We start from the raw sequence: 66,558 nt of genomic DNA on the forward strand, positions 1-66,558 counted from the left end.
CATTAAAAAAAGCCAAAACAGAGCTTGTTAAGGACCAAATTAAGCCTCCAGGCCTTGTTTTAATTTGTCTCATTTTACCACTTAACCATTACAAAGCAAGGTTGATGATCAATCAGGACATTTCACACTGCACTTCTTTGACTCCGCGTGTACTCTCAGACAGCCATAAACAGATGTGTCTGCAGTCTGGTCACAGAAGAGGGGCAACTGAAAGAGAAAGAGGTTGATAAATGACAGATTTATGGAGGCTCCGGTCATAAAACTGACATGACATTGTGAGTGATGCCTACTAGCACATGCAACATAGGACATGCACAAATATGCATACACACACCAGTTATTAGATACATGTGTTAAATTATATATGTTTGTAGTTAACTATATGTTATTGTTTTTATACGTACATAGAGATGAAGACTCTGAGCTCTTCGGTAATCTGTCTGTGTTTTTACTCAGAGAACAGGAGGACCTATTGATGATCTGTCCACAACACAGACTTCTGATTTACACACACACACACACACACACACACACACACACAGAAACACACACATTCAGTGTGACAGTAAGAGGAGAAGGAGACATCAAGGAGAAAGAGCGAGACAGTGGTTAGATGAGAAAGCAGAGTTCTGCTCTTGACTTGCAGGGAACAAAATCTATCCCACAATTCACCACTGAGGGTCACTCAGTCCTGGTGTTGTCATGGTAATGAGACTTTAACAGCCCAGGCTTTCTAATGTCAATTTCAATGTGTGTTTCAGTGCATGTGTGTGTTCTTGTACACAAGTGTGTGTTAGATGAGTCGTCTGTTGGGTCGATGGCTTTTTAGTAATTATGGACAGCAGCAACCCCCTATGTCTTTCCACTCTAGGGATTTTTCCTTGCAAATTTGTGTCTGTTGTATTTTGTATATTGACTTCTTTGCAGATCAAAAATATGTTCAGAACATTTGTTTCATACATCCCGAAGGTACCAGCCAGCCGGGAGGGGTTAAGTGCAGAAAATATGAAATGTAATAGAAAGTTTAGTCAGCATAATTTTTTGTAAAATCAATAAAGTGTGCATTTACAGCATTACTTCACACTAAGGCTACAACTAATTATTATTTCCATTTTTGATTTCATTGATAAGGATGACTTCTGATGAATGCTATTTTCTGATGACGTCAGAAAATAGTTAAAATGTCCATCACAAGTTCCTAGACTTCTAGGAAACCTCTTCATATGTCTTGATTTGTTCAAATAACAGTAAAAACAAACAAAAGATATTCACTTTACTAGGAAATAAAACTGGGGAAAGCAGCAAATCCTCATGCTACATTTGAGAAGCCTTTCACCTTTACTTGACACTACCTGGAACTCTGGATTATGGGAACATAGCAACTATCATGAATGGTATATACAGTAAATGCACTGTCTATTCAAAATGTTTCAGTGCAGGCAGAATATGAATCTCCACTTTTCTCACAAAGTGGCAAATGATGTCAGTGTCTTTCAGAGCGAGGCTTCATTAAATTTTAAAAGAAACACTGCTGAAAAAACAATAGAGATAATTTGAGAGTCCACTGTGATTTGTTAGCATTGCTGCAGGCACCTAATCAGTCTGACAATGCTGTAACCTCTCTTAGTCTCTATGTCAACAAACAGCTTCTGGTAACTGAATGCATCATTAAAATAACATATGCAATTGTTTTTAGTGTAGGTAACTGACTTGGATCATTGTTGAAGTGGTGATGCTTTCAAGTTTTCACCCTCTGCCAATAAAACACTAATCTTATGAGGATTGGTCTTTATATATTTTAATAAAATAGTTTCATGCCATTTCTAATGTGTATGTTAAGTGCTGTATGACCCTAAATTAGTTTGTTGATTGTGTCACTGACAATGTTGACTTCATTATTTGGAGATCTTGTGGTGGGTTTGGAGATGATGGATAGTATTAATCCGCCCCTTATATAAGCAATAATAACAAAAATGATCACAAAATCCCCACCAAATCATCATCATGACCATCACCATTATTGTTATTCATAATTATTATCATACAGTAATCAGCACCAGTCACCAAATGAAATATATGCTATTTTGGAGCATTGGCTACTATTTATACACCTCTTATACAAGTCAAGATAATATTCCTCACTGCAAGCGCAAGTGATGAAATAAAGTGGTCTGAGCTGCTGAAGTCTCAGGTTCACCATGCAAGATGTCTCTCAAGGCCAATCCATACTCAAGATTATAAAGATCAGGTCTCATTTCCAGAGTGTTTGTGCATTTGTGTCTGTACCCCTACAGACACACACACACACACACACACACACACACACACACACACACACACACACACACTTCTAACATAAAGGACGGCGCCGGTTTTGGGGCTAGCTTTTGATCTGTCTTCCTGATGAAGATGGAGGGCACAGCTAAATAATACTTCCACACATGCATACAGGAGGCCCCCTCTATACCTCCAGGGCTCCAGAGGGAACAGAGCTTGACAATACTTTACCCCAGAGAGGCCTCAGCCTGCTGGGCTTGATAGCTGCACCTGGCCTCCGCAGCTTGGTCTTCTGAGGAGGAGAATAAAAATACACACGGTCAACATCGCATAAACCATCTGTCTATCCATTTCCACCTCATTCATACAAACTGGTGTCTTTGGGTACGTTATGTGTTATTCTGCTTGATTTTGGGGTCCCCCCCACTTGCCTGTTCTGGTCCTGTATGCATATATGTTTTGTGAGATATAATTTTTCACCCTACAGGGGCTCTGACTAACCCTGTAACCAAGCCTTCTCCACCTCAACAATGGGTAGCATTTCTAGGAAAGATCATACAGAAATATTAACTCTCCCCCCCTCACTCTCTCTGTCTTTGAGTGAGTTTTGATACACGTTAGATTGAACACTGCTGACAGCTCTTGCCTCTTGGCTAGACATCCTTTCATTCAGATAGGGGGATTTCTTTCTGTGTTGACATATTCATATCCAGTCGGCAGTGATAACTGTAAGTCATTAACAGGGTTCTTACAGTAATGCAAGTCTGCAGTTGTTACAGTTTTTTTCAATTGCTAACCTGCATTGGTCAAAACTGAAGTCACATTGTCAAAACTCTTCACACACAGAAGTGTATATGGACCAAACTGTGAATCATTTTTCATTGCTTTCACACAAAATGCATTCAATGACCCCTTTCTCCAAAATTCATGAACTCTTTTCTCATTACTACTTTACCACCTGCAAAACACTGTATATCTGCAGCACATTTTTCAAATGCTAACACATTCAAAACAGATTGATGGTAAATGTACTGCATTTCTGCAGTGACCAGATTGAAATAAGTGGAAAATCTTAGAACACAATACAAACACAGCTGATAACAATTTCAGTTGAAAGCCTACCCAGGTGTCCTGTGTTTAGTCTTGTTACCACAGACAAAACGGGACAGCTTCAGTTGGCAGTAGGGGAAGGATTCGAGGAAAACCAAAGACAAAGGAGAGGAAAACCAAGAGCGGTGGTCTCTGATGAGATAAGGGCCACAATTATTGACCATGTTGTAAAACATGGTCTCTCTTTGAAAGAGGCTGGTTTAAGGGTGCAACCAAATCTGCAGCGTTCAAAAGTTGCATCAATAGTACGGATTTTCCGGCAACACAACAGGATGTGCATCTTTCCATGAAAACTGAACTACATATTACGGTACAAATCAGTATGTTTACATTTTTACATGTACATTTTACAGTAAAATGTATTGATTTTTTTTTTGTCTTTTACTGTTGGATACAAAGGTTGCCTCCCACAGGAGGGATGGTTTGCTGTTACACAAACCACTCATTGTCCCCTACAATACAGAGAGGCTCATGTCTTTCCTGGATGACCTGCATAATCGCCTTGCGCCAGCGGAGGAGAGAGGAGCAAGAAACTCCCCTATCTTTGTTGTTGTGTGGGATAATGTGGCATTTCACGACTCTGCTGCAGTTACAGACTGGTTCGCTGCACATTCCAGGATGTCAGTACTGTTCCTGCCTCCATACTCCCCCTTCCTAAACCCCATAGAGGAGTTTTTCTCTACATGGAGGTGGAAGGTGTATGACCACCATCCACATGACCAGATGACCTTACTGGATGCCATGAATGCGGGACGTGGAGACACTTCTCCTGAAGACTGCCAGAGTTGGATTAGACATTCCAGAAGATACTTTCCAAGATGCATCGCCAGGACATAAGATGTGATGTTTATGAGACTAGCACCCTCAGGTACTGTACATTATGAGTTTTTGAGGTGTTTCTTATTTGTATTACTGTTTGCAGCCCTGGAATTCCAGAAATTTGTGGGGGGGGGGGTTGTTTGAACTTACAGTAAATTTTTTCAGTTTACAATACTATCTACAGATATAGAACAAATAAAGGATATTGAAGCAAATTGCTGCATTTCTGATGCATTCTTGTTACATATACTTTAGTACCGTCAATTCACTCATGCTTCAATGATAAAAGTTCTTTTATGTAATGCTCCCTGTTTTTAGTGTTTTGCAGGCCAGTGTGTTGAGTGAGACTGAATGCTTTCTAAATGAGAATTGTTGCCAGTGTTTTGGTTGAACGAGTCTATTTTGAGACTTTTGAGAGTTTTGAAAAAGTGGCTTCAGATGTGACCATTGCATCTTTTTGCAGACGATCAGGTCAAACAATCCTTTAGAGGAGTCTGCCTGATGAATTAAAGAGCTAAAATGACACTTCATGCACCAATAAATGGCACAAAAGGCAATAGCAAATTATTATTAATCCATTAGTAACAACTTTTAAGAAGACAGCATATGACACAGAGGACTGGCTGAAGAGCCCTTGAGCAAGGCATTGAAGCCCTCCTGGCAAAAGCAGCTCTGTTTTTCTGGAATTTGTCAAGTGGAGAGAGATCTTGCTTTCCTTATCATTCTTTTACATGAATCATCCTTCCCTCCTTTTTGTCTGGGACCACTGCTGTGTGAAATCCAACATGCTGCATGGTGCTGCTGTAACACCTGCAATTGGGTGAAGTGGGATAGAGGCTCACTGTTCTAGTAGCTAGTTGCCAACCAAAGCAACTTCTTTCCCCTCCCACTGTTGGTCTAGACAACACTAAACCGGGTCCTTTTTCTGATGGAGTAGAGAAAATCCAGATGTTGGCCCAGTGTTGACCACAGCAACAAAACTGCAAACCTATAACACCTTGTGTGTGTGTGTGTGTGTGCGCGCGCGAGGGAGAGGGCGCGCGCGAGAGAGAAATGTGTGTTTTGTATTGGAGCAGGCCGTGTCTGCACCGCCCCGTCGGTGTGTGCAGTGGGCAGCGTCAAGCTCATTCTGCCCCCGGACTGGTCCTCTCCCTGAACCCCATTCATAGCCTCATACACATATAGCCTTCACGCACACATCCACACACACACACGTATGCCTACATGTAGGCTACACACGGGAACGAGGCAACCGGGGCACTTAAATTAGCGCTACTCCGACGGATCCCTGGCGTGGACATTTTTAATATTTCATCACAACCTCCTTGGATTTTTCTCCATGTGCCTTTTTGCGCATAGAGCGCGGACGCTGCTGAGGTGTGTTTGAGCATTTGAGCCATTTTGGAGATGAATATAAACGCTCCGTGAATGGGAAACACCGACACACGGGCAACGCTACCTTTCCCCGAACCTGACATACACCGTCGCCCTTCCATTGGAAAGATTTGCGCACCCGAGACCGAAGCCGGTGTCTGCGCTCTGCGGGGCCGGGCGCGCGTCGTCTGGGAGGAGTAGGGACGATGGAGGCGTTTTTCACAGAGGTAAGCTATGGAGAATATGTGTCAATATTGCCGAGCTAAACAATAATGACATATTAAGCATTCAAGGTATGACAGAGCCTACATTTGCACCGTTGCATGACCAATAGTGCAAGATGCTTTTACGGTTTTTGTTTTTTTTATTCACATCGGGCTTGGTTGCGGCAGGTGTTGCTTTGCTTTCGTCGACAGTAAACGTTCCTCACCGTTCCCTACAAAACCCACAAGCAATAGGCCTGTACCTTTAACTGCATGTCTAGGCTATATCGATTCAACATAATCTAAACACTCCGTTTATTTTTTTTTATCCCTGCAGAACATCAGGGCCAGGATGCCGGCTTGGTGAATTAATTCAGAGCAGAGCCGCAGACAAATTGGCCAAACGAGAGCTGACACGGGCTTTTGCATCCATAAGGCTGGCTCTCGGATTAAAGCCAATCTGTTAACGGAGGGTAGACCGTGTTGGACTATAGCAACAGCCCTCCCACACCATGCTGCTGTTAAGAGATCCTTTCTGTGCTTTTTAGTGCGCTGTGAATGGGATTGAACAGGGACCCATGGGTGGGTATGGGTCGGTACGCGGCTGCAGGAATTGAGGAGGGGTTGGTAGAGGAGGAGGGGTGGCTATCTGGAAAGTGGAAGAGAGGTGGAGAATGATGAGGGATATTTGTGTGTGTGTGTGTGTGTGGAATATAGCTGAAACAGGAGGAAGACAAATTAGGTGAATCTGTGGTTATTAATTCTGCCTAATGCTCATTCCGCCACTGCCTGCTGGGTAAAATCTCATCTTTCACCTCCAGCATCCTGGGATTTATTTGACAATCCATTCTAATGCTCCTGAAACCAAGCCTGATGGTTAGCTCATTTAGATAGGCCTACGCATTGATGTCAGAGCTTTACCATTAATTGACCACTCTTATTTCCATTCCTTATTCCCTCCAATTAGGGTTTTCATTGTGGACTTTCACCCCCCACAACCTCTTCTTCCTCCCTACATTTCATTTGTGTTTTGGTCTACCTGCTCCATTCACCGGCATGCACACACACCCTCATGAAACATGGTCTTGTCCGCTGACTTTGATGCCAATATCCGTCCTCTCCAAGCTACTTATCCTCCCCCCTCTTAAGTTAATCTGATATGGGTTTAAATGCCTCTCACATTGGCAGTGATGTCATGCCATTTATTAGTGTGTGAGTGGTTGTGTGGGTATATGTGTGGGTACCAGGGCCATGGTGAGCACTGGTGTCCAACAGAATACAGAGGTGTGATCCATCGGATGCTAATAATAATAATAATAATAATGTATCAAAGTAACAATAAATGACTGCATGACATGATCATGACAACTGTTCCGATGATCATACAGCAACCATCTCCTCTGCTCCATTTCCCATCAGTCTGTTGGTAATATATTGATCATAGCATCGATTAACAGACCACCACATCACCAACCCTGCAGCCTCACACAGCACATACTCTAAAAAGCCTACATGAACCCTGAAAATAGAGTGACTTATTGAGTTATGATTTTCTGGCCTGCAGTTCTGCACAAGCTTCATATCTGATACCCAGAAACATGACTTCATGGAGGTAGGGCGCTGAGTAATCAATCCTCTCAGGAGGTGTCTGCCCAAGATCAAATTAGTTTCATTCCTTTATCTTCATTGCTCCATCCCACAGTGTTCTGCATTCTTCCTCTTTCTATCCTCTCTATCCCTTAAACCAGAAATAGTGAACAGCTGACCTCTCCCTCTGTCAACCCAGGCAGAAAACATTCTGGCTGGCTGACCAGCCAAGAATGAAATGTCAGGTGGCAGTAGACTACAGTGTAATCCCCTCATATTTCAAACTACACTGGTTAGTAATGGTAGTTGTAGTGACATTATGTGCCCTAAATAAAAGAAAAATCAATACTTTTTTCTGGTTGGGGCAGCTAAAAAACAACATGCATGTAGTAGTGATAACAAGAAACCTTAAGGGACATTAAACTATTGCAAAGAAATTGTGATTAAATGTGATTCTGGCATAAATTTTGATTATGCTAATCTAGCTGATGTTATTGCTCATATATATCAAAACATAATACTTAGCACAAACGTGTTTTTAATTTGAAGTATGTTGTACTATTTTTGTAAAATGTTATTTAAAATCTCTCACCATATTAACAAGATAACATTAGCTTTGTCAGTTGGTCCAGTTAGCTACTTAGCAGTCACACCTGGCAGTTACTGGGTTTCAATATTTAGTAACAGCTAATATCTATAAAAACCTGTTTGTGTGACATGTTTTAATTTAGAAATTCATAAATCTCCACTCAAACATTTACGTTGCAACTAAGCTAACTTTGAATTTACGAACAGCTAGTGTCTTGATGCCAAAACATCAGCTCTTTTGATTTAGAATCAAATAGGGCATTACTCAAACTCAGTATTGCATTGTAATGACTTAAAGTAGGCTACTTTAGAATAGAATAGACAATAGAGCAAGTGTGAAGTCCTTAAAGTGCTCAGAGAAAGTATACATTTATTTCCACTTCCTTTTCTTTTGTCCTCATACCATAAGGTGGACCTCTTTTGAATCTGGAGTGCATTTATCACACGAGAAGCTACTTTTATACTGCAAATCTCTGTCCTCCCAGCAGTACAATGTAATGTATGTCTCATTAATGAGTACCTTGTCCTCTTGACACCTACATGTCTGTATGCGTCTGAGCAAGCTGGATTACATTTGATCTCAGGGGTGACATTTTGTGTGTATGTGATAGGTCTGGACTGGATTACAGGTGCAAAGGCACGATAACCAGGAGACAGACAGGTGTGAATGGGGGGAAAAACATCTCTGACACATTATCTCAAGCTGGCTGTACTTGTTGTTGCTGTATCATATCTGTCTGTTTATAGACTCACTTTCTGACCTGTCTTTGTCCAGTCAACAGTTCTCTCCTCTTGTTCTGTCTTTCTCTTCTTAGTCATTTTTTCCTCAGTGTGTATAACTGAACAGTCTATAAATAATCATTTATTCTGAAATTTGTTGAGTGGCCACTACATACCTTACTGAGAAGAGTTACAATGAATACTTTCTCTTACTGAGGATGATTGATCATGCAAAAGTCTTTCTCTACAGTAAATTTGAATCACCTGGATGCATACAGCATGGCTGTTTGTACATGCGCTGTGAAACGTTCAAGGAAACCAACTAAGCTTCCAATTTTTGAACTTGAACTTTGGAAAGTGTCTTCTAATTACACCAAAAAATCAGTCTTTTGTGCAATGCATTTTGACATAAAAAGCTTAGGCGTAATTTTAGCTGAGCCTGTGTCCATAGATTGCGGTCTAATTATGCAGGTTTTTGTATAAAGTGCATGCTGCAGGAAGTTGGCTCAGTGGAGGGAAGGGAACAGTCACTGGAGATGTGTGACCTATATTCAGCAGCTCCAAACACATTTGTTCTGCTCAGGAGCTGCATCAGCTTTGCTTCTCTCTCCCTCTCTCTCCTCTCTTCCCTTCCCTCTGATGCTATCTCTCCCCCTGCGGCCACTCGCTTGGTGCTTCTCCATCTCAGTCAACCAACCACTTTTGGTGCTCCTCTGCCAGTCTCCCTCCTCCTCCTGGCACTTTTCCAGCTCTGTCTGTTCTCTCCTCCCCCCTCCTCTTTTTTTCCCCCTGTCTCATTCTCCTGCTTGTTCTGCATGTGTAGGTGTAAGACTTCAGCTTCAGTCAAACTGCATTAAAGCTATTTTACAGTGTGCAAATAAAACGAAAACTCCCAGAATTCTACTCTTCTGTTAAAAGTGCTGTGATGGAACTGGGCAATATGACTGAAAATTCATATAATGATAAATTGTAACAATTACTTTGATAACAATAAATGTGAGAATAACTGTTTTTTAAGTACATTGTACGGTATTTAATTTATTGTATTTGGTCTTAGTTGCAGCAATATATATTGCTGCAACTAAGAGTTCTTTTCATTATCTGTTAATCTGTTGATTATGTTCTTGATTTGACATTTTGTCTGTAAAATGTTAGAAAACAAAAAAAACATGCCATTGATTGAGTATTACAATAGTTGCCAATTATCATTTTTTGATTAATAGATTGATTGTTCAACTCTATTATTATTGATATTGTCAGATTAATTATATGTGATTCAGTTATTTATTGAAAATTTATTGCAATATGAGTAAACTTAGATTAAGAGATTCAAAACATTATAAATGTTTCACCATTCTGAAAAAAAAAAGTTTTTGTGATAAGGTACAATATATCATATCCCACAATCGTCTCCACCTGAACACCATCTCCCAGCATCCACCAGTGCCTGGAGGCAAGAGGCTGTTTCCATGGTTCCGTTTCCACACTGTTGCGGTGGAGTCTTGTTGCCAGGGTGTTGGTGGGGGTGTGTGACTGTAGTTTAATCCAAGATAAGAGAGAATGTGATAATTAGCAGACTGCTCAAAACAGGCCTCTCAAAGAGGATTTGCACTGTGCAAACACACACACACACACACACACACACACACACACACACACACACACACACACACACACACACACACACACACACACACACACCGGCTGCCGTTATCCCTGTTAGTAGTTTAGCAGTGTACTCTGATCTGGTTTACTTTGGATAAATCATTCGTGTGTTTGTTTTGGAATTCAGGACGGGTTAAAAGGTTATCTGTCTATAGCTTCAGTTATTCCATAAAAACATTAAGTAAAACAGCCAAACAGGGAACATGAAGCGCTTATGAACTTAAAACTCGTGGCACTTCTGGATCTACAGTAACTCTGTGTGAAAGAGCTTTGACATGATGCCTGATTCTCTGTGTGTTTGCCTCACAAGAATAGGAAGAAGAGAACATTGCAATGAAAGGCTTTGCAACTGAGCCATTTTAGTGTGAGTGGGAATCATACAGGTTAAAATAAACACATTTAATTCTGTTGAAATATGGCACGTACACAGCTAGGGCTGCAACTAATGCTACAATTACTTTCATTAACGATGTTTTAAAGACTAATTATGAGAGAACAAGTTTAAATAAAATATGTCTTGTCCGAAACCCCAAAATATTGAGCTATTACAGTAGGTGTATATATTTACCTTGTATCTCTCAGTGTCTGTTTCCAAAAAGATTTTGATCATCTCATGACAAGCTTTGGTTTCATTCCAACAAAAATTCAAACAAGACTACAATGATGTTAACTCCGTTTGCGACCTCAGCGCAAACCTTAGCCAGCACCTGGTTGTATTTTGTAGAAATGTTGGATTTAAACATTGCTTCCACTGCAGGCAAACATTTCATCAATCAGGCAAAAAGTAGACAGATCCATCACGTGCTCACTTTGTCAAATACTGCCACTTTGTCAGCGCCCCCCGATTCAAAATATCATGCTGTAGGTACCCTTTTCGCATCATTTCTGAATGGTAGAGTCAAGTTTGCAACAATAAATATTTTAATATCTATCTAAGTTGAGGCACTCATTTCTTGGTGGATTGTTAAGACTTTAAGGCAATGATGCCACAAGACACACTTTGAATGATGGTGCGTCGTGTGTTTTTTGGAAAAGCTTGCTATCACAATTTCTGTTGCCATTATTATCTTCACCTATATGTGCACCCACAGCTGAAGACTACAATTCAGGGAAAATCCCTGAATTGGTTTTTAAAAGGCAGCGTTGAACATCAGACGTAATCTCTTTCACTGCCAGATGTGACTCATACAGGACAGGTGACACCCTCCCACACGCACCCACACACACAGCCACCCGCACACATAAACACATGTTGTTGTCCTTCCAGCCACCATAATCTGCTGAAAGCCTCGCTGTTCTGATTGTATTATCACCTTTAATGGAATATTACTGACACAGTTTAGGACCCTGACACCGGCTGGGCTCCACTAGAGGAGAAGGATCAGAGAGCTTTATCGCAGTAATGTTAAAATAAATGACAAAAGCAACGAGTCCCTTTAATAAACACAAATTCACCTATGTACTTCACTTTGCCTCCATGGCAGCCAATGCTTGTAGCATGGCTTTTACACCAAAAGTTCAAGTTTGAGATTAGGGACAGAAAGGCCATTTTATCTGATATAAGGATGGGCTACACTCTCCTGTGGGATTCTGCCTTTGAAGGGAGGTGGAAGTTGTGACGACCAAAATATTACTGTAGTGAAGAATGATGAATTCCTGGAGTTATGCAATTACTCTCCAGTCCTACTTGCACTTGAGGAAAAACTTTAAAGCATGGCAGAAAATAGGGATGCTATAGAATATTACGATGTTGTGATAATTTACATTTCGATATAGACAATCTTAGTGCTAGCTGCTTTGTATGTGCTCCTCTTTACTTTACATATTATCTTGCACAAACAGTTCGCTCTTTGGTCTAAAACCACCATAATGCTACATTTAAAGAGGTCATATTATATACCTTTTTTGTGCATGTAATACGTTTGCAAAGTGAAAAAGCCCAAAGTCCACCCCAAAGGGAGTTCCCATCTCCCACAGAAAACTCTGCTCTGAACTGCCTGAAAACAGCTCGTTTGTAGTCCAGCCTTTTCCCTTTGATCCCTGTAACGACACATCAAAATACACTTCATAATGCTCGCCGAGCGGCTAGTCTGACGCTCCCTCAAAAACACCGGTGGAAAAACACACTGAGCTGCAGGAGACATAAAGTTGTTACCATGATGTAGAGACAGAGCTCAGTTAAAACTTTATGGATGAAAGATACATTTGTGACAAATTAATAACTCACCACTCTGAACCTCTTGCTCCAGCCCATGTTGCTAAGCTGGTAAGGGGAACACATACAGCTGAACCGAAGCCGTGTTTACCGGCTTCTCACTGACCTGCCTACTCTGCTTCAAATTGGCTAGTAGTCCTTAACTAGGAACTGCACATGTGCAACTCCCAACAAAGATCTTGTAGAGGTGAGATCAATCCATAGCTAAAACGAAGCGTTCAACACACAGGATGAAAAGAGGAGCTGCAGCAATGTGCAGTAATATGGTATTTTTTGAAGATGTAACTTGAGAGGTTGTATATTGATCATGAGATATACAATCAGACCTGGAATTCAACTGGTTTATGTTCTGAAACCATAAACCAGCTGTGTTTTGCCATGTTTATCAGAAGAAGAAGACTTAACAGCATTAAACTGATTGACTGATGAACGTCAGTAAACGTTACAGTATAACTCACTTTAAGCTACCACATCGGCTCCATTTGAAGGCACAATATAACATAAATTGCAGAAACTAGCACTCCATCCAGGATTGATAAGAACCACAATGGCCAGAGGAACACTTCCTCCTTGCCCGATTAACTCATATAAGCACTTATAACCACACACCCATCCATTCTCCTAAGACATCCATCATTGTAGAGACTACAGAGTCTGTGCAGGTAGAGAACTGAAGTTGTGACAAACAAACTTGGTGGAGCGTGATGCTTGATTAAAATGTTAAAACAACAAGTGATTGTTTGCCAGATTTGTGTCCCGGACCTGAGACGTCAAGAAGTGCCAAAACACAATGAAAAGAGAGAATCAGTGTGAGACACAGCTGGACTGAGCTGAAGTAAATCATGTTTAATAACTGATGGCTGGTTGTGTTTAGTGAGTCTTGGATGTGTACTGGGTGCTTCGACATTGTGGTAGAAGTAACTGTAATTAATGAGTTTGCTAAAGCAGCTAGACAGAGACAGACAGACAGACACATTCATCTCAAAATGCACCCCTGACCTTTAGTCTCCAGAGATCCTACTGCGTCCTCCCACCTCATTATACTGTTCTTCCATTAGCCGCTGACTGGTCAGCTGTTCTGTCATTATTTATTCATCTGTGCCTCACATCTGTCATTTCTTGTCTCCCTCAGCCTCTTCTACTTTTAAACTTTGGTCCCATTTTCTAGAATTTGTGTTGTCATTCCCCTTGTTTCTCTGTTGTCTGTCTCCTCTCCTCTGTCCTCCTGTCAGTCGATGACAGGCAGGTTGTCAAATATGCTTCTACTCTTGTGAGTTACTTCTTGTCTCTTTTTCTGCCTCCTTTTATATTTAATTATTTTCTTTTTTTGTTCTTCTTTTCTCCAATCAGCTAGCTATGTAGCTCTAGGAATGGCAATGTCGACCACCTTGGTCCAGACAGAAATATCTCAACAAACTATAGTTGGATTGACATGAAATTTTCTGCAGACATTCAAAGTCCCCAGAGAATGTATCCAACTCACTCTGACAATGCCCTAAGGTTCAAATTTGTGGTTTTGAAAAACATGTCTCGGCAGTTATTGAAGACAGATATTTGGTACAGACATTCATGTTCCCCCACCAGGGGGTTAAAATTTTTATTTGTCCAACACCTGCAAAACTAATAACATTCCCTTAAGCAAATTACCAAATCTTAACATGGCCACACACTAAGTTAAAATGGGGAACATAGTAAACATTATACCTGCTTATCAACAGAAGGTTAGCAATGTCATTTGAGCATTTTATCATAAAGGACAGCCTCACAGAGCCGCTGGCGTGTCTGTAGACTCTTAATGTGCCTTACGATGCAAAGATCGTGTCATTTTATTGCATGTTAGACTGTACAAGATATGTCGGATAAAATTTTGGTCATAATCTATGTGAGACTGTATAATATTAAAATGACATAGATTGTGGTGAATTGTAATTGCTGGTTTTCTATAGAAGTATACAAGAGCAGAGACACTTTTTGTGTGTGTGTGTGTGTGTGTTTCCCCCCTAAACTTTATACCAAAATGGCAAAATGTCACACCAACCAGTGTATTCTGTGTGATTTAATGTTGTATTGTGATTGGTTGGTCACATTGTGACAACACTACTGTCTCTGGTCACCAAAGCTCCAAATCAGCCATCGGTGGATGTGTCTCAACATTGCTTAAGACCACTCTTTTGGACTGATGACCAAAGATTTTAACCCCCCCCCCCCCCCATCGTATTTATGTATGTTTTTATGTAACAAGGTGTATTGCAGCTCAGTTGAGTGTCATTGGTGAATTGAAAAAATGTGTGGATGCCTGCACACATTAACAATATGTTTGGGTCGGTGGCTGGTGTTTGTCGGGGCGTAAGCAAAGAGGGGTCCTTCATCAGAGACTGTCTCCAAGGCGATGCCTCAGTCAAATGGCAAGCCTGTCGGTGTGATCGCTGGAGCAGAAGCAAGCCCTTTATCAGACACAGACACACGCATACACAAAAAGATATTCAGGAGTCTGGGCCAAATGCTCTGGGGATGCACTCTTTTGTATGTTAAGTAATTAAAAGTAATGAGAAATTATAGTCAGATTTTCTTAATAGTTCTCGAATTTGTCTTCTTAAAATCAACCTTGCCAACCTTTCTCGGCATAGAGGCCATGATACATAGAGGAAATAGAAATATAGTACTGAACCACATGATTTGATCTTATGGATAATTAAGCCATCAATTACAAATCCTATATTCTTTACATGACTTTTTACTATAATGATAGATTTCCTACCTTCCTGGAAGTTCTCTTAGTGCTTTTACAGCATAAAAATTCATTAAAAAGTCTTTGAGTAGACACTGAATATGCCCTTGCCCTTATTGCTTTGCTAAAGGTCCTGCTTTGGTTGGGTGGTTATGCTGCTTCAAGCAGGGTCTGTCTTTGACTATCAAGGATGTTCTACCAACCAAGATTCGAGAGCCAACAGGCATTGCATTCAGAATCTATGGTGTCAGAAAATCAAACAAAGTAAACAAACAATAGGCAAACACAATGTGAATTTGGTTATTTATTCCATTTAAAATATTGCTTTCAGGCAATCCAATCTCAGCTGTCAGCATGAGATCTTACTTTGAAAATCATCCATTAAGAATCCGTGGATTCTTTCTTTTTTTAGGTTCTATTATTTCAAATATAGGTTAGGGCTATATCAGGCATGTTTCTGGCCTAATTCTTGCCTCAAATAGATCTAGAAATTAATGCATTTAATGTTTTCAGAATCACTGCCACGTTGCACAAGTGGTGTGTTCATCCAATCAGGTACACAACAGAATCACATCTTAGTGAAGATAAAACAATAATCTTCTCATGAATAATTTACTAGCTTATTTGAAATGGCATACTGTTACAGAAGCACCACTAATTTTTCTTAACTTGCACAATGAAATGAATCAAACAGCATTTCTTTGGCAGGGTGTTTGGTACTCTTTCAACTCCTGTTGGTTAGAGAGCATGGTGTGAGATATGAGGTCAGGGGTCATGTTTGAGTCTAAAGTAACAATTGAAGTTGGCTGAGGTTTAATGGAGCTTGACGAAAAGGTGATGGACGATGCTTGAGGCCTGAGTATAACTGTGTTTTGGTTTGAATTTCATAGAGCAGGATAGTGTGAAACAGAGACGGAGAGATGTGTGGATGCTAGAAGCACCTTTACTGAACCATGGTTTTCACCATGTGCAGTTTTCAGCACACAGAGAGCACTGGAGTTTGTTGTCATGCATTGCCATTCCTGTCTGTCTGGGGGGAGGGGAGGAAGACACAAAGAAGGTGAGGAGGAGGAGTATGAGGGTGTTTATGGGTGTAGGTTGTAATGCTGGCAGGTCTTCTCTTTGCTGCATTTGGCTCAGGCAAAATATATCGATCTGGGACTGGAGACCAATTTATTGAAGATTAGACAGAAAGAGAGGGAGACAGAAAGCAAAAACATACATTATAATCTGTTTTTTGGAAAGCAAGGAGAGTTTATGTACCATAAGTGTGCTTCAGGACTAGTGCTAAAGGTTTAAGTGAGGTCAGAGGTCATTTTATCAATTAAAGATGAATGCAGTGAAGCACTGGTGAACTGTGAGCATAGAGCCTTAGGCTGGAGTGGTCATCAGGTCAAGTCACGGCACCACCATCATTACAATGGCTCTGTGTGCTGGAATCTGACAGCCAGACGAGCTGGAGTTAGGGATGAGACAGGCTGACTGACTGCAAGGAGAGAGAGGATCTAGAAGGGGCTATATATAGAGAGTTGCTGAGGAGAGAACAACAGAGAGAGAGAGAGCAGCTGAGGCTCTTGAATTTTTCAGTTGTCAGAGTGATTCTAGATGTGTGAAAATGAATACATTTTAGATCTTAGACTTTTATGTCCTCATTGAGGCAAGTTCAGATGAAGCTTATAATGAGATAAATCAAAATGGACTCTGTGAGGCTGTATGTTTACCATGTTCACCATATTAGTTTAGCGTGTTTGCATGACAACATTTGCTAATTAGCACTAAACACAACATACAGCTGAAGCTGATGGGAATGTCAGTAGTTTTGCAGGTATTTGGTCATATACCAAAGTACTGGACACAATTTTGATCTGATGAAGCTGCTAGAGGAAACATCAGGTGAACATTAAGCTAATCATCCTGAGGGGAGCATGCATATGTGTACTGAATTTCATGGAAATCCATCCAATAGTTGGCATTTCACTCTGATCAACAAAGTCTTTAGGGTTCATCCTCTATGAGGATATGAGGGCTGTTCACAAATTCACAGCAATCCTTGCACAATGATGTGTATTGCAAATGTTCGACTAAGAGGTTACAGGGAAACACCAGCAGTGTTAAACTCTGTATCTAAAAGCATTCAGACATTCTTCCCCCTAAGCCTTACCTTGAGCTACCAAACAGTGTGTGTATATATAGTATACTGTATGTGTGTGGGAATGATTTCTGCCTGGTTAACTAACTGGCCTAGGGCTCGCTGGTTTTCTATTGTCACACAGTGTGTATGTGCGCCAGATTGAAATAGAGTGCAAGAAAAAGACTAAAAACAGACTAAAAAAGAGCAAGAAGAAAGGAAAATCAAAGAAATAAAAGTTGGGGGTGAGGGACCATCTGTTGCTAAAACAATTCATTTCCAACCCTCCTCTGCTGCTCAGTTCATTCAGATGCACACATCTGGTGTCCCACAGAGTCTTTTCAGGGCTTTAAACACCTTCTCACCACTGCTCAAATTTTAAAAGTCAAGAAACACATGGACACACGTTATTGTGAAGCTTGTGCACACAAAATCTGAAAGGAGGTGCAACTGACTGCGCAAGACCTTACTGTAGTATAGAATATAAAATATAGAATAACATGGAGTATGACAGACAATATAAATGGTATAACGTTTTACGGCTGCAATTGTTTTCATTATCATTTAATCAATTAATGGTTTGGACTAAAATGTCAGAAAATGGTGAAAGATGCCCATCACACTTTAAAAATGTGTAGTTTTGTCAGACCAACACACCACAACCCCGAAAATATCATGATTACTACATGATGCACTGTACAAGCTGAAACCATTGGCATTTTGCTTTAATTGTTTCTACAATGATAAAATCTGCCATCCCTTCTCGCTACCAGCCATTATCTATTTTTTGTTTTGACATAAAATTTGGACTCAATAGCATCTGACATATATAGGACAATACCTGAACAAGCAGTAATAGCCTTAACAGTTAGTCTATCCAAGATTACTGTTTATCTCTGATTTGAAAAATTACACCTCTGAATTATTGGTTGATTTTGTTCATCGTGATGTAATTACATTGTCACATCTTTGAGAGCTTACGCTTTTGTACATTCAAAAACGACTCAGTGTTGGTGCAATACACTAAATTGTACAAGTTTAGGGGAGGGCACGTGGCCCATTTCCTGTCTTTACAGTACTTCAGTAGCACTGTTGACGGCGTCCTATTCTTCTTCTTCCTCTCTTGTCTCCTTTTCTGTCCATTCCTCTCTCCCTCATCTGTGATGCTGTGCCCCCTTTTAAGGGCTTAAGATCAGAGGTCAGCGACTTTGTGAAAGAGGGCTTTGTCTGTGTGGAAAGGTCCAGCAAGGGCACACTTCCTCTGACCCTGAGTCAACCACACACACACACACCACACACGCATTGTTGCTTCACCTTGGTAGAAAGTCCAGATGTTACCGTCTTTGGCTCTCATTAAACACATCTGTGACATCTGTCTGTGCACCCATGCACACCCATCATACATACAAACTGTGTTGCGTGTTGTAGGTAAAAAGTCAAAGGTCAGGATTTGCTCGAACAGAACTAGTTGTGTTGTGTTTAAAGTTTCTTCCAAATGACCACACTGGAAGGCTATGAGGATAACAGTACCAACAGTACACATCTTCAGATGGTCTCTCCTGAAAGTCATTCATAGTGTTTATAGCTTTCCCACAATGGTGTGAAGTGGGTGTGAATGTTGGATTGCCGGTTTCGAAAAAAGTTATAGCAATGGTCAGACACAATCCCTCCAAATGCCATGTCAAAAAAATTGTGTGTTAACCTTGACATTGTGCTTTTCTTTGCGTTGATCTTAAGTGTTATTTCATTTTACATCAATTGGAAAAGTCATTGTGCATTGCCACTTACCAGAAGACGTATTATCATACGTAATCATTATGATATATCAGCGAGAAACTATCAGTTTAGATCTAAAAGCACAAGGAGATAATCTGTATTTTAAACTATGTTAAGATATCCTTGGCTGCTGTCCACAGAGACTGCTGTCTGTTGTATTGTACATTAGCAATTGACTGTGACACACATGTAGAGCACCACTATAAATCATCAGTCACCTGGAAAAGACAGACAAGTAGCTCTGAAGACCTCTACTCTGGTCACTAGGGGTTCATTACTTTATACGTAACCAAATCCCCCCCACATACACACACACACACACACACAACCACACACACCAATCTTACTGGTTGCACTGCTTAACCTCAGTCTTTGTGTGTGTTTATGATCCAGGGGGCCCGTGTTTGGGTCAGAGAGAAGGAGCAGCTGGTTCCCGCCACAGTCAACTCATGTGGAGATGGAACCCTTGTCGTCACAACCGACTATGGAGAGGTAAGAAATGTGCGCACACAGACACACACACACATACACACATACATACATACATACATACTCAAACTGCTCATTAGGGCTGAGTTATTAATAGTTTTCAAATAAAAATTGCGATTTGAAAGAACGCAATTAGCTAACCGCAAAGACGCTGGTTAAAATTTATTCATTCTGTTGTCATCCTTATGTGACAAACTTGCTAACCATCGGGAGTGTGCAGGGTGTTTTATTTTGAAAATCGACTGGATTCTCTATGCTGTTCTGTGTCTGACTTCCTGCCCGGTTTATCTGCTCTGTGCTGTTTGACGCGGGTTCCGTCAAAAATAGACTTGCAGTGAATATTCAACTTTAGCTAAACTTAAAAAACAAAAAAAAATCGCATCGAATTGTAATCGCAATATCTGGCAAAAAAATTGCTATTAGATTATTTCCCTAAATCGTTCAGCCCTTCTGCTCATGTTTGTCTGTTCTGGTCAAGTATTCATTTACGACAAAGTAATTCACAGCTTACACAATCTTGTGTAGGTTATTGACCCTTCGCTAAGCCATGGCCCGAATACACAGCTGGCCAATCACAGCGCAGTATAGGACTCGCTCTAACTGAGGTCCGACACTTTCATGGTCCATTGACTCTAATGCAAAAAGAGTTGTTTTCTAGCTTTTTTTGTCTGTACTTTTTTTCAAGAAATGGTCAAACGCTGTTCCTGGGGCACTTGTAATAGTTACAGCAGCTAGCTAGGCTGATAGGAGAAGTACGATTTATTCATGTTTCAAACAACATATCCAGAAAAATGTCAGCTGTGGATTTTTCATTATGTAATGTTAGTTAGCTAACGCTAGCTAACTTCCTACTGTATGTAACGTAATAAAGCCCTACTGTTCTGCTTTTTAATGATTGTAATATTGAATAGAGGCCTACCCAGCTTTACAGGAACAGTGTTGATCGTTCATATCGTTGTCTTTTGTCTCAATCGTCGGGGAATGCGGTGGTTCACTTGTACTGTGTGATTGGTAGGTTTTAGCTTCTATCTTTCATTTTTTTCACGTCCGTTTCAGTCAGTTTGACAGCCTGAACACAACCTTCAAATGTATAATGCAACGGCAAAACTGTCTGCTTCTTTCTGAGATCGGTTTTTCCAACAATTTCAACAATATTTCTCCGGGGATTGCAGTAATAGACAGCGCCGACAGTTTTTCGGACTTAGCGACAGCAACTAAGGGGGGCGGGGCTTAGCGAAGGGTCACTGTAAACCTAACTGTACAGGTAGAACTAGATTGAACTGAGACCCAAGAGACCTGGAAATATGAGATATAAGATATGATTGTTGTATGTGGACTATAATGAATATATAATTTGTAATTACTGGGTAGATAGAATAATCTATTAATAATCTAAATTATTTATTAGATAAAGACACAGGTTGATTGGTGTAGTAGCTATAGGAGGACAACACCCAGTTTTTACTTTGTTAAATAAAGACTGTTTTCTTGAAAATATGGACATTAATGTCTATGTAATATTTTTGGTGAATATTTATAATACTGCTAAAGTTTGCATGAGCATACAGGGATGATGATTTACATATTACTTTAATTACACAGTTTTTACCATTGTTATAGAGTTGACAGTAGAGAGATGCCAGCGAATGAGGGGGGAGAGAGAGAGAGAGAGAGAGAGGGGAACGACCTGCAACAAAGGTCCTAAGGCTGTAATGTACTCACCACCTATAACCGCCTTCATGTGTCACGTTTTACCTGTAAGACATTTGACACCTGTAAGGCCTTTGTTCGTCATCTGTGATGTGAAAACATCAGATTTTCACACAGTCAAAGAAATTAAAAGTGTGCTTTCTAGTCATACTTGAGGCATACAATCCTAGCGCACCATAGAGCTCCTCTGCTGCTTGGCTGCTGACAGCGCTGTCGGCTGAAGAGTCAATCACACTGAACAGTAGAGGAGGTTGTACCAGCGTCTGGTTCAAAAGTAGTTCAGCTGACTTTGCTAACATTCAACAGTGAACAGAAAGAATTTGCCCTGCCTTTCTGTTTCCTATATAGTTAGTTTTATAGTTTTAGAGAAAATATTCAGTTTGTAAAAGTTTACAGCCTGCCATGCTGGTGCTTCTGCGTTGCTCTGTGTACACACATGAAGTTAAAAAAAAGTGATCCAACTGACAAAAAGAGAGTCGGCTCAGGGCCTTCTCGACTGATTCAGATCTTCCACGTTTAGCGGGTAGCCTTCAACGTCCCCAGGAAGGATGGGTGAATTTTGTTACAATTTTAACGACACTAAAACCGATACCTGTCATTTTTGGAACAAAAAGATGATTACACATACAGGCAAATCACCTGATAAAATCTACCAATTAATAACACATTTATTACAAATACTAGTAAATAACAATAAAAGAAGAAAAGAACATTATAACACAAATATGAATAAAATATATTACAATACCAACTATATACAACTATATATACTATATGTGGCACTTTAATGCCACAAATAGCGCCTCTTGTTATATTTTTATCTACATGTCACCACACCACACGTTTCCTTTCTGCCATTCTCTCACAGGTTTTAATGCAGAAGTGTGCGACTGTGCAGGTTCTCATGTCACATAGGTTTCCACAGTCATGTGACACAGGCCAGCTAAAACATGTCAGGGCTGATCATTGACGCAAACATTACACAAAAGTAATGAAACCATTTCAAAGTGATGCAGCCACCCAGGTTTTGTATTTATATATGTATTTTATTATTTATATTTTTTTAATGGAATTGATACCAAATGAGTAGCTTGAAGCAGTATTGATCCGCCTATCCCTAGTCCCCCAGCTGATTTCGAACTGGGGACATTAGTGTCATGTCAATTACACAGGTTTTTCATTAAAACTGGATCTGGAATTTTTTTCGTTTGTACAGTATAAATAGAAGGAAACACTGTATGGACTCAAAACACATTACATTAGACAGAGGAGTAAACAGTGTCAGCATTAAAGAAATGCTGAGCGAAAGCTGCAAAAAATGCTTGTAATGTGTCAACTGGACAGTGCATTCATTTTCAGATAAAGGTTCATCCTCTCCTGTGTGAATCAATAGAAACTCCAGGTGATGTTGCTCCACTTTCCTGCCCCAGTTCTTTCCTTCCTCCTCCTCTTCTTCCTCATACATATGCAAAATTCATCTCTGACACACATTCAGCCTTCCAGAGGAGAAGTAGAATAGATAGAGAGCATTATGGGAGCACAAATGCACATGTTCGTCTCAGGATGTCAGATGTCAGTGTTGCCTGCCCCAGTCCTTTAACACCATACCCCCTGCCAAAATAATGGAATTGAATGTTTAAATCTCATTATGAGTGTGTGTGTGTGTGTGTGCATGCGTGCGTGCGTGTTCTCATCTAATCTCTATCAGAGCGAGGACATGCACACGTTGCTCTTTGGATTCCATGTTTTTTTATGGCTTGATGTGTTTGGCACACACACAAACACATCCATGCGCTCCAGTTGGCAGCGTTTAGATGGCGCTAATAATACACTTGGTTCTTTAGCCTAACTTAAAGAGCCTCCATCCACACTTTATACCCCCAAACAACAGCCACATCTACTCTCTCTTTTTTCATGTACAATGAATTCATGTTTTGTGGCCTTTAAGACATAAAATGGCCAAATGCGGCTCTAAAAGCAATGTCTTTTGATGTAGCTGTCTTGCTGCTCTTGTTCAGGGACACAGCAGGGGCAGACAGGCATTTCCCAAAATAGAGGATGGGTTATAGAAGCAGGCTTTCTCTTTGCTCTGGATTATGAATGCCCTTAACCTCCCCAACCCCCATCCAGTGCTCCCTTCCTCCCTCTGCCCTCCCTCTCTACTAGCTGTTGGTGTTTAACTGTTAGCTCTGCAGGAGGTCGTGAATATTTGATAGAGAATCAGCAGGATGGGGGACTTTACCCTGTTACAACATGATCTAACCCATGCAAACAGTCCCAGGTCTTCCCATCACTCCCTGTTGCTCTGCCCCTGGTTCTGTTGATCTTGTAAAAAAAATACATTTTTAATTGTCAGTGTCCAAAGAGCCAAGTGAATCCCAGAAACATTTTCATATTCTCTTTGCAGCTGCCATGTCACTCTTGTTCTGTAATCTACACACCCTGACCCAGCTCACTACATTACTAATTCTGGGTTACAAATGCTGTGGCTGCAAAACTACAAACCTTCAAATCAGCTCAGCTCGCAACTACCAGGGGTATATGTGCAAGCCTTTACATCATTCATTGTCGTTTTTACTCAGCTTGTGAATCTTTATGAAAGAGTCAATTTAAGCTTATGGTAGATATTTGGAGTGGTAGGCTAATGTTACTTGTTTTACGTCTTCTATTCTGTCATCTCATGTCAGTCATTTGTGACTACACGCTGACTGATCTTTTGATTTTGTTTTGTTACCACAGCAATGTTATAGAAGTAACAGTGCAAAGTGCCAATCAAAAAATAAGCTGCAAAATGTCAACCTCAGCCGTTGTCATTTCACAAAGGTTAGATGTGTGTTGCTTATTTGATGGTATAAAAAGCCTGTCAAATCTCAAGTCTCAAGTCTTTAAGGTTGAGTCCAAGTCAAGTCTCTAGTCTTTGATACTTGACTTGCAAATCAAAAGCAAGTCTCTATGTTAGTCTGCTAATTACAATAGCACAATGGCCAAATTCCCAACAATACTTGTACATGCATCAAAGCATCTCTATGTGAGTTAAATGCACAGCAGCGTGGTGATTTTCAATTTTTATTGATCTGATGTCAAGCTTTTTGCAGTCAACTTGAGTCCAAGTTGAGTCACATTTGTACAATAATCTCAAGAACCAAGCCCAAGCCACAAGTCTCCAGCTTTTGTGTAGACTTCTGTCTGTGATCCATCCATCCATTGGTTCATCCATTTTCCATAACCTGGGGTGCAGTGGCAGCAAGTAGCACAGACATCCTCATCCAGCCACATCTTCTAGCTTTTCTTTGAGTTCCTTGGTAATGTGACTAAGATATGTACTGAGCCAGACATTTTATTGTTGAAAAATATAGTTGAAAACTTGTATGTGCTTTCCACTGGACAAACTTTGCCAATATGTTGGCTGATGATTGATTTATTTGTCAGGCAACACAAGAAGGTTAAGTAATCCTTCCTCTGGGTGTGCTCTGGGGTCTCCAAAGGGGGGCCTCCAGGAGGTCTTCTCAACAGATGTCTGAACCATTTCAACTTCCTTTCAAAGTGAAGGAACTGCATTTCTACTTTTAAACTGTGCACATCATTCTGTGAGTACAGACATCCTAAAATAATGACAATACAAACTAGAGGTAGGACAGAGCTCTTACTGGCTTATAAAATGTTTTTTGCGATATTGATTGACATTGACAACTTTTCGATCGATTAACTGTTTCAGCCATTTTTAAAACAAATATGCCAAACATTCTTAGGTTCAAGCTTCTCAAATGTGAAGAATTGCTTTAACTTACCTGAATAGTTACCTGAATATCTTTTGAGTTTAGACATTTGGTCTTTATATGAAAGTTTATATTTCCAACCTCTTATTAACCCATTTATAATGAGACATGTGTAGGCAGTTCTGTGCCTGACAGAGGTCTTACTAGACTGGTTGCCATGGATACAGTCTCAGAGGTCACATCAGGCTCCTCCTTACATATGCTGTAATTGTGATGTCCCAGTGTATACCTCCATTGGATACACATATATGGCCACAGAGGAATGTATTGCACATGGGAAAATATGTATAAAAAAAGAATATAACACGCACGCACGCACGCACCTGTATCCCTAAACAGTACACACACACACAAACATGCACACACGCAGGTTACGTTAGTATTGAGTTATGGACAGTGTGTGTTATGTGACCTGGATTTCAATAGCTAGCGTGAAAGCTGCAGCGAGAGCTCACGCGAGCACAGAACATGCTGCAGGGATGCCTTACTCCTTGTGCACACACACAAATGCACACACAGAAACTACACTGTGAAATGCGCCTGATGAAAAGTGCTGGAATGACTAGTTTGGTCTGATTTGGCACAGAAACAAGCTGATGTTGCTGTGTGATCTCCTTATCCATATTCCTCTTCAGAGTTTCATATTTCTAACCCTCTGAGGAACCTGTAGTTACCCACTCGCTTAGTATCACATAATGAGATTAACTTCACTTCGTCAAACTAGTGCACCAAAACAATGATATGCAAACACGCACACACATCTCCCTATCTGTCTCTTGCTTTCTGTCTGTCTCACCTTCCCTGTCTCTCTGCAGTGTCCCTTTTCTGTGGAAAATGAAGCAGAGATCCCTTTTGGGGTGGGATGTGCGTTGCCAAATCCTAAAGGATGATGATATATGGAAGGTGTTAGACACCCCAGTGCTGAATTGGTGCTGTTGGGCAGAGAAGGAATAAACAGAGTTAAAGGTTGTTGTTAACATCCTTTTATCAATCCAATTTACCAAGATTGGTGGTAAAAGAAAGAACAATTTAAGGGGAAGGATGCTCTTGTAGAGGTTTGGAAATAATTTTACACTGCACACACGCAGCACTGAGGGAAGTGAGAGGCAACAATATTATGTTGAATGACAATTTAGCTTGATTTGAGCATTTTCTCCTTCTTATTTGAACAAATTTAATGTGAATGATTTCACGTAACTTTATGATGAGGAAATTTGCTTTGATTGAAGGCTCCAATTCAGAAATCTGTTTCAGATTTCTGAGGTTTATTTTGAAATATACATACTGATTATACATCACTTTTGCCTTTGATAATTCCCTGTATAACCCTGCACATGAGCAAATTAGTAACCTGGCTTCTGTAGCAAAAGAGCTCACTATAACACTTTGGATGAAGATAAAGTGACTTGCCCAGCACCACTGTCTGCAGCTGCTCCATTTGCCTCTTATATACTCTTCTCTGAAGGGTCAGATTACACAAAATACTTCCTCAATTTTCCCCAATCCTAATCTGACCCATGGAGGTCTGACATATCTGATCCAAGGTCAGTGAGGAGAGCTGCAGGTGCTTACAGTACAGCGTGATGCTGTATCTTGCAAAGAGATCTGCAGAATATATAGGTCACTGTGCCCATAGCGCACTCTCTCTCATCTCTCTCATCTCTCTCGCCCCCTCTCCTCACTCTGGCTGCTGCTAATATGTGAAGTCAGATGAATAGGTCTTGTCTCCCCTGGCTCTGCTCCTGAATCATGGAATCATGGAAAGTAAAGCTTTAGACATCAGAGGGCCCTTACAGGAAGACTACTCCATGCACTGTATGTCTGTGAACGTGTGTTAAAATTAGCAAAAACAGGTTAAGAATGAAGCAATTATCCTGGAAAAGAGAAGCAACAGAAAGTTATGAAAGGAAGAAGCAGAATGTGTGTCTGAGAGAGTAATTAGTGTCAACAAATCCTACCAACAAGTATTGCTAAGTATTCCTCTGTGCTCTATCGTTATTCAACACAACTAAGTCTACGGCCATGCTCTGTGAGATTATTTGGCACAGTGGTTCATAGAGCTTAATGCTAACAACAGGATACTAAGTTTCAAAGTTCACCAGAGATTCATCCTCTGGGGCCCATGAATGTCTTCCCAAAATGTCATGGCAATTCATCCAATAGTTTATTTCAGTCTGGACCAAAGTGGGAGACGGACGGACGGACATCCCAATAGACCTTCATTACCATGAAAATGGGTAAATCCGAGATATATACACCGTTGTCCTGCTGTAAATACTCGCAAGTGTATCAGATGTGTATTATTTCACAGCTGAAAATAGTCATCAACAAATGCAGAATTTACTCATGTTGTGTTTGCCTATAACAACAATGCCCAGCCGTTTTAGGAAATTACATTTAAAAAAAAGTGAAACAATATTTGCAACCAATTTTTAAAGATTTACATTTTCGGTAATGTATGGGCTTTGGGTTAAGTGCCACAGACATGGTAGCAATGTCAGAAAGTATTAAGAGACTAATGCTTTGCTGGTTTTGGTCTTTTGATGGAATTTTTTGGCAATAAGAAAAATACAGAATAACACCAGCCTTATCATTTAAGCCACTTCCTCTTCTCTACTTCATGTCCTAGTAAGAGAAGTGTAAGATTACACTGAAGTCACATCAGAGTTGGTTAACCATGTTCTACTTCTACATTACTCTTAATCTATCTCTCTCTCTCTCTGTCAGTCTACTGTATGTCACTCCCCCCACCTCACTAATTCTATGTCTTTCTTCTGTTCCTCTCTCTAATTATGAATTATTGAATATGAGGTATCCCATTTTAGACTATCTGCGTTGTCAAACTTATTGTGTGTGTATATGTGTCCTTTGTGTGTGTGTTAAAGTGCACCATGAAGCCATGCACAGAATGTGTGTTACAGTAAATCCCACCAGAGGGCCACTTCAGCTGCATTTTATTTCAGTCACTGACATACTTTCTCACTTTGTGGCATCTCAATTTTATGAATCATATGCATCTTCGTTGTCCCAAGTGGTTTTCCCTAAACACCTCTGTTTTATCTGCTGTTCAAGGCCTTTATATTTGAAAGCAGCTTTGGCATGAGAAAAAATTGTAAAACCCAGAATTTGTAGCCCAGGCACTGATGTGCTTTCCCCTCCAGAAAGACCACCTTTGGAGATAGATCTTCCTTTAATTTTTTCCACAGATTTTACATGTCAAATTCAGTTTGCCCATCATGAGGAGCACTACTCAGCCTGTAAAAACCTTTTGTTTAATGTCTTCTGTGTTTCTGTAGGGAATTTTAAAGACTGAGAAAATAACCATAGGCATGTATCATGAAGGAAAGGTCTATGGGAGATGTCAGATACAATGTTTTTCATTCAAGGCACTAAAAGTCAGAGAAACTTCGTCTGTGCTGGATTGATTTTGCGCATTCTTTTTAAAATTGGTCTCTTACAAGTCCCCCAACATTATGAAAGATCAATACTAAATCCCTTTAATCTGTGTATTAGGATACATAGTTTTGTACGTTCACATGTTTTCAAATCTGTCTTATAAAACCTTGTGCCTTTTGTACATTAAAACCATTACTGGTTGCTGTAAGTGTTCCTCTTGGCCATACTGGACATGAAGAGATCCCCTCCTGATGCGATTCTACACACATGACCAATTCAACAAGTACTTTACAATTAGAGTAATGTTAAAAGGAAGGAAATATATAAATTGATTTGTGATTTCCAACAACTGGTTATTCCCTGGCACCAAGCATCATAACAGTATTAGAAGGAAAGGAGACGAGTGGAGGTGAATTTTGAAAACTAAGACCCAGGCCTCCATTTCAGTCATCCCAGTGTCCTTCATCCCTTCAGCATGTGTCCTGATGTGGTGTGTGTGTGTGAATCCTTATCTTCTGCTCCACTATAATTTACCCTGGATTGCAAAGACATGCTTGACTTTGTGATTGAAATGGCTCTCAGCAAGCCTTCAATTACAGGCAGGGGTCCCAGATTGAGCCATTTAGGAATTAAGTGAGTCTTTGTGAGTGAGCACTCAGGGATCCATGTACATTAGATAGACAGAGGGAGAGACAGACCAGAAAGAAAACTGAACTGAAGGGACCCATCTAAGTATGGAGGTTTCAGGAATGAAGAGCAGAAGAGGAAAAATGGAGGGAGAAAGATGAGGTTGTTGGAGGTTGAAATGTAGGAAATATAGTGCGAGGCAGGCAGAAGAGAAACTGGGTAAATTAATGAAGATGTGAGGGAGGAAGAGCTTGAAAGAACAGAGAGCAAAAACAGAGGCTAATAACAGAGGGGGAAGCGATAAAAGAGAAGTGACATACAAAGGGAAAGGGAAATTAGAGAGACAGAGAAGGGATGTTAGAGGATATGTATGAAGCCATGGAGGCAGTGGGAGATTTAATAGGGTGAGAAAGTAAAGAAATAGGGATGAGAGAAAAGCCTTATCTAAAACTAATGGACTTGGATATAATTTGAAGGACTTTTCGTCTTTCTGTTCTTACAAACACAGAAATACACCCCGGTCTAGTTGTAAAACAGTCAATATGACTGTATGTGTACAGCAGTCCGAGCCATGACTAACAGGCATGTAAATACATCTCATCACTCGGACAAGCGCGTCTCTCGTGCACACCACTAAAAAGAACATAGCCATACACACAAACACACATACACAGAAGTAAAAGTTGCCGGTGACATCAACTCAACATTAAGGTTGAGGGTAGCAGGAAAGATAAATTAATTACACATGCATCATGCAACATGTATGCATTGGCTACATGGGGATAATGGAAACAAGCTGTGAGCACAACATTGACATCAACTTTAAAGCTAGTTCCAACAAAGTTTAGAGCTGAGGGGAACTAGCAAGTGATTGTTTGTTGGTATGTAACTGTTCTTGACCCATGGTTGCTTACGATGAAGACAAAGAGTCAAGTGGAAAGGGTCATACTGAAGATGGTTAGCTTTTAGCCCTGACCCTTACATCAGTTATGCTCTGTCTAATGGAGGACGAGGGATAATTGGGTCATTTCATCACAGCTAAGCGAGTGGGGAAAGGTTAGTGACTTGATTGGTTAGACCTTCATCATCAGTTACCAGCAAAGTATCAAAAGACGTCTATACTTTTACAAAACATGAGAAAGAAGACGACAAATGCATAAAACGCAGCATGTAACACACCGGCTTCTAGTTGTAGGCCATAAACAACATTTTAGTTGCAGAAACGTTGGCAAACGATGATACCGCTGTGAGTTTGTTCTTTGTTTTCCTGAATGCAACAGCTGTGTGCAGTGGAAGACAGTGTTAGTGGAGTGAAATAGATTTATTTAAGAACAAGATGTCTGAACGCCTACAGCGTGCCCCTCTGCCACTCTATACAGACTTCCAACACATCTGTTACAGCAACACACACACTCACGCACACACATACACAGGGTGGAGGCTGGCTGGGAGACTAATCTGGCATATTAACAACCTAGTATTGTAAAAGCCGTGGTTTCTATTCTTAGACAAGTTGATTTTGCTGGAGTGAATGAATGACCTTTATGCTGAAATAGAAAGACAATTATCTCCCATCCCGATGTGTGTGGACTGAATGCAAGAAAGAAAGAGAGGGATCATTGTAGCAGCATGTGTGTGCCTGACATGAATACACACCGAGCTGCTTTTACCTGTCAGGTCCTGCCACATCAGATCTGTTACTCTCTCTCTTCTTCTCTGCTTCTGTCCTTTTTCCTTTTCTTCTTCCCCTCCCACAGCCTGGGTTCCCCACCCGTCTTGTCCCATGCTCTCCAGTTTCCATGGTAATGGATGACATAAATGAGATGGGGGTCTGGCTCAGATCATATGGTTTTTCGTCATGTTGCATCACAATTAGCCTGCTGATGCTAATAATGGACCTTGCACATCTTTTTTCGTATGTGCTCTTAACAAGATACCTTTATTATCCAATAGTCATCATTACCAGCTTGACAACTGAAGGTATTATATTTACCTCAGAATGAAGAGGTTTGACTGAAAGTATTGTTTTTTCATTTGCCCTTGAGCATACACAAGGCAAATTAACACCAGCATAATACACAATACAATGCAGTCCATCTTTAGTGTAATACAAAACAGCGCATTGCTTAGTTTCCGTGTGTGTGTACTAGGAAACACCTTTTTAAAACACTAAAATTTTGGGAAATATGTTTATTTGCTTGTATGAGAACATTGATGCCACTCTCATGTCTGTACGATGAATGTAAAGCTACAGCCAGCAGGCGGATAGCTTAGCTTAGCATAAAGACTGGAAACAGCTAGCCTGGCTCTTTCCTAAGGTATGGTTATACACTATTTTGTGCAGGACTATTTCTTGGCCTAGCAACTTCAAGTGACGACAAGACTCCATTGTAACATTTAGTTTCTTGTACAGATATAATGATATAATAATAATATATAATGATCCATGCCAGCTAGGAAACAAGGAGAAACAGCTACCTTGGTTATGTCCAAAGAAAATCCACCTACGACCAACTCTAAAGCTCACTAATTAACATGGCATATCACTATGAAAAATCTCATTTAGTGACAACAAGTAGTGGTTTTATGGAGGGTTTGTTCTGGCTGATGCTAAGCTAAGCTAACTGGCTGTTAGCTGTAGCTTCATATTTAAATGGTCTGATGTGACTGATGTTATCCGTCTTCTCATCTAATTCTCTGTAAGAAAGCGAATAAACAGATTTCCCAAAACAATTGTCATCTTCCTGAACACCAAATTGTCAAATTGTTGTTTCCAAGGTTAAGGTTGAAGACAGGTTACAGTCTGAACAGATTTGTGGTTGATTTGCATTAGCGTTGTTTTAATTTGACAGAGGGATATTGCTTTGCTTTGCTATTTACAGTCAAATTATGACAAAAGTTCTGGGGTTTTCTCAAGATTATTGAAAATCATGATGGGAAATAGATGTTGCAGGCTGTGGTAATATTGGGTACGCACAAAAACAACCAAAGCACAACATTTCACTACAGTAAAACTCATGTAAAAAACGAGGGACGATAAGTGACTGTATATGTCTCATTGTCTTTCAGGTGTTGTACTTGCAGCAGGCGGAGGTCACCAGGGAGCGGGTGTATGCTATGCACCAGTCCAGCATCGATGGGGTGGAGGACATGTCAGCACTAGCTGAGCTGCATGAGGCCGCCATCATGCACAACCTGTACCAGCGCTACCAGAAGGATAACATCTATGTAAGTGCATTCAGATAGACACATGTGCCCGTGTGTTTGTAAGTATGTGTGAGAGTGCATTATGTATGTGGCCAAATGTGTGTGTACATTACGTTTATAGTTTTAATAATAATGTCTGTCAATAATAATTGCAACCAATCTAATTTCACGCTACACACATTCCAAACAACGGAGAAAAAACTGGTGGAAAATGGCCATTGTATTTTGGAGATGCATTTTGAACAGTTGAGGTCAGCACTACCCAAATACAAATACACTGTGTTTCCTATAACTACCAAGCCACCCAGTTTTGCCAGTTGAACACTTTTAATGTGAAGCAGAGGCCATAGAAAATGTTCACTTTGTATTAGAGTATCACAGTGTAAAGAAAGCAAACATTACAAAGCAAACACATAACAGTGAGGCTGTTATCAATGAGATAAAATAATAAACTGTAACGCTGTATTTCAAACATACTTTCTTGAAAGGCAACACACTAAAATGACAAAAAAAAGAGTAAAAAATACGCAGATGCATGATTCTAGTTTTGTGTACAGGCATGAATGCACAGTAAATCATTGCAGACATTGCAGTATCAGATTCAATAATTGATTCAATAATTACAAGCAAAATGAATTGTTGTATTAATTTGTTGATGTGTAACTGCATATATTGTACAGATGTGTTGAGCTAATGTCCATAAAATTACCCACCCATGACCATGACCATTGAAAAGACAATAATCTCTCAAAAATCTCTGTTTGTGGTTGTAAAATGGATATTGAGATTAATTAATTATGATAAAGGCCAAAAACTAGTACATCTTGATCACGGTTATCCATCCATCCATCCATCCATCCATCGTCAACCGCTTATCCTGCGTACAGGGTCGCGGGGATCACGGTTATGATGAGTTAAAAGTCTGAAAAACCTGACAGATTACCGGACAATGGACCAATAACAGCTTTGTCGGGTGTGACCAATCTAGATGATGAAATATTGTCCATACACGGATTTCCCTTAAGCTGATCATAAAAATTTACCCTGTGTGGGCCAGCTTTCTGTGTCACTGTATGCTCATGCATTTATGTCTGTATGTGTCCTTCAGCACAGTTTTATAGGGGTGTAGTACACAAAATGCACAGACAGGGTAATATGACACGATAGAAGGCATGCTGACGTGAGCTTTTTAGTGCAGATGAATGGAAAGCAAGGTCACAGTTTCAGCACAAACAGTTCAAAATTTAAATCTAGCCTGCTGTCAGATCCCCACCCTGCTGTGTTCCCTTATCCTCCAGTCCAGGCTGCTATAAATGTACTGTATGTGTTCCTGAGAGTTTGTTGTCTGGATATGTTTTTCAGTGCTTTTAAGTGTATGGGTGCATGTTTATTTATCTGTATATTTGAAACAGAGAGAAGTGGAAACAAATGGCAGCAAAAGATAAGTAAAGAAGCAAATAAACAAAAAGAAAAGATACCTAAGGCTAAAAAGTGATACAGAAACACAACCTGAAATGTTGCTTCTTGACTGTTTCAGACTAATATCGGCAGCATCCTGGCAGCTGTCAACCCCTACAAGCAGATCCCAGGTATGTATGACCCCGAGAGGGTGGACCTGTACTCCAAGCACCACCTAGGGGAGCTCCCTCCGCACATCTTTGCCGTGGCCAATGAGTGTTACCGCTGCATCTGGAAACGCCACGACAGTCAGTGTGTCCTCATCAGGTGAGTTTCAAACATGGAGGAGGCTATGTTAGTAATGAAATATATCGGTTTCCCTCTAAAATACACCAGCGAATAAGTAATAATTCCCAAAATGTCCTCGCTCAGGTCTTGGATGTCTCTAAATTTCTGCTTCTCTCAAAAATAGGGAGATGCAATTAACACTTATCCCAAGATTGTGCCCACAACCAACAGCCAAGGCAAATTATTATAATGTTACAGAAACCTTGTCTCCCTTACATCATGAATACAGAGCACTGCTGAATACAGAGCACTTATATTGCATGAATATATTTATATTAATAGTCCTGTTTGTACTTAGAGCCAATTATACCCAATGAAAAAGGCTAAAGGACGTAGGCTAGGGTCACCACGTTTCAGACATATTGATTTCATTGGCTGTTTGGGGAGAGAGACTGAGCAAAGATTGAGTTCAACGAGTCAATCCTAAACAATAGGTTTTGTCAGATGATTAAGGGCTAGAGGATGGAACAGAGGTTGCATCTGCCTTAGTGGTGAAAATGAATGGCATCCCTCCACCAATAAGAAAAACCCACTAGATGAAGATGGTTAACTGGCTCCTGGCCGGCTTGGCAAGCTGCCTTGATCTGGTTGTAGGATCAGGGATCTCATCGTGCATTCAATTATACTCAGGCTTTATCTCACTTGATATCCTGCTTGAGATAAATTAGGGGCTAATGCAATATCTGTGAAGCTATCAAACCCCAATATCAATGAGACATCAAGACCAGTTTGAGACATGGGAATGTCAGAGAAGGTCACAATGTATTTAATTAAATGTGTATGTATGTGTGTGTACTCCAGTGGTGAATCAGGGGCAGGGAAAACTGAGAGCACTAAACTGTTGCTTCAGTTCCTTTCGATGATGAGCCAAAATTCAGCCGGGACTCCACCATCTGAGAAAAGTACACGAGTGGAGCAGGCCATCGTACAAAGCAGGTACAAAGTAGCAAAATGAAGAAGAAACACCTTCCTGCTCCTTTACTATTTATGCCAGAGCTGTTTGGGACAAGTCCAGGTCTGGTTTGAAGATTTCAAGGACTTTCCTGAAATTAGATGCTAGGAAGGCTCAGATCTTTAAGGAAGAAGTAAGTCTAGTCATGGGTCTTCAAAGTCAAGTCCTCTGAACGCTGTCTGCAACTAACTAACCTGCTTATTATTTTCTCGATTAATGGTTTGCTCTGTGAAATAGTATTAAAAAATTTTATTTCCAAGGAGCTTGTTCTGACCATTTAACGGTAAAAACACAAAGATAGTAAGTTTATGGTAATATAAAACAGAGAAAAGCACGTTTTAGGTGCCGGTACCATCAAATGTTTGGAATTTTTGCTTGTTGTCTAATTTTTGCAGCGTTTTTGTTGAGATCATGTCCATTCATTACAGCATTGCTCTAATAATTACATATTCAAGGTGTGGACCCATGCAAGGTTTAATTTTTTTTTTTTTTTTTTATAGTTCAAGGATTTTAGCAAGACTTGAAAGATTTTGTTTTCCAAGTCAAGTCAAGCCTTAGAGAGTCATTTAAACCCATATCTCAAGCCTCAAGTCTACAGCTCTGATTACTACCAAAGTGCCAATTAGCCAGTAAGCAAGCAACCAGAGTTTGTATTGAGCACTTGTAGCTGTGTGTAACTATCTTAACATGAAGCAGGGCATTGCTGCTTCCTTTTCCACATATGTATATATATATATATATATATATATATATATATATATATATACATACACACACGGATAACTGCAGTTTTCTCTCTGTGCAGCCCGATCATGGAAGCATTTGGTAATGCTAAGACTGTTTATAACAACAACTCCAGTCGCTTTGGGAAATTCATCCAACTTCACTTCTCTGAAGTCGGCAACATCCAAGGAGGCTGCGTCATTGATTGTATCCTGTATTTATATACAAAATAAGTGTATTTATATCAAATGTACCAGAGCTTGTATGTGCTTTTATTATTGTATTATTATTGTATGTGCTTTTGCTGAATAAGAAGGTTTGCGAAAGGAGTATATTTGTGAATTACTCAGGTTTGTTTCCTTGACTCTCTACCTCTCAGATTTACTGGAAAAGGTAACCAAGTCCATGTCTGCAGCCCGATTATATCAAGCTAAAATTAATTACGACTTGCTTGTCAGTTTTACATTGTGAGTCAGAATGAAATATTAATAGTTGCTTTGCTGCATTGATTTTTGCTATAGAACCGAGTGGTACGACAAAACCCTGGAGAACGAAATTACCACATCTTCTATGCTCTACTGGCAGGAGCTAACAAGGAGCATAAAAGTGAGAAAAAAGAATATAAAGAATATTCAAATATCAATAGTGTCTTTTTAAAAAATCTTTGTTTTTTTGGTTTGATGTTACTGTTTGAAAGTATTCATAATACAGTTGCAACAGATGGGCGCAGATGGTGATACAAAAAGATCTACAGTAAATACATGTTGTGTAATTTTACTGCAGCTTTTCCAGACATACATCTACATAGTGTAAGTTCAGTAAAGTATCTTAATGTGTGCTTCTCCCAATATCATACTTACATTATACATTTCCTCTATCAGGCCTCTACTTCCTGGAGGACCCTCCTGAATCGTTCCACTACCTCAGCCAATCAGGGTGTCTGAAGGACAAGAGCCTGAATGACAAAGAACTTTTCAACAGTGTTATGGTTAGTGTGAATACATTTACTGTGTTTGTTGTGTGTGTTGCCCTATATGTCTTAACCTCTGCCTGGGAGGTTGCTTTTATCAGCAGGGTATGAACAGATTCACACAAAGCTATGAACGCAAAGGCATACTAAACTAAATTCTAATCTGAATGTGGGTGTTTTTTCAACTACAAACACAAAACTAATAGATATAAAGACCTAATTTGAACCCTTAAGGGGATATTTACAGGCTGATAAATTATTTTGATCCTGCAAATTTCATAACATAAAATATTGATTGAACTGAAGTCCCTACGTTTAATAGTTTCTGGTGAAAAAGGGGGGCTTCTTCCATTGAATCTTGAGGTTAAAATGATTTCTGCCTGCAGAGCAGCTCTAGCTCAGAGAAATGTTTGTGGAGTTGAAATTCACAACACCATTTATCAAACCTCTGGATGCACTGAGCATAGAAGCACCTCCTCTCTTGGTAGCACCTGATCTCTCTCACTGTGCTTTTATCTGCGTAGGAGGCGCTGAAAGTGTTAGAGTTCACTGAGGAGGAGATCAGAGACATGTTTAAGCTACTGTCAGGAGTCTTACAGCTGGGAAACATCGAGTTCATGACTGCAGGAGGAGCCCAGATCACCACCAAGCAAGGTCAGTTCACATGTGAGTGAGGAAAAAGTAAAACTTGGATTGATATGTTGCAGAAGTGTAGCACATCTTTGTCCATCTTTCAGTGGCCAGTAATGCCAGTGAGCTGCTGGGCCTGGATGCCTTCCAGCTGTCTGAAGTCCTGACTCAGCGCTCCATAATCCTCAGAGGAGAGGAAATATGCTCCCCACTCACTATAGAGCAGGTCGCATACACACACATTTATTTCCCCCTTCTTGATCTATCGCTGTCTCTTTCTGACACACACAATCTAACACCAACGGTCTTCTTTCTCATTGTTACAGGCCGTGGATTCCCGGGACTCTGTGGCGATGGCGTTATATTCCCAGTGTTTCTCCTGGATCATCCTGAAGATCAATCAGAAGGTCAAAGGGAAGGAAAACTTTAAATCCATCGGCATCCTTGACATCTTTGGTTTTGAAAACTTTGAGGTCAGAACTTGGAGCTGTTTTGTAGTTTAAGTACCAGCAGACCAGATGCAGATGTGACTATAAGATATGTGCCTTTGCTTGCAGGTGAATCGGTTTGAGCAGTTCAACATCAACTACGCCAACGAGAAACTTCAGGAGTACTTCAACAAGCATATCTTCTCCCTGGAGCAGCTAGAGTACAACAGGTGCACTTCCAGATCCAGTATATTTATACAAACCTGTATAAACAAAGACTTGCATATTACTAGTTATTTAGTAAGTAGTAATTTCACAAGTAGAAAATAGAGCTAAAATAGTATTTTAATGGATCAAATAAAAGCATTAAGTCCAAACAATAATGCGTATACAGTATAATACAACACCACATGAACAAAACGATTAACCTAAAAAAGGTTCTTACGTTTTTAGGCAAGTATGCAACTATTGTCTGTTCCTATAAGTTTTCAATTAAGGTCAGTTTCCTACTACAATCTCAGGGCGGTTAATACACTTGCAGAGAAAAATCATCAACATACATTATTGTATTTCCCTATGCTAATTTAATTCATTTTTACAGATTAATGTAACCATGCTCTCTTTCTAAGAGATATTCAGGTTGTGTGGTTCCAAGGATCTTTTTTTATCTTGAGTTTGTTCAGTGTGTGCAGTGATTTGAAGTTATATAAATACTGAACACCAGTTTTCCATTTATAATGGTTTGAGTATGCTCTCCACAGGGAAGGTGTCCAGTGGGATGCCATAGACTGGATGGACAATGCAGAGTGTCTTGACCTTATAGAAAAGGTAGGAGATACTAATAAACCTTATTTATACAGTGCTTTTCAAAGACCAAGTTACAAAATACTTTACATGGTTGAACCAGGATTTTGAAAAGATACATTTTGATTGATTGATTCAGCAGGGTAAACGGTGTTCAGAGAAGTAATACTGTCAGTTAGTGCAGCAAATGTTTCGAAATCTTAAAATCTTCTGAGCATCCGGCCAGGAAGTTGAATTGGTGGCTAAAAACAGTCATGTTCACTTTAACAAAACGACTTCAGCACCTGTATGAACATACTTTTCTCAATCAGAGTGAGATAAAATACTTCTCTTGTCTGTTAAGAGCTGTGTTGGATGTGTGCCTCAGACGCTCTTTGGAAACTGATCTAATAATTTTGGACTGATGTCTTAGAAAGTGGTGCTGATTTCATCAAGCTGAATCCATAACATGATGTTTTTTCCCATCTCTCTTAGAAACTGGGCTTGTTGGCATTGGTGAATGAAGAGAGTCGATTCCCCAAAGGAACAGATTTCACTCTGCTTGAGAAGTTGCACAGCAGACACTCTGTGGGTTATTTTCACACACAAACTGCATGCATTATTAAAAAATAGTGCTGTGCTGGTATTAAATGTCACATTATATTTAATCTTTTGTGCTTTTGTGTTTTCCACAGACAAACCCTTACTATGTCAAGCCCAGACTTGCTGACCATCAGTTCGGTATCAAACATTATGCTGGGGAGGTGTGTTATACATAACCGCATCACTTTATGTTAGCTCTACTGTATAAGTTAATGTGGAAAGTCTGGGAAATTTAAAATGAACCTGTCTGTCTTGGTCAGGTCCTATATGATGTTCGAGGGATCCTGGAGAAGAACAGAGACACCTTCAGAGACGACATCCTAAACATGCTCAAGGACAGCAGGCAGGACATTCAGTTACACTAAATGAAGAGCTGTTTGGATCTGTAATAAGTCCTGAGAGTGTATTAAGTTATAGGGTCAATTCAGTCATTCAACAAATAAATGCTTTGCATGCTTTGCATGTCCTTCTGTTTACCCAGTTTTTTGAGCTGGTATGAATCTTGATGCAAATTTATTCTACTTATTTTAAAGACTAATATACACTGTTTTTAGGTGAAAACCATAATCCAAAAAACTAAATATACAGAAATGTGCTTCTGACAATGTCTGATAGGCTTGGAGGACAACTGAATCGCCCCAAAACTGTAAAATCACATCTCATTAAGAAATGTCAAGTTCTCTCTTGCTAGCAATATATTGATACATTTCCTGAAAATGTCTTTATTTTTCAAGAAAAAGAAATCAGCTACAGTTTCATCGGTATTATCAGTATTTCCACTAAAATCACTTATCATGTGTGTGATACATTATATTTCTGCTGCTTTGCAGGCTGGACTTTATCTATGACTTATTTGAGAAGGTCGGCAGCAGGAACAATGAGGAGAAGATGGGAACAGCCAGACGCAAACCTACTGTGAGCTCCCAGTTCAGGGTGAGTGATGCAAGCAGTTTGACATTATTAGAGACCCAACGTAACATGCAACTCGCAACAAAGGGTTTAAACCACAGGCGGCTGAGAGAATAGTTATGGATACATTTCCGTGCTTAGTCTAAAAAAAATATAATTAAAAAGAAATTAATGACAATGTCCATCGTATTTTCCCAGAACTCACATCTTCAAATTTCCTGTTTTGTTTGACACAGTGTAAAAGATAAAGATATTCACTTTATAGTGATATAAAACAGAGAAAAGCAGCAAATCCTTACATTTTAAGAAACAAGGAATAGTAAATATTTGCAAAATAGAGTAAATGACTAATTGTTTCAACCCTATAGAGACATAAGAGCTGAGGATGAACTATTTGAAGAAACTATTTTTTCAAGGTTCTTTTGGACATGTAATGATCATTGAAGGAGTAACTATGGTCATTTTGTTCAACAGCATGCAAAAGAAAAACATTTTTTTTTCCTTTCTCTGTCTCCTCAGGACTCCCTCCATGCTCTCATGGCCACTCTGAGTGTATCCAACCCTTTCTTCATTCGCTGCATTAAACCCAACATGAAAAAGGTAAGTCTGTTTTTGTCTCACACCTCTATCGGTTCTCAAATTCACATTGATACTGTCTCAGAGCCTGAATGACAATCACCCTCATTATATATTAATGTTATATAATCTTTCTTATTTTACTTTTAGAATCCAAATGTGTTTGACCCAGAGGTCGTCCTGAACCAGCTGAGGTATTCTGGGATGTTGGAAACTGTGAAGATCCGTCGGGCTGGGTTCCCCGTCCGCAGAACTTTCAAAGATTTCTTCTCTCGGTGAGTATCTCTGTGTCTCTGAATTTTTACCCATCTCTCTCTTTTGTTGTCCCTCACACTTCTTTTCTGCCTACCAGGTATAAGATCATTCTGAAAGACAAGGTACCAGCAGCAGTAGATGATAAGAAGAGAAGCACAGACCTTCTAACCAAATATGACAAAACCAAGAAAGAGTGGCAGTTTGGCAAGACTAAGGTAAGATTTAGTAGTTTTTGCAACAACCTTTCAGACTCTAGAAAGCTATCGTGACAGATATGATGATGATATGATGATTTGAACCACCAACACTAGTAACAATGATGATAAACATTATCCGTCATTTAATATGTTTTCTATACACGACATTAGATGTCTTCAAGATAACACTCCACCTTTTGTTCTGCAGGTGTTTATGAAAGAGTCTCTGGAGCAGCGTTTAGAGAAAGACAGAGATGAAATCCGACGCCAAGCTGCCATGATAATTCGAGCCCACCTACTTACTTTCTCTGCCAAGTAAGACCCTCCTAATATGACATGACATTTTGGGCATTCATGTACAAGACTGTGCCTCTCTAATAGCTACAAAAGATACTGTGTGCTAGTCCTTCTGTTTTATGTTTTTCCATTTTTTTCTACAGGAAGCACTTCAAGCGGGTACGTGCCAGCATCGTCACCCTCCAGAAACACTTCAGAAAGCACATCCAACGCAGACGGTTCTTGAGGCAGCGCAAGGCGGCGCTGGTGCTGCAGAGACACAGGCGAGGTCAGGTTGCGCGTTCTCTAGTTCGAAAACTCAGAGAGGAGAAGAAGAAGAAGGAGGAGGAACAGAAGAAGACAGAGGAGGGAGAGAAGAAGACGGCAGGCGACGGGGAGCAGGAGGAAGTGAATGAAGGAGATGAGAAAAAAGATAAATCCTCTGAGGAAAATCCTGCTTCTTCAGTGCGTCAAGTTTAGATTTTTTCATATTCTAACCGGGGATTGTGCAGCTCATTCTCCTCCCTTTGATTTACAGAATTAAGACTGAAAATAAAATTTTTGGTTTGTTTAAATTGTTAAATATTTCCATTCCCTCCGCTCTAGGACGAGGCCCGGCAGATGGAGGAGATCCTGCAGCTGGAGCGAGAGATCGAGCGCTTGCAGAAGAAGAGAGAGGACGAGGTGTCCCAGCTGTGTGAGTCCTCCAAACAGGAGCTTCAGCTGCGCCGGGATGCTGAGCTCAAACGGATGAAGAAGGAGGCGTCGCGTAAGGCCACGGAGCTCATTGACCTCCTGAACTTTGGAGGTGTGGATCCTTCTCTGGGAGCATCCGCATCCAAACCTGCTGCAGAGGCGAAAGCTCCCAAAGCTGCAAGTGCTGCCAGAGATCCGTCCAAAGAGGAAGAGGTGGACGAGGGGTTTCACGCTGAAGAGGAGTGCATCCCTCTCCCTGACTTCCCTCCTCCTGCTGAGACAGACACTCCTTTGGATCAGGAGATATTTGCTCACCTTCCTCCTCCCCCGCCTGCTTTTGCAGAGGGGACAGTGCCTCCTGCGCCACCTCCTCCCTCTCCTCTGCCTGCAGACGGCGTGCCTGTAGCTGGAATTCCTCCCCCTCCTCCTCTCCCTCCACCTGAAGATGGCTCGGCTGCCCCTCCTCCACCACCACCACCACCGCCCCCTCCCCCAGGAGAGGGAGGCAAAGCAGAGCCGGAAAGGAAGGTGAGTATGGTGGAGAGCCTCGGCGACGGCGAGGAGCCTATCTACAGCATGCCGGCTGATACAGAGTCAGATTATGACCAGGAGGAGGAGGAAGGGTCCGTCACTGCCGGGGACGACAGCTCCGTATCAGGGAGCAACCGCGGGAGTGCCGCTGTGGCGGACGAGGAGCACCCGAGGAAGTCGACCTGCACCAACGCCAGCATCGAGTCCTACAGAGGCAGCTCTGACTCTGTGAGGACACACACTCACACGCATCCTCACACGCGTGCACGCAGATATGTATGAACAGCTGAACAGTGAAAATCTTTTGAATTTTTACTCAGTATTGTTAAAACATCTGACAATGTACTGTACTTATAACCACTGTTGTGTTCATTTGTTGTTATACAAAAACTAATTCATGTTGTTGTGTGATGTTGCAGTATGCAGACAGTGATGATGAACATGACGGCATGATGGACACTGATGAGGAAGTGACTAATGGCAGAGTAACCCTGTTTAATGGAAATGGACCACCATATTTTCACGGTTACCTCTACATGAAGGGTGGGTAAATATCCTCTGTGTTTTTAAACTTGTTTTCTGAAGATGTCTTTAACTGTCATTTTATTCTCTGCTCCTTCAGCTGGTCTGATGATCCCATGGAGGAGGCGTTGGTGTGTGCTGAAGGATGAAACCTTCATGTGGTTCCGGTCCAAACAAGAGTCTCTCAAGTCTGGCTGGCTCTACAAGAAGGGAGGAGGCCTCTCCACTCTCTCACGGAGGTTGTTGTAGTTGTTACTGAGTGTAGCCTGCATGCTACTTGAATGAAACCAAAGTAACAAGTGTTGGAAGTGCTGTCCGGAACAATTTTGATTTGAAAACCTCATAAAGTAGTTTTGTATTTGTCCATGGGTTAATAAGATCCTACAAAACTCAAAATCCTTTAAAAAGTAAAAAGTACAGGAGTTCAAAATGCACCTTCATCTAACTTAAAGCACTGCTTTTCTTCTCATCTCTTTAAAAACAGATGTTTGGCTGCTTGATGCATGGTGGCTTGCTTGTTAGAAAGACTGTCTTGCAGTTTGAAGACAGTGTGTGAATGACCATCTGTCATTGATGAATAAGCCCCTGTGTCCTGTTGAGGTGTTCATATGTATATCTAACCTGATGCTTTGAACCCTCTGCAGTGTTGGAAGACTTCAGTTTCCTACTCAAGCTGATGTCCTGAGATTTTACTTTTCAAGTCTTAGTTAATAATCTAATTTAAAGAAGTAAAAAGCTGATTGTTTAAAATATATTTAGGGTAAAAGTCTCTGAGTTACATTTCGGAAAAGAGGACATTGTTTGATGCTTGTTTTGGTTTGGTACACATTACACATTGCTCCAAATATTAACAACAACAAAAAAAGAAACAAAAAGAAAAACAAAAGACACAAGTTCAATCCAACATGGGACCTGGACATGCTGAAACAAAAAATGGTATGCATGAAATTAAAACATAACACAGAATAAAAGGTCATGTTGTATGTTATGTTATAAGCCATAGTGGTCCTGCAAGTTGTCTTTATGAATATGTGATCTCTATGAATTGACTAGATTAAAACGTAACCAGATTACTATATAATCAAAAATATTCAGAGACCTAAAGTACATTAAAAAAGCTATTGCAACATAGATTTTGTGTATAATTACTTTCACCCTTGTCTACATATATGTAGTATGTCAGAGGTATTCTTTATCAAGAAGCTAACTTTGTATTCCAGACAGAAATGTATTATTTGTAGAGTCACATAAATTTGTTTTCTTTAAATTGTTTAGAGTGCGTTGCCTTGGCCTTTATTTTCATTGTCTAATTCTACCTCAGAAACTGGAAGATGCGCTGGTTTGTGCTGAGGGACAGCAAGCTGATGTACTACGACAATGACAGTGAGGAGAAACTGAAGGGAACCATAGACATCCGAGCCGCCAAGTAAGATTTATAGGAAGTTCCAGTGTCAAATAAAACCAACCATATATCACACGTGATCCCTTATTCACTGTTCTCTGTTGTCTAGACAACAGCTGCAACATCTTTCAGACATGTACACTGTTTGTGTTGTTACAGGGAGATCGTGGATAATCATGAAAAGGAAAACGCTCTGAACATTGTAACGGATGAAAGGACCTATCAGGTGTTTGCTGAGTCACCAGAGGATGCAAGGTGTGTTGGAGACGAGTGATTTTGTAGAAAACAGCAACATGTTTCTATTTGTATCTGAGTAGATTCTAACTTCTGATTGTCTGTCTGTGCAGTGGGTGGTTTAATGTGCTCAGTAAGGTGCGTGTGTGCACTCCTGAGCAGCTGCTGGAGATGTCCCATGAACAGGCTAACCCAAAGAATGCTGTGGTCAGTCTCTCAAAACAAGATGACAACAATTTATTGTTTTAAGTTATTCCTCTGTCACACTCAATGTCATGGCTTTTATGGAAAAATGCATGATTTTAGATCACTTTGTGTTGAGTTCGATTACTTTGCAATTGCTAATGTTTTGCAATTGCTAATTAATGCACCATTAATGATATTTTAAATGGGAAAAAATTATAATAATAAAAAAATAATAATAACATTTTAAATGGTTCTCCCTTCGTCTTCCTTCTTCGTTTGTCCTTTAGGGAACTCTTGATGTGGGGCTGATTGACTCTGTTTGTGCTTCAGACAACCCTGATAGGTAAGTTGGATCAGTCATCCTGAAAGGATATCCTGATTCAATTTTCATGTCGAGGACCATTTTTGACTTTGTTCACGTTTAATACATAATTTATAGATAATAAGATTTTTTGATGTCAGTTCTTCCAAATAAAAGAGAGCTGATTTATTCAAGCATGCATGGAAAAAAGCATATCCACTGTAGTGTAGTGTTTGAGAACAAAATTAACATAAAAAAATACATTGAACAAATGACACACAACAGACCTGCTTCTGTCTCTTTGTTTTTCTTACCTGGAAAACTTGAAAACTCAATATGCCATCACTATCTATCTTATTTATACAACCCTTAAAGGTGCAGTGAGTGGTTCTTTTTGCAAAATCCAACACCATGAAAAAAATCATGATATAGACCAAACAACAGCTCCAGAAAGTAAGCTGAATGTCTGTGGGCAAGTCATTTAACGTTAGCTGTATTAGTGTTGTGTGCTTGGTCCGAGCCTCTTTGTTTGTTTACTGAGCCAGGGCTATGTACAAACACTGGGTTTATTTTCAGCGCACAGCTAGCGAACCGTGAGGAGATATTCACTGAATCTGACAAAAAGACGTACTTTGGATTAGAATCGCTTTCTCCACCTTTAAGTATCCATTTGACCTTTGCAGGCCCAACTCCTTTGTCATCATTACGGCCAACCGTGTGATCCACTGCAACAGTGACACGCCAGAGGAGATGCACCACTGGATCAGTCTGCTGCAGAAACCCAAAGGAGACGCCAGGATAGATGGGCAGGAGTTCCTTGTCAGAGGTGAGTATGAATTTTTTTTGGCAATATGTGTAAACCTTCACGTGTACTTCTCTATCGGAGGATTTCATTACTCTTTAGGAATTGTTTGAATATTATGAGACATAAAATAGGATCAGTTATTGATGTTGATAAATGTAAAGTTGGGAGCTTCAAAGAGTAGTCAGTTTACTTCTTGTATAGCCTATTTTACCATTTAAAATATCAGTGAAAAAGTGGACAAAGTGTAAAATATGTGTAATAAAATGCTTTTTAGAGAGTGATGTAATTTCCAAAACAATATATGTTCTTAAATATTTAAAATATCATGTTGTGAGAGATTTTTGGTAAATGTATCCATTTTAAATATGAAACAGGGAAATTCTTACTTATACTTTTTGAATTATTTTTCAAATCATTGAATAATTTTCCAAACCTTGTGTTACTGTAATAAAACATTACCTTCTCACTGTCTTTTCTCTCTTCCTGCCTCGTCATCTTTCAGGCTGGCTCCAAAAGGAGATGAAGACAAATGCTAAGAGCACCTCCCTGAAGCTGAAGAAGCGCTGGTTTGTTTTGACCCACAACTCCTTGGATTACTACAAGAGCTCAGAGCGAAACTCATCGAAGATGGGAACTCTGGTCCTTAACTCCCTCTGCTCCATCATTCAGCCAGATGAACGAGTGCACAGGGAGACGGGTGAGGAAAGAGGAATGAAGGGAAAAGGCAGAAAGGGCAAATTTAATTAGGGATTAGATATAGGAGGTTTGAGACTACATGTAAAGAGATGATTCTGGTTTTATATTATTTATAAAAAATATACTGGATTTCATTAAACTAAAGAAAGGAGAATGATTATATCTGTGTTATAAAACTGAAACATCCCCTTAGTGGAAATATTTTTTATTTCATTTTGGGGTAATAGATACTACAGATGTACTACAGATGTGATGACTGTAATGAATGTTTTCACAGGTTACTGGAACATCATCGTTTACGGGAGGAAGCATTCCTACCGCCTTTATACCAAGATGCTGAACGAGGCCATGAGGTGGACCGCTGCGATACAAGGGGTCATAGACAGCAAGACCCCCATAGAAACTCCAACTCTGCAGCTCATTAGAGACATCAAGGTAAAACACACAGAGATATTCCTAGTAAAATGTTAATTTTCAAATTCATAATCATAAACTCGAAATTGAATTTGATCTCTTTGTGCCCTCTCAGGAGAACAGCGTTAACCCAGACATCGTGGAACAAATGTACAGGAGGAACCCCATCCTCAGATACACTCAGCATCCTCTGCATTCCCCTCTTCTGCCGCTCCCTTATGGAGAGGTCACCAGCCGTGAGTAAAGCTTAAATTCAATGATCCACACATTAAAAACAAGTCTGAGTGTGCCCCATCACCCTTGTGGTCACTTGTGGTTCACTGCCAGGTAGTAGACAAGAGTATCCAACTTTGGAAACATGCCAACAGAGGATGACCCACACTTGATGCACACTTTTCTTAAGGTGGCTTTGAAGTAATTTTCAGAGCTAAGAATATCCCACAATTCACCACGGTCACCACAACATCAGTACGGTTGTTGGCAGTGCACCTATAGTCTGGTTTTAGGACTGACGACAATCAGCAGACGTGAAGATGTTTATGACATGTTGGATTCAGCATTATTATTATTAATCTCCAAACACACAGATGTTTTCACATAATATTAAAAATCTGTTCTTCTTAATGGGACTGATGAGAAAAATATTGCATATCTGACACTATCAAGATTAGACTAGACAGTGCAATTTCTGGAGAAATTGCGGTGTGAATGCTGGCTGTTGAAGACTTATGCTAAACTGGATTGCTAACCTTAAACTTTGTATAATTTTGAATGATTCACAGTTTTCAAAAATAAATTTCTGGGTTACAACCCCAGAATGCAAGCTCTCAAGCTGCAAGCTGTAGATGCTCCTGTCTCTTACCCCCCACCCCTCCAAAAGCCCACTGTGTTCTGATTGGCCAAGATCCTGAAGCAGGATGATTATGCTGAGACAGAGAGAGAGGTGGACTATAAGACTGTGAGACTGTGAGACGGAGTGTGAGACAGAGAGACAGGTGGACTATAAGACTGTGAGACGGACTGTGAGACAGAGAGACAGGTGCACTATAAGACTGTGAGACAGAGAGACGGGTGGACTATAAGACTGTGAGATGAACTGTGAGACAGAGACATGTGGACTAAAAGAATGTGAGACGGACTGTGAGACAGAGACAGGTGGACTATAAGACTGTGAGACTGTGAGACAGAGACATGTGGACTAAAAGAATGTGAGACGGACTGTGAGACAGAGACAGGTGGACTGTAAGACTGTGAGACTGTAAGACAGACAGTGAGACAGACACAGGTGGACTATAAGACTGTGAGACGGACTGTGAGACAGAGAGACAGATGGACTATGAGACTGTGAGACAGACTGTGAGACAGAGAGACAGGTGGACTATGAGACTGTGAGACAGACTGTGAGACAGAGAGACAGGTGGACTGTGAGACTGTGAGACAGACTGTGAGACAGAGAGACAGATGAACTATGAGACTGTGAGACAGACTGTGAGACAGAGAGACAGGTGGACTATGAGACTGTGAGACAGACTGAGACAGAGAGACAGATGGACTATGAGACTGTGAGACGGACTGTGAGACAGAGAGACAGGTGGACTATAAGACTGTGAGACGGACTGTGAGACAGAGAGACAGGTGGACTATAAGACTGTGAGACGGACTGTGAGACAGAGAGACAGGTGGACTATGAGACTGTGAGACAGACTGTGAGACAGAGAGACAGGTGGACTATAAGACTGTGAGACGGACTGTGAGACAGAGAGACAGGTGGACTATAAGACTGTGAGACGGACTGTGAGACAGAGAGACAGGTGGACTGTGAGACTGTGAGATACAGAGACCCAACTGTTCAGAAAGAAGAGAACAGTGTGTGTGTGTGTCTGTTTGTCTCTCTCTGTGTCTGTTATTAGTAGTTGTAGTAGTAATTAGTGAAGTAGTAGTGGTTGTAGTAGCAGATGCAGTTCTCTGGATGTAGTACACTTAACTTCATTCAAGAAATAGCTTAACGTCTGTCCACCAATCGGAACACAGGACCAAGTGTGTGTGTGTGTGTGTGTGTGTGTGTGTGTGTGTGTGAGAGAGAGAGAGAGAGAGATAATGTGTGTGCGTGTGTGTCTCCCTTTGATCTTTCTCTGCTTATTATCATCACCTGGGCAACCAGCTATCCTATATAGACAGATAGGAATCTCTTTCTGAGACTTTGCCTCAAACAAACCTCCCCAGAGGCTAAACTATAGGTCGTATCGACGAAATGACTAGACCGAGAGCGGCAGAAGGCATTTGTGAACAATATGATGTATTTTTTGTTTGGATAAACTTGAAAAAAGTGACCACTTTGGCGAGTTGAAAAACTGGTACCTTGGTCAAGAAAATTGAGGAGAACTTACAATGGCAGCCAATGGATGAATTTTCTGTCACTCTTGTCCTTTGGAAGGACACAGAGACAAATCTATAAGTCCGAGGGATTTAAAAAGCCCATTTGAGGAACCACAACAAAATTTACTATGTTTCTGGTGTAAAATTATGCATGAAGAGTTAAAATTGTGGTCAAGTCAGCGAGTTAAAGAGAAAATTCTAAGAAGATTTTCTGAGCCTGCTACACTGTAGTTATGATTTCACCCACTCTAATTCACACAATACACACCCGTTATAAACTCAGAAAAGAGCTCAAAAAAGCATAAAACTTTGACAGTTACCGTGAACAAACCATAAAATATATCAAAAAGCTGAATACATCATTAATATATTAACTTCTTGTGACCAATTTACAGTTAAGTCAAGTCAAGTCTGTTGCTCAAAGTATGCTGAACTGGTGAGCTTTCAAAGTGGAGCAGGTATGAGGAGGATTTCGACGTCTCTCCATTCACTTACAATGGGAGAATTTTCCTGGAAAACCTTGAATATTAAAGTATTCAAGGTATCAATGACAAAAGTAATAGCACCCCATTCCTCATTGAGCCGGACAACTTGGAGTTTGAACGGAGTTTCTACGTCAAAAGCTGTGGGACTAGTTAGCGGACAGAAAAACGTGACGGAAGAATAATAAAGGTTAGCAATAACATAGGATGCGAATGCTTGCAGCATTCACACCCAATAATATTAAATATCATATCCTTTTATCAAAGATTTCGAGAAATATATTCCATCCTTGAAAATTGTAGTATAACCTTTCAAAAAATATATAATTTTGTGCTTCTTTATGTACATGTGCTCTCAGCTCCTGCGTGTGCATTTTTTTACTTGTTCAAACAACTAATCTGAACTGGATTGTGTAATGTACTACTGTAGTATTTGTATTTGCGTGCGCGAGTGACGGGATGTCCTTATAAATCAAGTGTGTCCCAGTGAGCTTTGATAAACACACACAATACCGCAAGTGAGGGTCCTTGGACGGACCCTTTTCTTCTTCTTCCTCTTCATCATGCATGGCCGCACCTCTTCTTTTTTCTTCCCTAATGAACATTGTGTCTTTGTTCATTTTTTGCTTTGCTTTTGCTTTGTCTGTGTGCAGTACAAAGGCAGCAGGGATATGCCAGTCTGCAGGATGAGGCGGTACGAGTTTTCAACTCACTGCAGGAGATGGAGACGCTGGCAGACACGGTGCCTATCATTCAGGGCATCCTGCAGACCTGCCAGGACCTGCGCCCTCTCAGGGATGAGGTACTTTATTATTCTAGAAAAGTCTACTTTACTTTCTTCTCAAATCTTAGTGGGAAATTATTTTTATGTGTTAAAATACAGATAAAATTGAATAAAGAAATGCAGGAGTAAAGGTGACACAGTAGTAATATAAGTATTACAAGTTTTCCCGGAATGTTGTCTATCCTAGCATTGCCTATGAACTTGTGTCTTAGTGCTTTTTCTACCATAAGATATACGAACATAATGTTTCTGCAGTGGTCTGACATGTTTGTTTGCTGTTAAATGCTGATTTAAACTTTGAATTTCTCAAACCCCTCCATACTTCTGTTTTTCAGGTATATTGTCAGGTGATCAAGCAGACCAATCATGTGCCTCAACCTAACAGCCCAGCCAATCGGGCACACTGGCATCTGCTCACCTGCATGAGCTGCACCTTCCTACCCAGTCGTGCCATTCTCAGATACCTCCGCTTCCACCTCAAGAGGTGTGTGTCTGTCTGCATTATAGATTGTGCTTTTTTTGAGATATAACTCAGGGACATAAATATGTTATAAATCTGTATTGTGATCTGATTCAGGATCCGTGAGCGTTTTCCCGGCACAGATATTGAGCGTTACGCCAGTTTCATCGGGGAATCCCTTAAGAAGACCAAGACTCGTGAGTTTGTTCCCTCTCAGGAGGAGATCGCCGCCCTGCTGGTGAGACAGGAGATGAGCACCACCGTCTACTGCCACGGGGGAGGCTCCTGCAAGATCTCCATCAATTCACACACCACAGCTGGAGAGGTGCACATCAAAACGCACACACAAACATACTGATGCATCCTCCTCTCAGTCAAATATTATCCCTAATGGTTGAATTGCAGTGTGCTGTTACAAACTGGTCAGTGTTGTTATGTTGCTGCTGCAGGTTGTGGAGAAGCTGATCAGAGGTTTGGCCATGGAGGAGAGCAAGAACCTGTTTTCTCTGTTTGAACACAACGCCTTCACAGACCGAGCTTTGGAGAGCAGAGTGATTGTGGCAGACGTTCTGGCCAAGTTTGAAAGGTTCTATGAACAGTATATAAATGTTTTCTTTCTTTCTTTCTTTCTCTAATCTGTAATAATTATATCTGCACAAATTTCGATTGTTTGATGGTCTTCGGTGTCATATGGTCTGAAAACTAAAGATTCCATCTTACTAGTTTAGCTGTTAACAATATGTTGTGGTTGTTTTGAGCTGCTTTACCTATTTTTCCAGACTGGCAGGCAGCGAAGAAGAGGAGGAGGAAGGAGAATGGAAGCTCTACTTCAAACTCTACTGCTTCTTGGATGTGGAGAGCATGCCAAAAGAAGGAGTGGAGTTTGCTTTCATGTTTGAGCAGGTGAGCTTCACTGTACAGTATGAGAAGTAACTTTGTTTAGGCTTTATTTAACTCTTTAAATATTATTACAATAAACACTGCTGCATGATTGTTGTGGGACAGTTGTTCTTCTCTTGCATAAAAGTAAGTACATTGCAATTCAATTTACTTTTTTTTCGGACCAGGTGTGGTTGGTTCTATAGTCAATAAATTGGTTATTTGCACCAGGGAAACACACCAGGGAATATCATATTGCATTAATATATTATATACCATAAATAAAATGTTTACTACTTAGTAACTAGTTGAGAATATTACATAATGATTGATGTGATGCTTTATTAAGTAAAAAACTGTGATGTAATTCCATTAAACTGCTTCTTCAATTTTATTCTTCTTCTCTTTCTTTCTCTCAGGCCCATGAATCTCTTATAAGTGGTCACTTCCCTGCCTCAGAGGAGACTTTGCAGCACCTTGCCGCTTTACGTCTCCAGTATCTCCATGGTGATGGGGCAGGTCGCGCCGGGTGGAGCCTGGGAAGCGTTTATCCGATTGGTCGTCTGCGCAATCGCATCCTCCACTCCACCAAGCCCGGCGTGGGGGCGGCAGGCGGAGCTGGAGGAGCTGGAGGAGGAGGACCAGGAGATGGGAAGGGCACTGCAGGAGGTCAGGGAGTTGTTCCACCTGGGGCAGAGAAACGAAAGACCCCGAGCTTCCTGGATGGCACCCTGAGGAGAAGCTTTAAGACTGGTTCACTGAAGAAGCAGAAGGTCAGTGGCGGAAATAAGATTTTAGCCCATTTACTGCAAATCATGTGTACTTTATATTAAACCTGACCACTTTGCAACCACAAAAGGCAGATTTTTAAAAAATTTGGTAGATTTGAACAAAGATTACAAAACTAAAGCTAGTTTCATGAGTCTACTAATCTTTTTTCATGTAGTATGGAAATGAATGGGAACAAATACTGTAGTTGCTTGTAACTTTAAAAAATAGCACTATATGATTGTGTGATCTCATTACTTTAAAATACCACTTTCATTATCATTTCTATCATCACACCAATGTTTCTCTGTTGATGTCAATGTAAATATAAATTCTGACTTTGTGGAAGCTCAGGAGGCCTTAGTGAATTGGACAGTCTTGTAATCCATAATTTTACCCATGTCCACATGGAAATATTTATTCAGATTGTGTCATAGCTGTCCTGTGAAATCCAGTCCAGGAGCTGTGTTTCTCCAGCTGTAGTTTTGGAGTGTGACAAGTCTCATGTGGTGGATCTTTGCATTCCCATAAGCTCAGTCAAATCATTCTGGTTCACTAAATGACAGATGGACCTCCCAACAAACTGGATTGCTGTCTGATTGACCGATTGTTTGAGTATTGGCTTGGGTTGCAGGTGGAGGAGGAGCAGATGCTGGAGATGTGGGTGAAGGAGGAGACGTCTGCCACACGGACCAGTGTTCTGGAGAAGTGGACCCGGCTGCAGGGCATGCCTCAGCATCAGGCCATGCTTAAATATATGAGCGTTATCAAAGAGTGGCCTGGGTATGGATCTACTCTGTTTGATGTGGAGGTGAGAAGATAATAGAGGAAATGTTGGGTATCAGAGATTTGTGCAAATACCTGATGAGTAACCTCTTGTTGTCCCTGCTCTCTTCTCTTTTGTCTCTATAGTGTAAAGAGGGCGGTTTCCCTCATGATCTGTGGCTGAGTGTGAGTGCGGACAACGTGTCAGTGTATAAACGAGGTGAACCTAAACCGCTGGAGACTTTCCAGTATGAACACATCACCTTCTTTGGGGCTTCACAGCCCTGCACCTACAAGATCATCGTGGATGAGAGGGAGATGTTCTTTGAGACGCCACTGGTGAGACCTCATTATTAGAGCCCGAGCACGACCGTGCGAGGACCCTATTGAATTTGTAAAGATTATATTTTATTTTTTAGGGCCCGAGCACGACTGTGCAAGGTCCCTATTGAATTTGCTAAGATTTTTTTTTTTTTTTTTCTGCAAAGTACGCTCCATTTTGGGGACCTGAGCATACTCGAAAACTCACCAAACTTTGCACACATGTCAGAACTGGTGAAAAATTTCGTATTTTATGGGTTTCGTGCATGGGCGTGGCAAAATGACTCGCTAGCGCCACCTAGAAAATTGGAAAAAATTAGCCCCTCGTTCACGTTCAACCTACATGCACAACATTTTCTGGGGACATGTATCATATCAAGACGCACAAAAATGTCTCAAGAACCCATAACCTAAAGTCAACAGGAAGTCGGCCATTTTGAATTTTACGGCCATTTTTGGATGATTTACACACTCCGTACTTTAACAAACTCCTCCTAGGGATTTAGTCGGATCGACGTCAAATTTCTGCTGTGCCTTCTAAAGGCATTGATGATGAAAAGTTGTGCTATTTGCGAGTTTTTGTCAATGGGCGTGTCCGTGGCGTCCATGATTCGCCATGAAACAGGAAGTTGTTGTAACTTCAGTGTACATGCTCACATCTGGACCAAAGTGTACATGTAGGATGAGAGTCCCGCCCTGAACACATGTACATGCCGACATTCACCCACAGTCATAGCGCCACCTGCTGGCAACAGGAAGTGACCTTTAACGAAGCAGCCCCCGCCGCACGTTTCACCTACGTGCACGAATTTGAATTTTCTTTAATTTACCTTTTATTTCTTTTTCACTTCATTCTTTTTTTCATCCCTTTTTAGTGCTGCACTAATCCAGATCACGACTCATATATTAACCCACCACTTTTTCTCTCTCTCTTTAGGTTGGCGAGATCACCAAGATCATGAGGGCCTACATCAACATGATGGTGAAGAAACGCTGCAGCATCATGTCAGTAACCAGCGTCACCAGTTCCTGGGCCAGGTGATTCCCACCAACCAGTCAGAGCCCTCGGGTTCATACAGTGGCAACAGATGCCTCAGCCCCCCTTGCAGTGGTTGGTTGGTTGGTTTTGATGGAGGCAGTCGCACCAACCAGCTAATCCTCTAGGTTGAATCAAGGGTGTTGGATGATCATCTATGATCAAACGGGTAAAGCAAGATAGAAGTGGACACAGAAGCCAAACGCACACTCTACTGGCCTGGGTTTCACATGGGATAGGGGATAAGGGATCTATTTAGAAATGAGCATGACAAAGAAAAACAACCTGTATTTTGGGACGGTCTTTTCAAATACATAACCCCCCAGTTGTAGTCCTGCATGTAGATGTTCAAGCACACTCCAAACTTCTCTCCGTTTTTTTTTTCGGACAAAACTCAGTAATAACAAGCACAACTCTGCCGCCCAGTCCCTGCCTGTCCCAGGTGGCTCCCTTCCCTCCCCCCAGTGCACTGCCAGACAGAAGAAAGCCACACTTTCTCAGTTAACTCTCTTTCTTTCTCACTCCTCCAATTTTAGTCTCTCTCTTTCTCTTCACGTGGCCCCACTCCTGTTGCATCTTTGTTTGGTATTAAGTTGTAATGCTGAATTCTTGTTCTTGCTTGCTTTCTCTCTGTTGTTCTCTCTCTGTCGTTTATCTGTGACATCCGCTGTTCTTAGATCTGTCTGTGACTGAGAAAAAGGACTCAATGATGATTCTTCTTTAGGGCTACTAAAGGGAAAATGAGCTCCCTGCCCCCACATAGTGTTCACTTGCTCACTCATCAGTGCCACCGTGTGGCCACATGAAGAAAACACAGCTAAAGGAAAGTGGCTTTAAGTATTTCTGAACATGATCAAATAATTATTCTTGAGAAGAAAGAGTAGAGGTTTTGTTTTGGAGGCTCTCTTGTCATGTTTAGCTTGACATGGAGAGTGTGCATGGTTAACAGTCTCACTTGGCCTTTACTTGAAGAACAGTATCAACCAGAATATAAGACAAAACATTTCCCTGTCTATGTCTACATATAACACACGCTGCATATATCTACTGTATATTCGTATACATGTACACTTAAACTGAACCAACATTTATCGTTTTGTACTGTATATCAAACGTTATAAGAGTTATTGTTGAATTTGCAGTGGCCACTGCACTGTACAGTATATAGATGCTATACTAAATGCAATGTGACACCTCCAGTGTAAATTACATGCAAGTGAATGGTGTTAATAATGACCACTGTATGTCTGAATATGATGCCAATACTGTACATTATTCACTGGCTGTGCCATTAATGTGACTCACAGAGAAATAACAATTAATAGTAAAAACACAGACCATAATGAGACTGGCTGCTATGGTATGTTTTCACAGTGTTTTGATGAATTGGTCATTGTTGTTATCTGTGGGACTCACTCTGCAGCATTAATTGGAGCCATAAAATACTGTATATCCTTGTCTGCTATTCTCAGTTTTTCTTTACGAAGATCAGTGACTTGAACAATAATGCATAAGCGCTCCCCTTTGTCTGTGTTTCCAACCTGTTTATGAACGTGTGAGTTTTATTACTGATACTAATATTATTACTGTATGCCCCCTGCTATCTTAACCACACTGAAGTGCTGTGTCTGGAATGCTGTTGTGTGTGTGTGTGTGTGTGTGTGTGTGTGTGTGTGTATTTATGGTGTAATCCAAAACGTTGGAAAAGAAAAGAGAAATGAAAAAAGAGAATTGGTTTTACTGTGTGTATTTCTTGGAAATAAGACGTATTTACATGACTAACCTTTCCCAAGAATGATGTTGTGATTGTGAGTTAAGGGGAAAAGCATGGGATTTCAAGGGAGGGTTTTGGGGTAATTTATTTCGTATTGAACTGTATGTAATTGCAAGGTATGTTTGGGAGGATAATGTATTAAAAATATAATGGATTTTTTAAGGCTCAGTGTAAGAGGAGATGAGACGCTGTGAGGATGTGGGATCAGAAATGGTTTAATTGTGCACTGGGAATGCTGATTATGCTTTGTGTGCGTGTGTGTGTGTGTGTATGTTTTGAACTGAAGGGGAAGTCACTGTAATGTTAACATCACATTACTCTGTGGCACTTCAGTTAGATGGCAGCATCCCTCATGTGTAACACCTAGAGGACAAAAATGTTTCCCCACATCAAATATCCAGGGGGAACACTTAAATATGTCTAACAGCTACACACGGTCCAAATATAATTTAGTTAACTAGTTTCTGTGTCAATAATAATTTCAATATTTGCCCTGAAAACAGTTATGGTTTGCTGCTTTTCAGGACAGATATTTAAGTGAAGTTGAACTTGTTGAACTTGTAAGGTGAAATTGTCTACTGTCTATCTGGAGTGCCACGTACAGGGCCTGAAGCCAGGATATTAGAAACACTGAGGTCATAAGTCCAAATGAGTCAGTGAAAACAAACTATATAATTTGGATCTTCCTTCTGTTAAGTTATGTTGTCAAAAGATTTTATTTCCCAACATGGTCTAAATACTGTGTCAAGACCTCCCACATTACCTGGAATAAAACTTGGCTTGCAAATATTCAAATTTAAATATATATTTAGTCTAAAATTACAGGAATCAGCCTATTAAAGTATCCGTGTATATGTTTTTCCTTTACTACCATTTCGAAAGTTCCCAAATTATTAGAAAAAATACCAAGGACATGCCCTCAGTGTCTTCAATGGTAGCTGGCCTGGCTGCATACACACAGCTCACTGGGATCCTCCTGCCTATAGAGTTAAAATAAGCAGAACTCCCTCACAGGTTCCACTTTGTACTTTTGGTTATTTTAGTTTTGGCTAAAATGAGAGGCGAACCAGAGAAAGCAACCCATAAGCCATAATTAACGAGGAACCTGGAGCTGTCTGTTCTAGTTATTCTATATCTATGGTTCTGTCTGTCACTGATATTACACTGAGTTGGAAGAAGTTGCCCCATAGTTGCTGAAATGTGATTCATGTGGATACTAAACAGAACAATGAAATGAAAATCAGATTTTGACGTATCTGATCGCAAATCTGTTTCCAAGGGCAACTTCATCACAGAGGGTCCTGTTATCAGCCGCAGGCGGCCAGAGTGGGGCCCATTCTTATCTCATGTTATGCTTATTATCATCATTACATAGTAAAACATACTGTGCTTGTTTAAAAAAAAAGAGAAAGAGAGAGATATGTGTGTTGTACCTTTTTATTTGTAACTGGCTTTACAAAATTATGCTTTAATAAATTATTGGAATTATTGTCCTCAATTTTATGTTGTCTTTGTGAATTTATTTTGTCACACATTGTCTATTTTAATTACTTAAGTGCAATTTTGATGTAACCTACTCCATTCCCTATATGATAGTTATAGTCTACTTCTACTGTGCAACATTTCAGATGGCAATATAATATTGTACAGCCATAGTAGTTACTTTAGAGATTAAAGCAATAGTTTAAGATTTTCAGAAATATGCTTAGCTTATTCACTTTCTGGCAGAGAGGATTGATACCACTCTAGTATTTGTTAAATATAGTTAGCTTAGCAAATTGTTTTTACAATTTGGTTTTTGTACAGATTAAACAAACGAGATATAACGTTCTATTTAGTGACCTTTAGAGGTGCTTTAGTAGGCTAGGTGGATTTTGTCCCCTTTTGACAGAGCTAAAAACAAAATGTTTAAGAGACATATGGACACTCCAGGAAGTTACTGCACCTGGCCGAGAAATAGTCTGGCACGTAATACTTCAGCGTGTCATTTTCACACTTGTATGATTAAACAAAGATCTGGGCCTTAATTCATGAGCTTTAGAGGTGGTGGACTTGTTACCTTCGGACAGAGCCAGGCTAGCTGTTTCCATCTGTCCAGTCTTTGTGGTAAGCTAAGCTAACAGGCAGCTGGCTGTAACATGTAACTTACGGCCAGGTTTTAAAATTTTTTATTTTGAAGTAGTTTCATAACTAAATTCAAATTGGCTGAACTGAACTCCCCCCCCCAAAGAAAAATCGTCAAAAGCCATGTTGAACATGCAATCCTTGGTGCTATGTTCCTCTGGATGGTAATTCCAGGGGAGGAGGAGCAACAACAATGTTTATAATAAAACCGGGGCAAAAGAGGACAGAAAGTCAGGGTCATGTGCAAACCAAAAGATAATATTTATTACAATATTGACAAGAAGGGTGAATAAACACAAAACTACTCACTCAAAAGAAGAAAGCGACGAAGCAGGTATGGCGATAATCAACACAGGTTAAATAACTAAAGGAGCCATGTTCAACACTGGCTGAGTATACAAGTGAAGTCCTCCCACCACTAATGGGGTAACCCAGACACCTGGTTCTGGACTCACGGAACCCAGCCGTTGTTCATACCACTGGTTCAATGGTCTGTCACTGTCCGTTGGCCTGGCTGAATAGCAACGATCTGCTTACCGGATTTTGGCTCCTGGTCTGCTCAGCAGTGTGGTCTCAACAGGTAGAAGAAGAGAGTGCTGTGAAAAACCCAAGCCTTCTTAACCTCCAGGCACTGTGGTAATCAGGCTCACCTGCTGCCACTCTCTCATGCAACAGAGGCATGGGGGAAAGGCCACTACCTGAGAGAGCAGAGAGCGAGAGAGAAGGAAAACACCCCAAACCAAACATATGACCCCAGGGTCACTTGGTTTATGAGTCCTGTGCTCTACTAATTAAGCAAACCAGTGACACTGAAAAGTCCTCTGAAATGATCCTAAAGAAACGTACCTGCCGACCCCTGTTTTCAGCTATGGTTTGTTATCTCAAGATGATGAGAAAATTATTCCGTTACCACAGGAAAACAACATTCATTATCACGAGATCTCGAGAAAATGATCTCGTTATCGCGGGACAACAACAGGCGTTATATCGAGATCTCAAGATAATTATCCCGTTATCATGTGTAATGAGTAAAAAAAAAATTTGAATGGATGGCCGCTTAGGACTTAGAATGGTTTAAACTAATACCAACAGTTGTTTAGATTGAAGGCGGTTAGCCAGGAATCTATAGCTTATTTGCATTGTAGGCCTATAACATAAATTAATCACTATCATAAATTAATCAACATAATAGCTACAATGTCAAATGAGATCTATCAACAGTTTCAGAAAGCCAAAGAGAGGACGCAAGTCAAGGTGAGCTCCTGGCAATACAAGCAATCATTCAACATTTAGCCAACATTACATGTTTGGTATCAAAATTCATATGATACCTCTGGCTGAGTGAGCTCGAAACTACCTTCAAAAGACAGTAGCCTAATTTCAGAGGGTAAGCCATGTAAACCAAGAACTGAGCAGGAGAATAATTCCAGTTTTAAGATCATGGTGATCAGTGATGCACAGTCTGATGAAAATATAACATATGGTTCTATTTTTCACCTTTATATGGTTAAATTACGTTAGCAATAAGCTGCAGTAAAAAGTGTGGCTTATTTAAACAACAGGAAACTATCTCATTAAAAAGATATACATCAGTTTTCCTTGTTTTTTACGTGTCACTGTTAGACCTACTTCTGGTCGGATTTATTTTTCTTCCATTATATTTTATTTTCAAAATAACAAGTTGTTTTTCTAGGAATGATAGGCCTAAAGCAAACCTCATTTAACCGTACTAAAAGTAGACTAGTTATCACACACTTATTGTAGGCTACAGCAGGTGTGATTTTAGACGAGTTTTAGGGGTGCCTAAGTAAGTAAGTACCCCGAAATTTAATCTAAAAAATAATACAATAATTCATTATTATTTTCCGAAAATGACTTTATTTGTCCTCTGTTAGATTTTGGATAAGTTAGAGAAGGGGCAATCAATTAACCTACAGTTTCATATGGCTTTTCTTATATTAAACGGGTTTAATGTCCTTTTCAGTTTCTAATGTTTTATTATGATCCGTGACCGCACTGGCCATCCTGTCAGCTACAGTGGAACAATTTGTGTGTCTGTCAGTCTGGGCCTGGGTCTCTTCAGCAAGTGTTCCTCTTCTGCCACTACACACATACAAGCTACGCTTACACATGCGAACTGACCACCCAGTGTTGCGGTGACAATTTAGGATTTATTTACGCATTTAAAAACATTTATTGGAAGTTTTATTCTTTTTACATGTTTTACATAAATTTACAGCATTAAACTTTGAAATGTATATTGTAATAGGCTATATATTAACTTATTGGGAGAAAACTGGTAATTCTATGTAAAATCTGACGTTGAACACCCCCATATCGCCAAAATGGCAGGATTCTTGTTTCGCTGCGAAGCTTCGACTGTGAGATTGACAGTAGAATCAGGCTCTGCATCGAAGCATCGAATCTTCGACTATTTGGGGTCAGTCCTAATAACAATTAAATAATACTGATAAATTCAACTGAATCAGCAACAAAAAACTTCTTCCTTAAAAGAGAAAGCAAGCATGTAACAAGATTTAACGGAAATGCAAGAATGAACACTTAATTTAGGGAAACACTTTCAACACCCTCCCTCCTCTGAGGGAGTAAACACGAGTCTACAGCTTTCCGAGCACACAGCTCCACACTGCTGTCTGACCTTAACTGGTCCACTGACTCCATAAGTGTTATATACACTGGGAATGCTGGGGACATGTCCTCACCACATTTTGAAATGGCTGATTTTGTCCACATCACTTTTTTAAAGCATTTGTTAAAAACATCGTGAAAAACAGCTTGCACCAAGAAATGTTAACTAACAAATGAAAATGCTTTGAGAAACGTTTTTTTGCACAATAAAAAAAACTTGCAATGCAATATAGTTTTCACTCATATAAAAAAGACATTTCCACTGTAAATTGGACCAGAAAATGTCTCCAGAATGCAGGAAATTACCAGTTATATGCACAAATCTTCTGGGTGAGGACCCCTAGACCCCCCTCACATATATTTCAGCATCAAATATTGAATCTAGATAGTGCTAAAAATCTTCTTGTCTTGTTCTCATGCATTGTCATGTCTCATGACCAAAATGTATCATCACGCCCCTAATCTGAGCCCTTATGTCCCCACCACTTTTCAACACAAAGTGACACCCTTGACTGACCTGCTCGGCTCTTCACCCGCTCCGCTCTAGCAGGCCTACTTATTCTCTCCAATACCTTTTGCAAGGTATTGTATGTATGCTACATTCTCATTAGGGGCTAAGCACCCCTAAAGGTCTGATCCTAGAATCGCCCCTGGGCTACAGCATTTTGAGAAGAGGAGTGAAATGATGACATTTCAAACATGCAGACTTAAGCACATATCTTTATTGTTATTAGGCTACTTTTTTAAATGTGGTATAAACAGTTTATTACTAAAACCGTACAAATTCATGTGTAGAACCTACATGTTCGCTCAAATATTTGTGAAAAATATTTTTCTTGGCTAAAAAACAGACACAGTATGTATTGTGGTACATGACCGTCTGATTATATGTCATTGAAAGGAGCCTTTCAGTAACATTTTGAATGAAGGACTTCTGTGGTACTTTTAGCCACTTAGGCCTCAGAAAAGGATCTATTAGTCTACTTCTTGCGCCATGCCTACAAGAAAAAAAATGCACATACACGCCTTCCCCACCTTTGTCTCTGGTGCGTAATGAGCTTGCGAAAGGAATTCAGCCTTTGGTTCCTTCTCGGCAACTTCTCTGATCGAGTTTCAGCTGCGACCGGAGCAGCGTCAGTTCCCCTTTCTGCGCTCACCGGTTTCTCGAATCTAATAACAACACAATAATATCTGGAATAATCTGTGTCTAAGTGGTTGGATGATGGATTTACGGATTTTTCTCCCTGCTCTTCTACTTGTCTTCGGATTGGCGACAGTTTGGGCCCAGTCTTCCGCACCTGGCGATGGTAGGAAATGATTTAATGCGTCACTATTTCATTATTAGGTCCCAGGTTAAATGTAAAGGATACAGAATCAAAAAATGATTGAGAGACTTTTCTTCGGACCTTAATTTTCTCTATTAAGGAAAGTACTGTTTAGCTCTTCTGTATCTTACATTTACAAAGATTAATGGGAACAAATCAAGGCGTAAGCAACCAAAAACTTTTTTTGAGCTGTGTTGTTCCTGTGTCACACTTCCAGTATTTGTAGTTTCTGTTTGAAGATTATTTTCTTAAAATAATTCAGAAAATCTTTAAAAAAAAACAAGGCTACATAAAAGCAAGATAAATATTGATTGCATTGATATCGTTGTGTCTTTCAGGGTAAATAAACTAGCAGAAATAGCTACAAACAAACCAGCCACACAAGAATGAGAATGTTTATTAACACCTCAATTTTACAGACCTGTGGATACACAAGCCCCACTGTTGTCCTGTGTAGTCTGCTGATAATAACATGACTGGTCCAAAATCTGTGTGTTTACTGTGCTGTGTCTCCATGGAGAATGTCCCAGGAGGATTAGCTGTAGTTACAAAAACCACAGTGAGCACAAACCTTCAGGTCTCAATTAATCTGATTCTATGCTTTCTGCTAATCTCTGCAAGATTAGAGTCACTTACTTTCTCTTGTGAGGCAAAAAGGACATCATGTTGTCCCATATTTGTTTTGGTTAAACTTACTTTTTTGCTCCACAGTGTGTGAGACAAAGAATGGGACAAGCTGTGAAGATTGTCTGAAAAACGTGTCGGTAAGTCCTGGGACTGATTACATGGATTTACATTATGTGTGTGCTTATATGAAAAAGAAAAGCAAATGGCTCCTCCTCCACTTCCACATGTTAGACTGGTTTAGGGTGTAACTGATGTGTCTTTCATTCCTCCTCCCCTATTTTCTACTTTTTATATGTGTGTATCGTGTGTGTCCTGTGTTTCCCTTGAATACCTCTGGATTCAATATTTGCTCAAATAATAACAAGGTAATTATGTGTTTGGTTATTTTTACAGTGCTTGTGGTGTATCCAAACCAAGTCCTGTATAACATATCCAGTGAGAACCATCCTTCCACCGCATGCATTATGCCCACTGAATGATGCACGCTGGGGGCTCTGCTGGAGTAAGAGAGTGCACGTGCACACACACACACACACACAAACACACACACAGTAAACATAAGCTTGTTCAGGAGAGGTAAGCTAAATGCTTATGCCATGATAAACTGAATTACATTAAATGAAAATGGGTTTATCCAATGATACCCAGACCAAAATGACTCCACCAAAAGATAATCATTTTCAAATGACATAAAACAGAAAAGCAACAAATCACTTTTGAGAAGTTTGAGTCAATGGGTTTTGGGTGTTTTTACTTGATGAATAAATTACATGAGTCACTTTAAAAACAATACTTGCAGGTTAATCTTCTGTTGATCGACTAATAAATTAATTAACTTGTAAGTACTTCTAAGCTCTTATATACCATGGCTACAGAAAATAAATTTTTTCTGTATGTAGTTTCCTGAATTTGGTTTTACAGTTCTATTGCAGCAGCTCACTATAGCAATAGCACTTCTCCTTTGTGCTACATAACCAGTTTGCCAATAGTAAGTGGATATAGCCAAGTACAACACCTCATCCTCAATTTTCGTAAATCAGGAAAAACTTAGCATGTATTTTAGCAAACATAGTGCTTCACAATACATGTTATTTTATATTACAATTAGAACACCATGACATAAAACCATTAGATATAATAAATTTTCTGGAAAAAATATATCTTATCTAATATCTATTTAGAGATTGATAATAGATACAATAACCAGGGATGTTTTGCTTAATACATCCCCTCCGTGCTTTGCTGTAGGTTGAAACAGAAGATGGTTTATTTGCCAAGTAGGTTTTTAACATACAGTACAAGGAATTTGCCATGGTAACAACAGAAAAAAAAGTACTGCAAAAGTCGAAAAGCATAATTATACAAAATTAAATAATCCAAAATAAAAGAGATAATTGAAAGAACAAAAATATTGACCAAAGAATGTGCAAATGTTGACAGTATAAAGAATATGTGCAAACTATCCAAGATCATAAACATATTAGACTTAGCAAGCACGTCATGGTCCGACAACAGCAAAATGTTGCTTACACAATAACGGTGATATTTAAACAACAAATGAAGAAAAGGAGAACTACGGAGAGAAGTAGAACATTTTTTTTCTTTGTCTTGAAGGTCAATCATGATCAGAAATAAGAATCAGAAATACTTTATTGATCCCCGAGGGGAAATTCCTTAATGCGTGACTGTGGATTCCTGCTTAACTTTGACATTGTGCTTCTCTGTCTCGGTCTGTAGTGAACTTCCAGATATTGATAATCACTGTGTCAGTGATTAGTGCAATCATCATCATCGCCCTCCTGATCTGCCTTCTCCGCTGCTGCAAGTGTGAGAACATTGGGTAAGTGTGCAGTGAGCTAAAGCTGACCTCTTCCTCAACATTCCTTGCTCATATAGGCTCTGTGAAACAACCATTAGTTGTTGCCAAATTGCTTTCTCTGTGTGCTTTATTGGCATGAATGTTTAAGTTAAACAATGTTGCCTAAGCGGTTTGCAGCAAAATCAAAGTTCACATTTGAATGTAACATAACAAGAATTAATGCAATCATGACAATTCAATTTAGCAGTTATAAGTTACAACCACAAAAAAATAACAAATATAGAAAGAACGTAAACTACAAACAAGAATGAATCAGATTTAACATGCCATGCAGTGAACACTATGTGCAACCGTTTGCTGAGTCATTCACTGTCCCTCAGGTTGTGACACAGGGACACATACTTGGGGGCAAGGTTTGCCATATGTCTCTCTCTCTCTCTCTCTCTCTCTCAGGCAGTGATATTTATGGAATAGGCTACATATAAGCTAATGACCTTTATATGACCTTTAAGTATTGTCACGATCGTGGTGTGGAGGCAGGTTGGAGAACCCAAACGCAGGACACAGAGCGGGGCAGGTATGGTACAACGAAGGGTTTTAATAAACAAACAAAAGCGAGCACACTTACAGGTGAGTGGCTGAATAACTGAAATCCAAAATCCAAAAGTACCGGGAGACGAGACAAGACGAGACAAGCAAGGCTGGTTACAGGCAGAGAGTACACACACGACAGACTGGGGGGTAACATGAACAATGACCGGACAAGGACAAGACAGAAACACCAGGTATATATACACAGGGACTAACGAGCAGGGCGGGAGCAACACAGGTGACAGACATGAGACTAACGAGGCAGAGAGAGAGAGAGCAGAGGAAAACAGAGAGACTAGACATGACAAGCAGACTATATAACAGATACTGGACACTAGACAGGACAGAACCCAAAACTCAACATACCAAGGCAGATACCAAACTCAAAAGTAAACACAAAGGATGGCCAACCGGCAGAGTGTGACAGTACCCCCCCACCGACGAGCGTCTCCAGACGGTCAACAAAACCCAAAACAGCCCCAAAACAAGGCACAAGCCGGCCCAGGGTGGGCGGAGGGAGGACAGGAGGAGGGCAAGTCGAGCCAGGG

The 66,558-nt window shown here is 40.3% G+C and overlaps 2 protein-coding genes and 1 long non-coding RNA gene across 4 annotated transcripts in view; 2 read left to right on the forward strand and 1 right to left on the reverse strand.

Moving 5' to 3' along the window:
* Positions 1-32,305: 32,305 nt before the first annotated feature.
* Positions 32,306-58,373, forward strand: myo10l1 (myosin X, like 1). Its single transcript, XM_046061780.1, has 41 exons — positions 32,306-32,416; positions 33,933-34,120; positions 34,943-35,077; positions 35,899-36,023; positions 36,196-36,209; positions 36,338-36,422; positions 36,698-36,804; positions 37,311-37,440; positions 37,524-37,642; positions 37,743-37,889; positions 37,974-38,074; positions 38,606-38,672; positions 39,123-39,215; positions 39,323-39,391; positions 39,491-39,573; positions 40,061-40,163; positions 40,659-40,739; positions 40,866-40,990; positions 41,068-41,185; positions 41,376-41,482; positions 41,608-41,908; positions 42,050-42,898; positions 43,090-43,213; positions 43,293-43,434; positions 44,514-44,618; positions 44,754-44,849; positions 44,942-45,035; positions 45,302-45,357; positions 45,999-46,141; positions 46,623-46,817; positions 47,094-47,251; positions 47,346-47,466; positions 50,742-50,890; positions 51,208-51,356; positions 51,450-51,657; positions 51,782-51,918; positions 52,112-52,235; positions 52,631-52,984; positions 53,614-53,790; positions 53,892-54,083; positions 55,003-58,373. Exons 1-41 carry the CDS (start codon positions 32,306-32,308, stop codon positions 55,105-55,107), a joined length of 6,087 nt encoding a protein of 2,028 aa, XP_045917736.1. The 3' UTR covers positions 55,108-58,373.
* A 4,355-nt stretch (positions 58,374-62,728) lies between these two features.
* Positions 62,729-66,558, forward strand: part of pttg1ipa (PTTG1 interacting protein a) — a 7,097-nt gene continuing 3,267 nt past the window's right edge. Inside the window, exons 1-4 of the mRNA XM_046061775.1 lie at positions 62,729-62,955; positions 63,685-63,737; positions 63,994-64,102; positions 65,338-65,440. Coding sequence (XP_045917731.1) covers positions 62,868-62,955; positions 63,685-63,737; positions 63,994-64,102; positions 65,338-65,440 — 353 coding nt within the window. The 5' untranslated portion in view covers positions 62,729-62,867. The remainder of the gene's footprint in view (positions 62,956-63,684; positions 63,738-63,993; positions 64,103-65,337; positions 65,441-66,558) is intronic.
* The window catches only part of LOC123978528, an 8,109-nt gene continuing 5,971 nt past the window's right edge, over positions 64,421-66,558 (reverse strand). For both annotated transcript variants that reach the window (XR_006826996.1, XR_006826997.1), the window contains exon 4: positions 64,421-65,419. This is a non-coding gene — a long non-coding RNA (uncharacterized LOC123978528). The remainder of the gene's footprint in view (positions 65,420-66,558) is intronic.

The sequence above is a fragment of the Micropterus dolomieu genome, linkage group LG11 (genome assembly GCF_021292245.1).
Source record: "Micropterus dolomieu isolate WLL.071019.BEF.003 ecotype Adirondacks linkage group LG11, ASM2129224v1, whole genome shotgun sequence".
Taxonomy (NCBI): domain Eukaryota; kingdom Metazoa; phylum Chordata; class Actinopteri; order Centrarchiformes; family Centrarchidae; genus Micropterus; species Micropterus dolomieu.

What these genes read in the sequence shown, in the direction of transcription:
- myo10l1 (XM_046061780.1), top strand. Translation starts at nt 32,306, where the DNA reads ATGCACCAGTCCAGCATCGATGGGGTGGAGGACATGTCAGCACTAGCT. An exon ending in GAGTCACCAGAGGATGCAAG is followed by an intron (nt 44,850 to 44,941) that starts GTGTGTTGGAGA and finishes CTGTCTGTGCAG; the next exon opens with TGGGTGGTTTAATGTGCTCA. An exon ending in ACGAGTGCACAGGGAGACGG is followed by an intron (nt 46,818 to 47,093) that starts GTGAGGAAAGAG and finishes ATGTTTTCACAG; the next exon opens with GTTACTGGAACATCATCGTT.